Source organism: Passer montanus, unplaced genomic scaffold, assembly GCF_014805655.1.
Source record: "Passer montanus isolate IOZ18808 unplaced genomic scaffold, ASM1480565v1 scaffold78, whole genome shotgun sequence".
NCBI classification, from domain to species: Eukaryota; Metazoa; Chordata; class Aves; order Passeriformes; family Passeridae; genus Passer; species Passer montanus.
The window spans coordinates 613,415-667,139 of NW_024373034.1; the positions used below are offsets into that span (position 1 = coordinate 613,415).

The 53,725-nt window shown below is 41.5% G+C and overlaps 1 protein-coding gene across 3 annotated transcripts; it reads left to right on the forward strand.

The window, feature by feature from the left end:
- Positions 1-211: 211 nt before the first annotated feature.
- AGO2 (argonaute RISC catalytic component 2) lies at positions 212-52,462 on the forward strand. 3 transcript variants are annotated; one of them, XM_039731484.1, is made up of 19 exons: positions 212-363; positions 17,265-17,460; positions 21,176-21,296; positions 27,032-27,216; positions 28,458-28,594; positions 28,728-28,862; positions 30,001-30,088; positions 30,822-30,969; positions 31,160-31,279; positions 31,410-31,532; positions 33,213-33,346; positions 35,628-35,812; positions 37,618-37,777; positions 40,380-40,470; positions 41,532-41,726; positions 42,901-43,035; positions 43,799-43,900; positions 44,257-44,456; positions 44,781-52,462. In XM_039731484.1, the coding sequence occupies exons 1-19, from the start codon at positions 333-335 to the stop codon at positions 44,887-44,889; spliced, it is 2,595 nt and encodes an 864-aa protein (XP_039587418.1). In that variant the 5' UTR covers positions 212-332; the 3' UTR covers positions 44,890-52,462. The 3 variants fall into 3 exon arrangements, with proteins under 3 accessions (XP_039587418.1, XP_039587419.1, XP_039587421.1); XM_039731485.1 differs by having other exon boundaries at positions 27,035-27,216; XM_039731487.1 differs by having other exon boundaries at positions 233-886.
- Positions 52,463-53,725: the final 1,263 nt, after the last annotated feature.

Consider the following 53,725-nt stretch of genomic DNA (forward strand, 5'->3'; position numbering starts at 1 on the left):
CTCGACTCGGCAGCGCCGCTGATCCCGGTCCCGCGGCCGCTTCCCGCCCGCCCGGCCGAGGGCGGAGCGCTCCTTCCCCGTGACCCCGCGGCTCCTCCTCCTCCCCTCCCCGCTCCTCAGTGCCGACGAGTAACCTGGATTCCCGGCCCTCCTCCTCCTCCCTCTTTCTTTTTTTTTTTTTTTTTTAATGGCCATTTGAGTTTAGCCCCCTCCCCTTTCCTTCCTCCTCCTCCTCCCCTTCCCCCGACAGCGTAGCCGGGGCTCGGGCTCGCTCCCTCCCCCGTGCCCTCCCCTGGAGCCGCCGCCGCCTCCGCCGCCGCACACACGGAGACATGTACCCGGGAGCCCCCTCCGCCGGACCCGGTGAGCTTTCGCCCGGGTTTCTTTCCCTCCTCCGCTGCCCCCGGAGCGGCTTTCCCGGTCCGTGTCCGTGGGGAGCCCCGGGAGCTCCTCTTCCCCCCCGGCTGGGGCCTGGCTGGAGCGGCGGAGGAAGGAGGGTCAGGGCGCCGCCGCCACCTCGGGCAGGGCCGCGTGTCCGGAGGCCCCTCTGAGGGGAGGGTCGCCTTCCCTGCCGCGCTCCCCCCTCCCTCTGCCGAGCCCTGAGGCCGGCGCGGCTCCCGCTGCGGACCGGGGTCTCCATTTCCTCTCTCCCGGCTCCATCCCGGGATTCCCGGCCGGCCGCGTGTTCCTGGGCGGCCGCGCCGCGATAGTTGCGCGGGGAGGTGCGGGGGAAGCGCCCGCACGTCGGGAGCGCTGAGGGGCAGCGCTGGGCGTCCTCCGGCTCGTCTGTGCTGGGAGCGAATCTGGGAGCAAAGGAAAGGCGGACGTGCAAAGAAGAGTTAGCAACTCCTCTAGGGACGTTTACTATCACTTTGGGGAAATACAGGTTAATTCTGTGCGAGTTTTTGCAGTTCCATGTTTTCTCCTTTTTAGTGTTAGGCTGTTTCTGCGGTGAGAATTCTTATGTAGAAACAACAGTGTTTGGGTGATTGGCACCTGGTTTTCTTCCAGAAAAGTTTCAAAATAAATGGAACTTTATTTTGTGCTACTGTTCTCAATTGTTTTGCATAAAATTTCCTTCCTTAGAGGGATAATCTAGCAAGGACTAGTGTAGGGAAATACAGGACCTGTAACTGAGATGTCTTTTAGTGCTCCTCTTACAGATGCTTCGGTAAAAGCATTCATATCTTGGGATCCACAGTTAGGTGCTGGCTTTTTTTTTTTTTTCCTTTTTTTTCCCCCTCTGACTTGGTTCTCCTGAAGGGGCAGTAATCAGAAGTTATTATTTTCCTCTTGAAGTACAGTTCCTCTGTTTTTACTTCCTCACCGGGCTCTTACTGGCCCAGCAGGCAGACAGGTCTCTACAGCTCTGTGTGTCCAGACTGATGTCCAAGGTCTTGCTTCCATGTGTAACATCATTTGCACATTTCGGCACCAGTGACTGTAGAACTAGAGGTGTGATCCTTTTGGTTTCTGGTGTCGGGTTCCCTTGCTCAGGCACAGGTACACTTCCAGTTTACAGGTGTTCACAGTGGCTCACATCGGGCTGTTGCTCTGTCACCTCCTGGTGATAGATCTTGTTCAAAATTGTGCTTAAGGAGACAGATAATTAAAAATATTACCAGCCTATGGGCTGAGAGTAGTTTCATGTGTGGGAGTCTCTATTTACTCTCTATCCGATCCTACCAGTTTCCCTTTCACTTGGAATGATCTCCCAGCTGGTGGCTGCTGTTTGCCATCAGGGCAAACCCACGTTTGGTGTGGAGGAATGCTTTCCCCTTCCTGGAGCACCAGCCCCTTAACCTCGGGCTCCTGGCACTGCTGTGCTTTCACCTGTGCGTTGTCACCCGTGTGTGTCTCTGTTCTGCTGCCTCGGGCCGAGCTCATCTTGTGTCTTGTTTACTTCCGAGTTTATCAGCGTGGTTCAGCCCTTTCCCCTGCGCCGGGCTGGGAGCTGCGACTTCTTCTCCACATGGTGAGCGAGGCTCTGCTTCCTTCCTGTGAAATCATCCACGGACAGCCTCAGCAGCTCGGTGGCTTCTGGCAGCCCAGCAGCTTCCTGCTCCACACACGAGGCAGGGCATCTTGGAGATTTTTATTAGAGCGTGGCTGTGCTGTGAACCAGCCTGGAAGCAGGGACTCTGAAGTCCCCTGCCGCATGTTAATCTGAAAACTACAAACCCACCGTGTGTGAAATCCTGCTCGGAGCAGAGAGCACAAGTGTGGTTTACAGCCCCTCACCGAGCCAGGGCTGCTGTGAACACAGCAGAGAGCTGCAGCCTCTCCAGGTCTGTCAGCACATCCTTGACACCAAGGAAAGGCTCTGTTCATCCCTGCTCTGTCCGCATCCCGCTGCCCTCTCCCGACGCTGCTGATGCTCAGGAGCTGCTTTGCTCTCCCAGTTCGTGTCCAAACTGGGCTCTGCAGCCAAGTCCATCGGAGGGTGCCCCTGGTGCTGGCCCCCTGCCAGAGGAACCGCTCAATTTGCCACAGGGTTTGCTATTTTAGTCTTAATTCTTTTTCTGGAAACAGTATCAAGCAAGTTAGGAGGCCATATCTGACCGATTTCAAAACATTGCTGCTGAACTGAACATGCAGAGTTTGTTCAAACATGCTGTTATGTCAAGAGTAAGGTGGGTTTTTGTACCCATGAAATCACAGTTGTCATGAAATCACTGTTTCCAAAATTGGGAAATTAACGATCCCTTTTTGCTTTTTCCCAAATAGTGTCTGAATTCTTGACTTGGTGTTGAATTTGCTGTGACATTGTGTCCATAGCCTTTTTTTAGCTTCAAGAAAGTGTGAAAAGTCAAGAATCTGAAAATCTGAGAGGGAATTCTTTTGCAGAAAAATCTTGATACTGTTGCTTTTTGATGTACTTTTTTTAGAAGGATAGAAAAATGTCATAATAAAAGTACTGTCATTCAGTTAAAAGATTTGATTAAAAGCTGCCTAAACTTCTGGAACTTGCACTTCTGGTTCTTAATGTATTTATTAATTCTAAACTTAGCACAACACAGATTTCTCTTTTATTCTTTGAAAGGATATTTGGTTTTGCCTGATGTTGAGGGTCCTAATTTATTGTTGAAGCAGTAATTGTCTTATAAAAAGTGTGAAGTTGATTATAGCTTTGCATGTGAAATACCAGCTTTTTTTTCCCTAGCACAAAAACCAACTTTATTAAATTAGTGGAACTAAAGTTATTTTCTTGTCATTTAGTTTTAAGTTACCCTTTAAAATTGTGAATAGACTGTTGAAACTTGTCTGTTTTAGTTTTCAGTGTAGGTACTTGTTTTTGCCTTCCATGCATTTTCTTGAAGATTTTGGATGTTAGATGTTGATTGTCTTTCAGAGTCTTCAGTCTTAAAATGTGGTGCAGGGAAGGGTGTGCTCATGCCTTAACTGGGGTAGTAGAAATGGCAATATCTTCATCTGGTTGAATTTAATCCACCAGTGTCCTCTTAGCTTGTTTTTCAGTGGCAGTGGATGTTTCTCCTGTACATCCCTGTTAAAGGTCTGTCCTTCTCTTCTTAAAAAATCTTTTTCTGTTCTCTTGAGGGTCTATGTGGACCTGGTCTTTCTCTGCTGCTGGCATCACAGAATCATCCAGTTTCTTTGGCTTAATTTTAGACCATAAATGAATGCTGAAACTCCTTGTAAGCTGCCACACAAAGAGGAGGGAATGAAAGCTTTGTACGCAGCCTCAGCTCTCTTTGTTTTTGCTAATATTGAAATTGCATTTGACAAAGTTGCAGCCGACAAAACACAGAATCGCTTTTTCAAATGTGCTGTTGTCATTACCAATATATTTTCCTGAGGAAAGAAAAATTCTATACCATTATGTTGCCTCAGATAACTGTGTTCTTTTCAGGTGGCTTAAAGATAAGGTGGTTTGATAGAAAGATAATTGGTGGTGTCAGATGTGATACCAAACTTTCTCCTTTCCTTGGTGAGCTGAACGATGCTATTTGCTATTGAAAAGTGAAACATCTTTTTCAGCAGTGATTCTCATGCTGACTTTGCAGTTACATGGGATTTTGTGCAATTATTTTCACTTTATCTTGAAGTTTTTCACTTTTGCAGAATTGTTGTGTGCTTGTATGTACTCAGTGGTGCACTGGAATGCACAGAAGCAGTGCAGAGAACACCCAAACCTTCCTGGCTTCCAGGAAAGTTCTTTTTTCACAATTTATAGCTCTTCCTTCACTGCTATGACCACCAGTCTGCCCCTCTTTCACAGAAGGGTGGAAAAGGGACATAAATGCTTTAATTCAGTAAGAGAAAATGCTTTAGATGATCATCTGATGTTGTTGTACCCCTTAGAACTGTAGAGGAGGGAGAGATTTTTCCATTTCAGAAACCAGCCCTGCTAAACACTTCTGGCCTTCCAGAAATTGCAGGGATCAGCCAATGAACACAGTAAACTTCTGCTAAATTTGCTCTGCAAACACAGATAGTTTTAACTAATTAGGAACTTTACCTGCCTGATGAAAGTCCTGTTCATGTTGGCTAAGCCTGTCCTGACAACAGCTTCACAGAACTTTTAAGGGCTGTCAGAATTTTGGTGTTCTGCTTCCCTTACTTGATATTTATGCAAAATACTTGGTCCTGTTTTTAGTGATGAAATTTCTAATATTCAGCCTACCAGAATTTGTATCTAAATCTCTAAATGAAGAAAAGTCAGCCTCCAGTATCTTATTTTTGGTAAGTTATGAACTAGAGGAAAAAAAAAAAAGCTGATGGAAAATATTACGTAGTTTTGACTGTAGTGGCTGTGGGTAGGGATCTGTTCCATGCATTGTCCAATTAATTTGTTTTAGTATCTTGCTTCCTCTCTGATGTACTCACAAAGCAGCCCACTAAAATAAAATATCTCTTATCCTATTGACTGGGAAAGCACAGCCCTTTGAATTCAATGCCAAGGGATTTTGGGTTGGATTTTTTTCCCCCCCACATATATTGTAATACACAAATTTGAACTTAAAAATTTCATTATACATTTTATACTGCAGAAATTGGGAAAAGATAGACCTGGGTAGTATCAACCCCAGGTAGACTGAATTTGTGTAGTGTCTCTCATGTTTTCCACCAGAGCTGTAATTTGTGAGTTCCTGTGGTAGCCATTTCTAAGAAGTTGTGCCTTGAAGAGACTTTCTAGTACTGTCCAGGAAGTGGAGGTTTTTTAACTCCTCGAGACTGAGGTGATGTCTGTATTTTTATATACTTAAGACTGTTTTAAACAGTCGTGTCCTTCAGTCTGTTTAGTGAGCACCATGGATTAGTGCAATTCATTTTACCCTCTCTGTTTTAATGGTTTTGCTTTTATTGTTCTCTTTTTCAGAACGATATTCAGTGCTTTCAAATAAAAAGTTTTTGTGTGAGCATTATTTCATCTGTTTCTGTAGTCTGTCTTTGCATTTCGTATTAAGCAAAATTGCTTCTCCTAAACACCCTGTTTTGTTGCTGTGCTGCAGCTCTGAAGCCACGTGGCACCTGGTGTCCAGGCTTTCTAGGAAGGAAAGTTTTGTTTGGGTTTTTTTGTTTTTTTACTGTATGACTTCATAAAACTGGACACAGCCAAGGTGGAAGCAAACCGTTGATTTAGATGGGAAAGTACTGTGGAACCTGGCATAATCAAGTCAGTTCAAAGCTTGCTTTGAGGTTTTTCTTTTGAATTGGGTGCTCATTGAGCTGTCCACAGTGCTACCAAATTTTGTTGCTCTTTGGGTTGTGAAAGGGATTTATTTATTATTTTAATCACAGGTGTGGTGAGACTGATTTGTTCTCTCCTATTGTAATTTGTTTGTCTTGTTCTGTTTTCTGTAGTGCTGCTCAGTTGTGTTCTGTCTTGTGTGGGAGTTTATTGGCATCTGCAGTGGAGGTGTTGGGGACCAGGTCTCAAATTAATAAGTCTGGAGTCATGCAAGTCTCTGTCTTTGGGAGAAGCATTAAAATATTTAACTTTTCAGAGATGCAGAATAACTCCAGTTATGGGCTCTACATCTGCAGTTTTGAGCTCTACAGTTTTTCCCAAAAGCTCTCCTGGCACAACCTGATGAATTCCCTTATACAAGCTGTTTTATAAACAGAAGGTGGAGAATATTTTTAATAAAATATATGTAAGTCTGAAGACTGTGTGTTTAAACAGTACATGAATTTACTGTCTCGTGGTGTCACTTCCAGCGTGTGTTGGGTATGACAAGAGGAGATGCACAGCAAAACTGAAGTTTTCATTTTTTTGAGAAGTAAACTAATCTCAGCATGTTTTCTTCGGAAACTTGAAAATACACTTCTGAAACTTATCAAGTGTATCAAGTGATATTTATGATTTTGTATATAGTCTAGGAAAAAAGTAACTCTTTTGTGGCCACTGAGGATCTGCATTGGCAGTGTTGGACACTGTGGGTGGCTCTGTATAGCTGCTCATGCCAGAGAATTGCAACTTTTTGTCTCAGCAATGCTTTTTTCATGTTCCTAGTTTAGTCATGAAATTTACACAAGAGCTTATTAATGTGAGAAAATCAGGAAATTTTAATTTTAATTTAGTAGTAGGAAGTGTGTGTGGATGTGCTAATTTAGATTTATTTTAAATAAGCCAATTTTAGCAGAATTCCCAAGTGTGGAGGTTTCACTGGCTTAGCTAGATCAATCAAAAATTGTTTGAAGTTAAACCTGTCATGTAGATGAATAAAACTTTAAAACATAATTATTACTGGAGCCTAATTATGAAACTTGTTTAGCAAGTGTTTGCTATTAAAGGACAGGCATCTGTTCATAGAGAGGGTGAATTCCTGTCTAAATGTTGCTGTGTTCTTGACTTTGATAATGAACTTCTTTCTTTGTCCTTTCATACAGCTTGTGGTTTGCACTGAATGCTCCCTTTCTACTGGTTTTTGTGGGCTTTTTTAATCAATTTCTCTGTTGGTTTTACACTCTTGTCCCATCATATCTGAAATCCGCATGGAGGACAAGGCTTTGGGAGAGCAGGGGGTTTCCCTTGTTTGTGGTTTTTTTACTGCCAGTGAAACCTAAGGTTTCTCAAATAATTCCACTTGTCAACTTCAGCTCTGCTGACTTACATATTTCTGTTGTGAAACAGAACTCTCTCTACTGAGAGACATAGGTTTAAAAAGAAAACCCCAAAAACCACCAACCCTCCAAACCATAAGCAAAACAAAAAATGAAATAGAGCAGAAATCCAGGTTCATGTGGAAATGACAATGCAGAAGAATTAATTTCTCGGTGAACCAGCGCATTTCATTTTGGGAAGAGCTTCAGTGTTTAATGAGGGAACTCTTAGGAATAACTCATAGGGATTCAGAATATTTGCATGAGGGTGTGTTATTTAAAAGTCAGAGCTTCTTTCAGAAGAAGGAAACTTCCTGCCAGGGCAGGGAAATGAAGCTTTGTTGTCTGGGTCTCGTTATGTGATAAGAACACAGTAGTGGTGGTTTTTTCCTAATTGTTTGACTTGCAAATTCCCTTCAATGTCAAATTTCAAGGAGGCCTCTCTGTAGCAAACTTTCGTGTGACTTTTTTATGTTTCATAGCTGAGTTTTAGTTTGTATCAGGTAATATGAGAACATCAGTTGCTTACAAGAAGCAGGTGGAGGAAAAAACCCTGAGGTGTAATAGAAAAAAAAATTCTGATAGGGGACTTCTGCTGCCATCCTATTCTGTAATATCTCAGTTATTCCACTATTAGGAAGCTGCATTTTGCCCTCTTTGCAGTGATGCTGGAAACCACAGCCCTATCTCTGGAAACCACAGGAGATACTACTGCATGTTGAAGATGCTGCTGCAGCTGCTTTCACTATTTGAAATGATAAAATAAAGCACAACCTCGAATCTTAGCTGGGAATTTTTCTATTCTGAACCTAAACCACGAGAGTGTTTGTGTGTTTGTAGATTAATCCAGTGTGGTTGTGAGAAAAGATTTTTTTTTTCCCCAAGGAAGACATGACTACCTCTGAGCTACAGCTCTACAGTTGAGTTTTGTAATTAAAAAGTGTTTAGGAATGAAGACAACTTAATTTTTATTTTTAGATTTTGCACAGAAACACTGCCAGCCAGAGTCTGTGTGGGTATGAAACGTGCTTGCAAAGGTACAACTGAAAGCAGAACCATCCTAACTTCTTTCTTTAGTTGGCTGAGGACAAATCACTTCTGTGTTTCATTAAGTTGTGCACAATGCAGATCCCACAGGGAACATGGATCCGGGGCCTCTGTGGCACCAGCTCCCAGCTGGTGAGGCACAGCCCATGGAAAACCATGCCAGTGGCCATGGAATAGAGCCTGGGCCATTAGAACTCATGAATTCAGTGGAGCTGGTGTGCATGTGGCCACTGATGGCTCTGGAAATGCAGGAGGAGAGGATGGGGTGTGATGGCAGGGGAAGGAAAGGTGTTGGGAGAGCAGCACTGCTGAGAACTCTGACTCTGCTTCAGGGGATTTAATCTATCCTGCATCCTCTCCTGGGCTGTAATGCGGAGATCAGTTCTTACTGTTTCTGAGGAGGAAAAAAATAATCTTTGAGAGCCTGAGGTGTGGAGGTAATGGAGTGTCAGGGCGAGCTGTGCAGCTCTCGTGGTGTTGTGTGATGGCAGCTGGGGAGTGCAGGTGTTGAGGTACCTGGTGATGGGGCTGGGGCCCTGAACCCCTTGCTGAGCTCAGCTCTGCACCTGGCAGCAGCTGGATTTACTGTGGCTCCTGGGGACTGAGTGGAATTGCTTGTCTGTCTCATGTTCACACCAAGTAGTGGCGGAAACTTCAGTCTGTGTGTTAAATTTTTTGGGAGGGTCGGTGCTGATGTATGACTAAGTCATGCTTTACCAGCCTCGTGGTGACTCTAAAAGAAACCAAGGAAACCAGTGAAGGGTGGGTTAGGCTGTTTCCTACACACCTGTGCAGTTCCAAGTGTCAGGTAGTACAGAAGGAGAGGGAGCCACATTTCTTTCCTTACCTAAATGCAAACAAGGGGTAAGGGAAGCACAAAGTGGATGATGAATATGGAATTTCTGGTCTTACCTACTTTGGAGGAGAAGCAGCCTGAAGGGAGCAATAGGTGCTAGTAGGTGGGTTGGGGTTTTTTTGTTCCCTCTTAAAATATGTGTTTATTCACTTTGGGTCTTTTGAAATGGCAAAGAACACAGATTGTATTGAATGGAGGCATTGCTTTTTATGAATGCAAAAAATACCATTATATTCTGTATTTCAAATTGTTAACAAAGACATCTGGAGTTAGTTCAGCATCATTTTCTAAGGCATGGAAAAGGGAATGAATCATGATGGTCAAATGTGATAAATAGCACTAAGAATGTTCTCCATTTCCCCCTTCATTGAGTAGAAGCTTGCCTGAAGATGAAGTTATTTTGTACTTAGAATTCACATTTAACTTCAAACTGTGCTGCTGACTTGTGGGTAAGCCATAAGCATCCCTCCATTGTTTGGCTGAGGCTTGCTATTTGGATGACTTAATTCAAGCTGCAGCTTGTAATTAAAAGCATTTCTCTGTGGCCCTTAAGAAGGGTTTTGGTAGGACTTGGTCAAATTCCACGTGCAGGGATTGGTTAAGGCACCTGGTTTGTGAGCAGTGAGGGTGGAAGTTCTGCACTTGAGGTGCTCTGCCCCTGCTCACCCCACTTGTAGGTGGTGAGAAGCAGCTTGCTGGTATTCAACAATTTGGAGGCTGACTTTGAAGGTCAAGGCTGCAAGGAGAATGTGGGAGGAAAGCAAAGTACTAACACTTGGTGTCTTTTGCTAGTTGACATTGTCCAGAAGCAGCTTGTGAGCTGGAAAGAACCATTCTGCTTTCTGCTGGAGCCTTGATCTCTTCCTCTTCAGTTCTTTTGTTCTTACGTATTCTTTGAAATGTGGTCCTGACTTAAAAGCAGGCTGGATTGATGTCTTGCTTCTCCCTTTGATCTGTGACTGCAGCTCACACCTTTGGTGTCTGGGAGTGATTCTGCTCTCAGTGATCACTTCTGGCACTGTGAAATAGTCGTGTCTGTATCCTACAGAGGTCAAAAAGGCATCAGGGTAACCAAGGGAGCTGCAGGTCTGTAACTCATTACTTATTCCAGAAAAAATCATCATAGAATGGGTTGGGCTGGACCTCTAAAGATCATCCTGTCCAACCTGCCTGCCATGGGCAGGGACGTTTTTCAGTAGGTAAAAGGGTTGGCTTGAAAGTTAATCTTGTGTGAATTCTTTCACAGGAAGTGCCAATTATTCAATAAAATGATGTCTGGAGTAGTCTACTGAACATAATGAGATTACAGTTATGAAGGCAGTGCTGTTTATCTAATACTTTCACTCTTTGTTAAGGTATTGAGTTTCATACTACAGCATTAAGAAAATGGAAGCAGTCTGGCAGAGTAACATCAAACATCTCAGTAGTCGTGACCAAATGTGAGGACAGCTCCTTCATTTTTGCTCATCAGTATTAAGCCAGCCCTTTTGCTTGTAGCCCCCTTTGGCACATGCAATGTGCTGTGCTTGGAAAGTGTGGTAGCTGCTCACTGAGAGACCAGAAGAACCTTTTGAGTGGGGTTTTGACAAAAATGACAACTGAAAATCTGATCACATCATCTCCTCTCTTCTCCTTGTGGCTTGTTGAGTTCTGGGAGATTCATAGGTACATCTGTAACATTTTTTGTTGTGCATTATCTAATCAGGAATGTTATAGCTTGACTGAAAGCTGGTTTCCAGGCTCTAAAACATCCTTAATGAGCAGCAGACAGACTTACAGGTCCCATATGGATTCCTCTGGCCCCAGAATATCAAGGGACTGAGAGCTGCAGCTTTGGGTTTCCCTTATCTCACAGAAAACACTGCCAGCCTCTCTCCTATCGTTCCCTAACGGTTCTTAACAGAAAGCCAGAAGTTAAACTTCTTTATAAAACCCAGACTGTCAGAAAACTTGAAGACAGCCCCAAGTTTTTCTTTAGTTGGGTCCTAAAAAGAAAAGGCTGAACTCCCTGTTTTTTCTCTTGTTCTATTTATATGTGCCTAGAATACATAAAAACTCTGCACAGATCCTGTCAAGGATCTGTACTGGGTGTTTTCCACATTCTTTCTGAATTCCTTCTGTTACTGCTAGTTGAATAACTATTTGTGGAAATCCTGTTTCCCCTGGTGTGTGGTGTCCCCTTTCCAAGTCTCCCTTTCTCCCACTCCAAAGAGCACTTCCAGGAGGGGACATGACCCCTTTGCAAGCCCTGTGACAGGGCACTGGGGAAGGAGCATGTGGCACACCAGGTGAGGTGAAGGGAATCAGGTGGGTTCAGCCTTAGGAAGAGGAGGGGAAGAGATGACCTTGGTGATCTTCAGCTTCTCCAGCTGGCTGAGGGGAACCTTTGGAGCAGATGGAGCCAGTCTTGTGGCAGGTGCACCAGAGCAGGGCAGAAGCTGGAGCACAGGAAACTCCAGTTGAGTAGAAGGCAAATTTATTTTACCATGGGGGTGTAACAGATTGTAAGAGGTGTTGTGGAAACTCTGTTCTTTAAGATATTCAAAACTTGAAAAGTCAGCCTGGTCTCTTCCCACCTGTGTTGCTCTGTGTTCACAATCCTCTGCTGGAGGATGTTCCTTTGCCAGTCTTGGTTCTTTTTAACCTGCTCATGATGAACACATTTGTCACGTTATTTATTTCTTGCAGTTCTGGAGGCAAAATAGCTGCTCAGTAGTTGAGGACAAGTTATTAAATCTCCTTTTTTGCCCAAGGAGAGATGCATCCTCTCTGGATCTCTGTGATGGCAGCAGAGGCTGACCTGGAGGCAGCAGTGAATGTGCACTGTGGTTGTACCTGAAACACCTTTAGTGATGATCTGGAAGAGCAGCCCCATTATCTGCTATTGGAAACCTTAACCCAAAATGATGCTTTCAAATAAGGCTTCCTTCACCTTAGTTTCATTAGGAGATTTTGTATTTTTAGAAAAATGGTTTTAGAGAGTCTTCCCCTTGGCATATACAGACTGCATGAGCCCAATGCTAAAACCTACTGAGAGTTGTGAAAACATCACCTGGTTATTAAATATGAGTTAGGACTTGCCACACAAGGAAACTTATTGATATAATTGCACTGGTGTAATTATGCTCAGATGATTTCCTGTGTCGACAAGCCCTTCCATGCAACTTGTTTGGCCCCTTCTTATTTAGTAACTCATTAGGCCTCTGACTGCACATTAAAATTGCATAATTCTTTGCTAAAAAATCTCCAATGTGCAAGTTTAATGCTGACTGGCAGCACTTCCAGCGTGCTAAGCAGGCCAGCAGCTAAGGTTTGAAATATGGTGAAGGACAAAAGAAATGAATGCTCCAAGTCTGGGAAATGGTTAATGGAGCACATGGTGCTGAAAAACCATCATTGCATAATTGTGAGGATTTTAGAGTGGAAGCTTGTCAAAGTGTGTGGCTCATTCACACCTTTTATAGACTAGGAGTGTCTTGGCCTGCTCACTCCCTGAGTCACTTTTATCTCTGATTTTGATCCTCAGTAATGTGCAGGAGTAAAAGCAGCCAGCCTCGTGTTCACAATAGTTTTAAATTTGCAAGAATTATTTTTACTAATACAGCATTTCTGTGATTATCCAGGTTTCCTCTACTGCCACCTTTCCCCCCTGTCTTTTGACAGAGTAATTTTGCTTGATTGTTAATTTTATTTCATAAAACTGCCACAAGACTGTTATTTTTCTGATATCTGTCTTTTCCAGATTTTTCTTTTGGTGGAAATTGCTGCTTTTAAGATTGATAGCTATGAACATTTTGTTTATGTAAATGGGATGAATTATAATAGGAAGTCTGGTTTCTTTCCTGAGAAAAGTAAGCCTAAAGACAGCATGTGGGCACCTCATTATTCCACACTCAGCTCACCTTAATTCACACCTTGTAAATGGGGCTCTTGGTGGTCTCAATCATCATATCAAGGCTGAAATGCTCTCATTATTCATTTTATCGTCTGGCAAATGAGTGAGGAGCTTCCAATACTTACCCCATGGTAAGTACCCCACAGTTTATTAGCCTTTTCATCTTTTTTCTAGTCCCTTCTTTCCTTGACAGCACTTTAAAACTAAAATCCAGGAATGCATGTAGATTTTCCAATGCTTTGAAAAGTGTCTCCAGAAGCAGCATTTCTATTCATGAAGTTTTCTCTGCATGAATTTTAGCAGGTTTCCCTGGGCAGGGCATCACTTCCAGCTCAGATGTCCAGTGCTGTCCTCTCTAGCACACCTCATCCAGCTGCAAAAGCTTCCTCGTAGGAACCTTGGCACTAAGGAAAATATTCCTGTATTGATACAGCTTCTGTCACATTTAAAAGTGAGCGAGTGATGGGAATTCTGCAGGGGTGTTTGAACAGGGAGATGGGGCAGCTGAACCACTTTGAATGCAGCAACTGTGCCTCCTGATCAAGGCTGAAAGCTTTGAATAGAAGCTCAAGCCTTATTTCTCTGTTCTGTCAGCACCAAATCCAGTATTTTGTGATTCTACCCTTCGCAGCTGCTTGCTGCAATAAGTTCTACACAAGATACTTTGATTTTGCTTTCTTAATTTGAGGCAGTAGTGCAAACAGTGAATGCAGCTCGGTGGTTGCAATATTTAGAGCTTGTCCCCTGGAGCTCAGTTCCCATCCCTGGCTGCTGGAGTTGACACATTCGTGTCTGTTTCAGAAATGTAGGTTGAGCGCTTATCGGGTCACTGCTGCTGTTTAATAAACAGTACTTATCTCCTTGAAGCAACACCCTGCCCTAAATAAGTTTTGCCTTGGGAGTTGAGCCAGAAATAGCTTTCCCCCCCAACACCTTTTTTTTTTTCTTTTTTTCCTTTAATTGGATCGTAAAACCCAAATAATTGAAAAAATTGTTTAGGATGAAAATAGAGGGTGGCAGTGGTCCTGCTTTCCGGGCAGCTTGGTGCTTTTTTATCTCTGTGAGTCATGCAGGTTATAAAACTCCTTCACAGCCATCCCCAGGAATCTGTGCTTCTCTCAGCATTTCATCTTACTCTCAAAAATGGGGCTGAACCCTCACTTTTATTCACTGCTTGTCACTGAAGCTCCAGTGGAGGAATGCAGTGGTGTTGTTGAGCAACATGTGTTCATGTTGATCCCTGAACACTTCCAGATATGGCTTTGCTATGCCCTGTGAAGCATTAAACAATCCCATTTTCAAAGAGAGGGAGGATGTATTGCTTAATTACAGAATTTCTTAATTTGGCAGCATAAAGAGCTTGTGGGGGTGTGTGTCCCCTTCAATCGTGCTTCTCTTTGTACCTTCAATTTTTAAGTTTAATTTTTTTGTCATTTTAAAAATTAGTCATGATGTACAAAATATGTCACAGAAAAGGGAGGGCAGTGGAATTAGAATGTGGGAGTAAATACAGAAATGTTAGAAGGCATAAAAATCATTGTGAAAGAGAAGGGAAATCAATATATTGATAACAGTTGGCCAGGTAATTGTGGAAGGCAGTGTAGAATGCAGAGTGTGGATAACAAGAAATGGAACTGCTAAAATGCAGGAACCTGGACAAAAAATTAAAATATTTTATAATGGGTGATGTTATGGGAATCATGGAAGTACACAAAAATCACAGAATAAAATTAATGGTTAGGACATAATTTTCAAATGTGAACATTCTGTTACAGAAAGGTGAAAATAAAAATGTGTGCGGTTGTGATCTGTAAAGGATTCAGCAGGAGAGTGACTGAAAATGCATGTGGGAGACAGATTATTGTAAAATTTGAGAGAGGGGGGTGGAAGTGATGGCAAACAGGATTCTGGAGGAGTAGAAGTGGCTGCTTTGTGCACATCCTCTTGATCAGATTTGGAGGTGGATCACAGAAACCTTCGGTGTATTGCAAGTACAAATATTTGTGGGAGTGTTTTTTTTCTGCTACTTCCCAGCTGTAGTGGTAATGCTGCCAATAACTCTGTTAGGTGTCCTGTCCACAGCAGGGGATTCTTTCCACTGAATGACACAGCCAGTGGGAATTTGTCACACCAAACAGGGGACATGGTGACTGCAGGGCCACCTGAGCGAGTTGATCACCATCAGAAAAACGTGAAGTCAGGAGAGGGCCTGGAAGTGCAGGGAAAAGATGACAACTGATGTCTCAGAAGTTCAGGATGTGTGGGAATTTAGAAAAAATAAAAAGCCAAAGGTTGAGCAGAATCAGTGAGCTGTGTTTTGTCCTGCCTTGGGGGATGGAGGTGGGTAAGGTCAGATGCAGACAGGCTGCTCGTGGCAAGGCTGGCTTACAGACAAGAGCTAAGGTGATGCTTGGCTCCATTTCTCAGGGCAGCTGTTGACACTGCAAGAGCAAAGTGGATGAATAATACTCAAATAAAAATTGCTGTATTGCCATTGAAAGCAAAACTGAAGCACTGAAACATGAAGTTTTAGGTTATGGAAATGCAGATCTTCAGTAAGAAGTGACTTCAATGTGTTGATTGAGTTAGTGTAGGAGAACCACAGTCTTTGAAGGCAATATTTATAAAAGGGGGGGAAAATAAGGAAATTGGATTTCAGTAGCCTGAATTAAAAGGGTGGATGCCATAGAATATGTTTGGGAGACAAGCTCAGAAAGAAAATTTTCAAAAAATAATAACAAACCCCTCTATAATTTTCCCAGTGTCAAATCTTTTTAAGTATTTGGTGCATGGGGAAATTGCTGCTGACTGTTAGGAGAGTGGTAAAAATAGGGAGATACTCAAGAGTGGGAAACTGCCCATGGGAAATGTTGAGGGTAAAGTCGGGAATTGATGCTACTAATGTTGGGAATGGTCTTACTATTTCATTAGCAAACATTGAATAAATGTTAGGAATAAGTGTGTGAATTTTCATCAAGAGGTATAGGAGGCATTGTCAGGAAAAGGAGAATCTGAGCAACATTCAGAAAGCAGCAGGTTAATAGAAATGGCTTGGAAAAGTAGATTTATTAAAGACTTATTTATTAAAAGTAGATTTATTAAAGATTTATTTAGTATAGCTGGGAGTTCATAGGGAATTGGGAGATGATCATAAGCAACTGAAATGGGTGCATGTGCCCTGAGTGGTCACTGGATGGCCTTTACAAGGCAGTGGTACAGCAGGCAAAGGCAGTTTAGGGCTCATGAATCTGCCTTTTCCCAAGGTGGAAGCACCAGTGTGGTTATCACTTAGTCTTCCCCAGGAAAAATCGCTGGAAGGATGAGAATGATGAAGCCTGATTTAGGAGCAGGGACTAACAGAAGGAGTATGGCCTTGAATTTAGTATTAAATGGGTGTTTGGTTTAAATCTAGAAGTACAATCAGGAGTACTCAATATGAAGGCCACTGACTATAACCTGCCAAAAAAAAAAATAGTGGAAGGACGTTTTCTGAGCATTGGAGCATCACAGTTCTGGAACAGCTTTAAGTAGAGAAAGCCAGGGTGGAAAGGTGGTGACAGATTTGTTAATGAAGGGATGTGAATTGTTTCTGGTGCTAGCAGAGAACTGAATTTGATAATCTTGAGAAACCACACCTGGATTCTTACATAAGTAATGAGAAACCTCCTGAGTTATTTCACATGCGAAGATTTTGCTGCAAGTGTTGTTGCTCCAGAGCACAGAACACCTGAGCACTGAGGCTGCAGAAGTTTTGAGTACTCAACTTGGTACCTTACACACTTCTCTGTGGGTTTTAATGGACTTTCCTGGATTGAAACAACAGCAAGGAGCCTTTGTGCTTCTGCTTCACGTTGTCTGAGCAACAGCTGATGTTTGAGCTCAAGAATTGAGCACAACAGCAGTGCTGTATTTGCTGCTTTCTGTGTGAAGGAAGCAGTAGGATATAGTTTATTTCTCATACAGGATTTTGCAGAGAGCTGCAGCATGGAGGGAAGTGGTGTAAACCCCATTCATAGGTGTTTGCTCAAATGAATGTGGGTAGATCTGTTTTGAAATGAAGATTATTCCCTGCAAGGAAGAGCTTGGTTCTTGCTTTTCTGCTTGGTCTGTGAAATTCCTACCCAGCTGACTTGTTGTATAAGAAAATACAACTTCTCAAGGGTTTTTTTTTTCCAGTAACTGGGGCTGTGTAATACAACAAATTGTGAAACAGCATGAGAAATAAAAACAAAATTTGTGGTCTCCTGAAAGCACGATTTAGGCTTTTTTAAAAATTGGTTGTTTAAAAAGAGTCATGGTTTAAATGTGCTGGGCTTCACTGGTCCAATAGCCTGTAAATTTGCTGAAATGTCAATTTGAGACAGCTGATGGCTAAATTGTGCTTTCTCTCTTTTGCAGTGCTCACACCTCCTCCCCCATTGCCACCACCAATCCAGGGATATGCCTTTAAACCTCCTCCTCGACCAGATTTTGGCACTTCTGGGAGAACAATCAAACTGCAGGCCAACTTCTTTGAAATGGACATTCCTAAAATAGATATCTACCATTATGAATTGGATATAAAGCCAGAAAAATGTCCTAGAAGAGTTAACAGGTAACACTGTGCTTTGCCTTTCCTCAGTTTATTTGCAGTCTTCTTTTAATTTGAAAAAGCTGGAGCCAGGTGCCCCTCACTGATGTCTGGAAAGATGTCTGGCTGTAATCAGTGATTGTACTGATCACTTCAATTAACAGGATATGTATATACTTCTTTTTTACTTCCAAATCTTTACTTGGATTGATTATGTCAGAATCTTAAGATGCTGCTGATTGAAGCCACTGGTGGCAGATGGATAAGCTGTATTAGCTCTATTGAAGCTGGGTCAGTATAAGCCAACTTGATAAAAATGATTTCTTATTACCTGGTTAAATATTGGGGTGTAATTGGCTGAAGTCCTTCAGCAGGGAGCTGATGTTACCAGATTGTTTTCCCACCTTTCCCTGCTTACAAGAGGAGGCAAAACCCGTTTGTGGGAGAGGATTATGGAGTTACTAAAGCAGGTAAGAAATTATCCTTCATCAGTAGATTCTATATAAGGGAAAACTATGTTCCTGAAACAGATAGCAAGGTGAAAACACAGATCAGCTGTCCAGGGAAGCAAGCAGCCAGGTCTTGCATTTGGCATCTGTGCCCTGCTGGAGTGTGCAACTTCATTGACTTGAAAAAGAAGCGGCGTTGCCAGAAGTGAAATTTGAGAATGAGACTTGGCACCAGCTGGAAACCACAAGTGTCATCATCATAACTACACCTTGACTGTGGAGGATTGGAATGGCCTGTTTATATATTCAAGAGCAAAGCCTTTCCTTGTTAAAAAAGGTGACATGGGTGGAACAAGCTGTCATGAGAATAAACAGTGTGGAGTCAAAAAAGCCACCCAAAGCCATAGTTTTCCTAATGTGAGTTAATAAACCTGAGGGCATTCTCCATTGTTACACTGAGGAGTTGGTAATGATAGTGTTTTCACAAAGCAGCACCACTGTGCTTTGCTGCCCTGGGTTTTTTTTGTTTTTTTTTTTTTTAGTTTAATTTTTCAGCTAGTCAAGAGCTGAGGTTAATTTCAAAAGCAAACACTGTTGTTAAATGAAGGAAGCTGAACTCTCTTCTTGCCCAACGGCAACAGCTGATTTCACTGAGATGCTCTTCCTGCACTGGAGCACTGCAAAACACTTGCAGCACTCACTTTTTTTTTCGTAAGGGGAGCTGTGAGAGTTTTTCTTTCCTGAACTGCTGTCTCTGCCACCACTCCAGCTCTGCCAGCTGCTGGCTGATCCAGATTGCCTCTGCAGCTCCTCTGGGAGCCAAGTGCTGCACAGCTCATGTGTGTTTTCTGTGTGAGCCCCTCCCTTACAGTGTGGGGGTGCTTGCTACAAAACCTAAAGCAGTTTTTCTCACTGGAAAGGCAGATTCTGTTCAGTAGCAAGTTCTCCAGTGCCTGCTAATGACCTGCTCTGCTTGGTCAGGTTAGTCACTCCTTCTGTGGTGACAAAAGCAGGTATAGATCTACACAGATGAAATTCCTTTTGCAATGAGCAGAGATGCCATAGATGCATTCAGCAGTGGTGTGGTGGATGTTTCTCAGGGCAGTGTGGTAAGAATACAATTTGTATTCACATACTGAAGTGTGTTTTGTTTCTTTTGAGTGCTTACTGCTCTGTTCTGTAAATGTACCTGTACTCACCTGTACCTGGGTTTTTGTGAGCTGTGACCTTTTGGTTCTGTGTCTATACCTGCATTTCTCTGTGTGCAAATATATATATGTATATATGTAGGATTATGTAGGATGCAGAATTGGATGTAATCCAATCCATGTTTTTTTACAGCTGGCTTACAGGTTTCTAGTATTTTGGTTAGATGATTCACATGTATAGAGTAAGTTTTAATCATTGCTTTTTATGACATATAGCCTCTAGAAAGGAGAGAGGGAGGTTTTACTTTTTGCTCTACTCCCTCATCTGTGGCAGCTTTGTTCTTCACTTTTACTCCAGTTGTACTGTGACCCTGCAGACCCCACTGTAGGGTGTATCCACTGTAGATGCAAGTTCCACACTGAGACATGAGCTGGAGCAGGACTAAAAAACACACAGCTGGGACACCGTGCTCCTGGATTAATACAGTCTGGCTACAGTTCTGTACATGTGGCATTCTGTTTGGGTGGTTGGACAGGCAGAGTGGGCAGTGTGAGTTTAGTTCTGCACTCTGGGTGCTCTCAATTTAATTTTTGAGGATTTGTGCAAGGTGAACTCTGCCTGCAGTTGCCAGCCCAGAGTTCTTTGTGAGCTTGCATGAGCTTGGTAGAACAGTCGTCCCAAAGGGCTGAAGTTAGTGAAGTGGTAAATAACACTTCTTTTAACTCTGCATGGAGAAAATAACTTATTTTTCTTAAAAATATCTCCACCCACAGCTGAGAAGCACCATTGCTAATTGTGGATGTGGTTTGAAGCTTGAAAACATAAATCAAATGGAAGTGTTCATTTTTTTATATAAAGCAGTTTACAGTCGGAAGAACTTGCTCAGGAGGAGAGTGGGGTTTCCATGCTCAAACTCAAGGCTGAAAAATACTTCCTTCCTCCCACCCTCCCATTTATGTATTTATTCAGTCAAACCCTGCAGACCTGAGGCAGATATTACTGGGTCAGGTTTGATTCATGATTTGCAGGAGGTCAGTTTCTTTCAGTGGCCACATCTTAAGATAAACCTTGGGACACAGCAAAGAAATTGCTAATTAAAACAGTCCCAATTACTTTCTTGAGTGAGTTCAGTTTTGTCTCAGATTTTGCAGCACTGTAGTACCTCCCTGAGTGCTGGGTTAATTACCTTGCCAAGTCAGGGTGCATCTGTGAGCTGCTGGTTGTCAGCAGTGCTGGAGGAGCAGTGGTTTCCTTTCTGTGCCACTTTAACCTCCTAATGCCCTTTTGCCCCTGACTGTGTGTTAAGATTGCAGCCTGCTGATGGATTTTGGGTAATACAGGTAGACTGAGGGATGTCTCTCTGGGACATTGGAACCAAAAGACCTTTGGCATCAAAAAATGTTGTAATTCCAGCTGACCTCTCACTGACTGCTGAGCTTCTTTGGATGACCAGTGTGTAAACACTGTGGTTTGACAGGAGCTGTGTGAGTGGTTTCCATGTTCATACAAAAATGGAACCTAATTCCAGCTACTTTTAAATGGATGTGTACTGTTAATATTCACAGCTCCACTGAGTGCACATACCCAATTTTGTTGGATGGATCCCAGTTTTGTTGTGTGTATGAAAAAAAATACATTTAAAAATTAATTTTCTCAGGGAGCTGCAAAACATTTTGCTATCATTATTGGCATAAACTGCTCTCCTGACATTGGGGCTCTAAGCTTTGATAATAATATTTTTGAAAGCTTCTCAGGCTGCTGAGCTTTAGGTACAGGGTCCTCTGCAGAAAGGGCTGTAGGACAGGGGAGCTGAAACCCCAGATCTATCAGGCACTTCTTGTTTTGAGCTTGAGAGAGCATGAGCTTTCACTTCACCACTTCCAGCAGGTCACACAAAAGAGGAAGGATAGTTTAAATCTGAAAAAAACCCTAAAAATAGCAGTTTTAAGAAAACAGTTTAGTCTGTGGAAAGGTTGCTTTCAGTTCAGATCAGTCAAACAAATCTTACTTTTAATAGACAGGAGTGGAGAACTTTTTCATTTACCTAATGCCTCTGATGGTAAATATTAGTGTTAGTACTTGTCTGCCTCTAAACATTCAAAGTAAAAAGTTGGATTAACTTAATCTTTTTGCATTTTCAGAGAAATAGTGGAGCATATGGTTCAGCACTTTAAAACCCAGATTTTTGGGGATCGCAAACCAGTGTTTGATGGAAGAAAAAACCTTTATACAGCCATGCCACTTCCCATTGGGAGAGATAAAGTAAGTTTTAAATAGAAAATAATGTAGAGATTTTAATGTGGTGTTTTCAGAATATTTCTAATAACTAATAGAAACTGTTTTTCTGTTTCTGCAATAGATGTCTCTATTGTTGCCACTCTGCTCCTGCTTTGCCAGGACACAAGTGTGAGCTTGCTGCTATCCCACTGGTCACTCTCTGTTCTATATCCCTTCATTCCTCCCTCTCTTTCTCCCCAGTGGTGCTTGCTGCTTTAGGGAGCTGGATCAGCTGCTCCAGACAGCAGACAGTCTCCAGAGTGGCACTAGAGAAAAAGGGGAGAGCACAGTTGAGTGTGGGAGAGAGAAGGGAAAATACTGCTCTGGGCAGCAAGAAGCTGTTGTGTCACCTCACTAATCTCATCAAGGCCCACTCTAAGCTTATTCTCACTATCAGTAGCTGAAAGAAGCTCCTCCATCTCTCTGTTGCCTGTATTGGAACCTCTCCTCCCTAATCCTTGGTGACTGAGAGCCAAATTAATTTACACTGCACAGGTTAAGACCTGCAATCTTTGCCCTGGGGCAGCTGGAGAGGACTGGGGTTGTGTTTGCCAGCTCCTGCTGGGGCAGTGACTTCTCTGGGCTCTGGTTGTGGCTGCTCCTGTGCCCATTGACTGCTGGAGTGAAAGAGGCTCTGTTGGAACATGCTAACACACAAGCCCTAGTAAATAATTGAGCCTATGCATGTGTGATCTAACACCAGATTGAATTTTCTGTGCCTTTTTTCGTTGAGGTGAGTCCCTGAGGGAGGGCACAGTCATTGCTGGTACTGGAGTAGTCCCCTTCTGCTGGGAGGACTGTTCTATCTCCTGGGAGTTGGTTACAGCTTTAGACAAAAATAAAACATAAGGGGGGAGAGAAATACAGAGAAATATGGAAGCTGGGAACCTCTCAGGCCCTCTGAAATTCAGCAGCTATAGAACAGTTCAGGCTGTTGTTTGCTGTCTCATATCGGATGACTGTGTTGTAGTTAATAGTTCTGCCTGAATCAAGCTCTTAATCTCATATGTGTAATTTTTATTTCCTCCCAATCTGTTCAGATGAATGCCATGCAGTAAAGGTCAGACTCTACTCCAGTGTTAATTACTTTTCATTAACTGATAAAGCAATGTCTGGGAAAACTATAAGGAATCACTAAAAGTCTTAGTGTTTTTTTCCCCCTTGCTTTCACATACAATATTGCAGTTCCTACAGGTTTGACACACAAGACTGCAAAGTATTTGCAAAGGTGGAAGAATACTTGATGGGAGTCTCTTAGGGGTTTGAACAACTCTGGGTATATGCAGAGTTGCCTTATAATACTTTAAAAATTATGGGTGAATAAGAGTTGACCTTGTGACAAGTATGAAGTTCCTCATTTAAAAAGTAAGGGTAAATAAGAAATGGTTTATTTTTAGATGATAAACAGGGATCAAATTAATCCTTAGATATAATGAGACTTCGTAAGATGCAAGTTGGCCCTCCTTGCTCTGATAAACATTTCAGATGGGACAGAGTTAACAAAATCTTCCAAGTCAGCCTTTTCCCAGGTGTAGGTTTGCACAGACACAAAGGAATTGGTGCATCAGGAGCATTTCCTGCTGTCACACTGTCCCTAAACCTCAGTTTCACCATTTCAGCGTGTGTGTGCTTTAAAATCCAAAGCATCAGGAACAGAGTCCTCCTGTCTGGTCACACAGAAGGAACATCTCACCCAAGAAATCATCTCCTCCATTCCCAGTTTTGCCAGAGCAGTCATCATTTGGAGGGGATGCTCACTGGGGAGAGTGTTTGTAGTGGAGTTTAGCACGAGGTAGTTTCAGGTGGTTTCATCTGTGGCTCACATTTAGGCTCACAACTTAAAATAAAATCCCATTTTTTCCCTGTTTCCTATGGTTATAGGGCTTTGTCACTTGTTCTGCTCCACATATATTAATATTACCCTGGAGGAAAGAACTAACAGAGATAAATCTTGAGCTGTTTTAAATGAGATGTGGGGAAATTTAGCTTAATGAAGGAAATTTTTACATGGTGCTAAATTGGTTTAAGCATGATTTAAACCACTATAAAGCTTGTAGGTATTAGGACTTTCCTCCAGCATAATTAGATTAGCTTTCTTTAGTGTTTTTCTTTTTTTTTTACTGTTCTGTACATAGCAAATGTAGCAAGTTTCCTGCACATCTGATTACATTTAGGATCATATTGAAAAGGTTAATGAGCATACAATGATTAATCTGTGTGGAAGATCTCAATTGAGTTGCAGTATGCATTGGTAGTGGAAAAGCTGATGCTAAACAGAGGGCTGACACCAAATTGCCAAAGTTTTTCTCTTCCTGTTGCTCTTTTAAGTTAATTAATGCACTCTGTCCTCATCTCATCTCTTCTTGCAGAAGTTGTTCTGGGCTTGTTTTTTTTTTTTTTTTGTACTTGCTGGCAGCTCTGCTTCTTTTATAACTTTTTCTTCTATATAAATACTTTTCTGCTTGGCTTTCATGGTTATCAAATCTGATTTCATTCCTCCCTTACTGTACTTTATTTTCACTCTTTAATTTCTTTGGTTTTTTAGACCTTTTAGAACAAATATGGAATATGTAAATATTAACATGATATTTTCTTAGTTTTTACTTGTACATATTGAGAAGAAAGAGTGTTTAGGACACTGTCAAGGTAGGAAGATATTAAAAGTCTCCTCTTTCCCTGCAGGTTCCACACAGCAAACCCAGGTCACCTCTAACAGCAGCCTTGTATTCAATTCCTGCTTTAATTGTGTATTCCCTAAAATATCCTTCTACATTAAAAGCTGGAATTTAATTTTACCTGAGCTTGGAAGTTTTCTCACCTAGCAAGATTCAAGAGCAACTAATCTATCTTAACCTACATCTTAATTAGTCTTTTATTAGAAAAACAGTAATTAGGAATGAACAGAGCAGCAGTTTGGTACAGAAATCCTGCTGGTATTCCCTTTTCCAGAAGGAAAATGTTAATCCTGTCTGTGGCCACAAACTTGCCTCTCTGAGTTTGTCTTTCTGAAATGCTGCTAAAGACTCTGCACATGACAGAAGCAGAGCTCTTGCCTCCATCCATAGTTTGTTGTTAATCTGTTTTCCTCTGAATCCCTGGGAAGGAAAAGCTCTTGGATTAATGGAGAAAAGGTACATTGTGTGCTCAAAGCATGATAAAATAATCATGTGGTGTTGCATTTATTTTATTGAGAAGGAGAAATACTAAGAATTCCTCAGAAACACATGGTCAGGTGTAAATTTTTTTTTTAAACAGTGAAAATGCTGATTTGTGTGAGTCATTCAGACCACATCAGCTTCAAGACCTATTCTTTTTAAGAATAGCTTTGAAATTTTTCTACAGGCTTAATGATTGTTCACATCCTGACAATAAAATCCCTTTAATTTATCTCCCTTAGCTGCAAAATTGTCAACTCTGTTGCAATTTAGCAGTGGGTCAACCAGGTAGCATCCTGACATTTATCTGGGGATAGAGAAGAAAACAAACCTTGTATTTTGCTTTAGGATTTATCCCTAATATTAAAGGACATAGTAAAGTTCCTATCTAAAACTACTTTGTCCTAATTTCTTCATATTTTGCTTACGTTGCCAAACATGAGAGTGTTCATTTGTCCTCAAAAGTACAGAGTGGGATAAATAAAATATTACTGAGCGAGGAAAAATTCTGATTAGCAGTGCCAAAAAGTATATGTGAACTTTTGTATGTGGTATGTGGATTAGGGACACTTTTTAAAATATTTTCATGATTTTTTTTAATAGGGTGAGATATTTAATTTAAAAAAAAAAGAAAACAGGAAAGTTTTATTTAAACCTTACTATTTTAGCAGCGACTCCTAATTAACTCATTTGGAGTTAGACCCAGCAGCAAAAACTGTTTTGGGCCAAATTCAGCAGTCACAGCTCTGCTAACTTTTATTGGTATTTGCAGTTGGGCACCTGGAATAGAAATTCTTCAGACCTGGGCCTTTTATTTCCACCAGGGACAAGGGTACTGCAGCACAGGTTGCTCTTCATCTCCCATTCCATCATGGTGGAAGAGTTTTGTAAATTGACACCAGGAGAGGAGAAAAAGTAAAATTAAGTCTTTTTTTTTTTTTCTTAGATTTTAATCTAAAAAACATTCAATAATCAGATGAGTTGTGTATTAGCAGTATTGGGAATAAGTATAGAGTGGTTGGGGTGGGAAGGGACCTTAAAGCCCCCCCTGCTCCAAGCCCTGCCATGAGCTGGGAACACCTTCCACTGCACCAGGTTGCTCAAGCAGGAATGATGAAACTTGATTTGGAGGAGAGGTTTAAATGAAAATACAGGTCAGGTGTGGCAGACATCTTCTATCTGCTGTAAATGAGATGCAAGTGAGGACTTTTTGATGGTGTGGTGTAAAAAAGACCTCATGGAAAGCTTCCAGCCTGTGTGAGCTGAAGACCACAGCAAAGTTCCTTTGCACAGCAGGGCTGACCTGGGCCAGGTTCACAGCAGTGACCCAGGATTAAACTCAGTTCCCATTGCCCTCCCACAGCTGTGCAGCTCCTTCCTCTGCTCCAGTCTCCCTGGGGAATGGTGTTTGTGCTGGAGGAGAGATTCACCTGTAATATTAATTTTGCGTGTCTGCTATAAATGGTCAACTTATTTTTGGGGGAAGACTTCTTATTTGTGTTTTATATTTCCTTCCTATTTTTGGACCAAAGAAGCAAATTGTTGCAAGAGACCAGATGCTGGCAGATATTAGTTTGCTGTTAGCCACCTATTATTTTTGCTAATTACAGCTTGCCTCTTAAGTGAATGCCTTTTAGATTTAAATTGCAAGCTCCCTAGCAGGGCAAAATGCAACGTTTTTGTTTCTATCCAGCACAAAGGATACTCTGATCTTGTTATTTCTTGTAGTCACTCCCAGACCTCCTGATCATTTCAGACAAGCCTTAATTTTAGTCGGCTTAAGAACTTTGGTGCTCAGACTTCCTTTGTTTTAAGAAAGAGGTGAAATCAGCATTACAAATAATTACAAGTAATTGGCTGAAGTAATTTACCACAAAGTTGTTTGCCACTGCTTTTTAGACAAAAAATTGAAAGTAGGGCATACCATGGCAAAGAAGTGCCCGTGTTTCCTACCTGATACCATCACTGGCACTTGGGGTTGTAGTTTATCCTTTTTTTCTCACTTTAAAAGTAACAGTTTTGGCTTGGTGGCATTTGTGGGTTTTCGGTTTTGTTTGGTTGATCGATGATTTTTTTTTTCTCTTTTAAAGCTGCTTTCTTCTCTTGTTTGAGCTGTGTCTGCAGCAACAGTATGTAAAGCACTCTGGTGCTCTCGAGAGCAAATACCAGAAATTCATGGATCTTGGCAGGTGGTGACACCCATGCTTTATTTTAGGCATGCAGGAGCTGACACGAGCAGCGATGCGCTGGGGCGCGTCAGGGATCTGAAATCAGGTTATGGGATCTTCACCAAGACCTCCCCGTTGTTCTGAGCACCTCCAAATTCCAGTGTTGCCTCACAGAGGAGATAGCTGCCAGCTGGGAGGCACTCCAGGCTTCTGAAATACCCTCTGGGGAAGATGGAGCTGAAAAATGAGGCTGTACCTAATGCACGGTGTTGCTTCATCCTTGCTTTTTGTCTGCTCCCCTGCTTCGTGGCGTCGTTCAGAGGAATCCATTGTCCCTTCTGATTTCCCCCCCCTTCCAATGGAAAGAATCATCTTGGTTTGTTGTTTGGCATTGTTGCAGGTGGAGCTGGAGGTCACGCTGCCAGGAGAAGGAAAGGACAGAATATTTAAGGTGGCCATCAAGTGGATGTCCTGTGTGAGCTTGCAGGCTTTGCATGATGCTCTCTCTGGCCGCCTGCCGAGCGTCCCGTTTGAGACCATCCAGGCCCTGGATGTGGTCATGAGGCACTTGCCTTCCATGAGGTGAGGGGAAGCCCTTGGGGTGCTTCAGGTGTGGCTTGGGTGCTTTGGTGGCTCTTTGGGCAATCTGTGTGGCAGTTGTGGCAGTGGCAGGCAAGAGGCCTACCCTGCTTCCCTGGTCACCTGGTGGGATCAGGAGCCTCCAGCCTGGACACGAGAGCCTTTCCCCAGAGGTTTCAGTCTGGCCCCATGGTTGTGTGTTCCCAGATCAGGGAGGCTCTGCCATCTCCCTCTTCCCTCTCTAGCCTTGGAGAAGGAGGCCCTCTCCAAGTGGGAAGTGCTTGAAGATTGGTAGACGTGGAAGGATGGATTTACAACAACTTCTTACCCTGTTCCTGTGCGTCCTTGGATGTTAATTGCCAATTTCGTGTAAAGGTTGCAGTGCTAGGGGGACCTTAATGTCACCCCGTGTGGCTATTTTGATAAGAAAGGAAAACTTGGAAATTATTTGTTTGTTTTTCAAGTGGGACCTGCAGCATTGTCAGTCACACTCCAGAGAGTAGAGCTTAATTCTGCTGCCATGACACAAGTCATTTAAGACCACTGTGCAAATTATATTTAATTAGAAAGCAAAGAACAAAGTTTAGTAGGGCTGAACTTTCCCATATTGAAGCTCTAAACAGGTAATATGAGTTAAATACATGTAAGTGTCTTAAAATAGCCTTATGTTGACTTTGTCCTCAGATTTAGGATAAAAACCCATAAAATTACTTTCATCAGGTTTTACAGCACAGAAAACAGCCCAGAATATCAGATACTTTTTTTCAGAGGAGCACATTGGATCTGGATATGATTTGTTTGCTATTGAGTTTGCAGTACTTAATTATCAAGAGGAAAGATGGATCAGAAATATTTGTTAGATCATTTATTTACCCTCATATAATGTCTATAACTCTGAGTCTGGGGAGAGATTGTTACCTTGGTGTTTTAATAGCAGAGACTTTAAATTATTTTCTTGTGGAGGCACAGCTGAAGTTTTAATAGAATACAAATAAAAAGTTATTAATGCTTTTTTGTTGGAATTAGTAGATATATTAAATTTAAACCTGAGTAATACCCAGTTTCTTACTGTAACATGCTGGGTTTTGAGAAGTGTAACCTGAGTTTTGCCAGGAACCTCAGATTGTTGGTGATTTTAAACACTGACATTTCTGTGCTTTTGTGAAAAGGAGTTTGCATTAGTTGTGGCTTTATTGCAATTTTTGCTTTAGTTTTCTGATGTGAATTTATTTCCTTTCTTGCAGGTATACTCCTGTTGGGAGATCTTTCTTTACAGCATCAGAAGGGTGCTCAAATCCTTTGGGTGGTGGCAGAGAAGTTTGGTTTGGCTTCCATCAGTCAGTCAGACCTTCATTATGGAAAATGATGCTAAATATTGATGGTAGGTGCTAGGGAGTATTTTCTTGTTTCTTCTTGCTCTTTAAAGGAAAGGCAAAAACTTTGTTCCATTTGTTGGATTTCCTAAAAATTTCCTCTGTATTGTTGTAACACACCATTAATGTTTTTGTCTGCAGTGTCTGCAACTGCATTTTACAAAGCACAGCCAGTTATTGAGTTTGTCTGTGAAGTTCTGGACTTCAAAAGTATTGAAGAACAACAAAAACCTCTGACAGATTCCCAAAGGGTAAAGTTTACCAAAGAAATAAAAGGTAATAAGGAAATTATGTACAGCTGCTTTATTCTGTCTGATGTGTTACCACTATGTGTTCTAAATATTTTCTACAGCAGTTCCCTTATGGGGAGACAAAAACTTCATATTTTTTGCTTTTGAAACCTATCAGTAGTACCAATCCCAGTTTCATGACAAAAATATTCCAGTTCCTAATCTGATGATTTCTAAATGTTTACAAAGACTTGGATTTCGTGGCTTTTTTAATTACCCAATCTCATTTTTTTCCAGTTACTGATACCAGGTTTTTCGTATTTCAGATTTTACTAATAATTTAGTAGTGTGTTTCTGCATACTTAGGTATCTGTCCTGCATATACTCTCCTGGAAGTAAATAACAAGTTATTCTGGTTGTAGTGACTGAATCAAAGACAACAGGAGGAAGAAATCTTACTGGTTTTGTTCACTGAAGGCTTCCTCTGCAAAATGGAGATCCTTCCTTCCTGATACTCTTGGCAGAAAGCAAGCAACTTAAAAAAGAATAAATCCATAAACCTATCCTGCATCTTCCTTTCATGTTTCCAAAAAAACATCAACAAAATTATCTTTGCCCAAGTAGAAGTTAGAAGGAAAGTATAAATAAATCCTGAGTTCGCATTGGTTGTGTTTTGAAAGGATATTCAGGCACCAAATTGCTTCACTGTGGCCTCATTCCCATGAGCTCCTAGAGAGGCTGTTTGGGGATTCCACTCCACCCACACCCCCAGTTCATGAGCTCAGGCAGGGCTGCAGGATTTGGAGGTCTTACAGACCCCATATGTTTAGACAGAAAGTATAAATAAGGGGTTTTGTTTCAAGGAGCTTGTCTGCCCTTTTTGTCCTTTCCCCATCCTGGCCTTCCTTAGAGGTACAGCCCTGGAATTTGCAGAATGTGCTCAGTGTCATCTGTGAGCTCTGGGGCCTTTGGGATTTCACCTTGTCCCTGAAATTCTGTGTTGAACTTTGGGTGAAGCTCAGGAGTTTTGAATTTTAAGACTGTAAATTGCTTTTTGAGTTCTGTCTGGGCTACCCTCTGGGGCTAAATAGAATGGCTTTATTACACTAACTGGTCTTGTGTAGCAGTTTAGGGCTAACAGCTTGATTTTGGAGAAGTGGTCATTTGTGCTGTCCAATTTTTAGGTCTGAAGGTGGAGATAACACACTGTGGACAAATGAAAAGGAAGTACAGAGTGTGCAATGTCACCAGACGACCAGCAAGTCACCAAACGTAAAGTATTTTCCTTCTTTTTAAGCATATGTTTGGTCTCAGGTAGTATTTTTCTGCTTTTTAAGCATATGTTTGATTTCAGGCTGGCAAAATACCTTGCCTGACTTACTGAGGTGGGAAAAATTACCTTGAAAAATGATGCTTTCATTGGTTAATACCCTTAAATATACCTCAATGTATTTTCCCAATTTTGCTGTTGTTTTGCTCTCATTTTGTTCTGTTTTTATACTATAATGAGTATCATGGCATTTGAACCAATTGCTCTGCTTTAGGTCTGGGAGGTTTTTTTGGTTGGGTGGGGTTTTTTCTGTCATTTATGGATTTCTTTAAAATTGGAAGGACAGAGTGTCTGTCCTATTTGTAGCCTGATGTTTCCCACAACTGGAAGAGAAAAGTAGTGCCAGTTTGGATCAGCCTCCTGATGTTGCTTATTTGCAGTCTCTTTTTCCTCTGGAAATAAAGTTTCTTTTTAACTACCAACCAGAGATTTGCAGATAACTTGAGTATGGAGACAGTGATTCCCATTTTTAAGGAAGCAATATAAGGAACAAAACTGATACCAGCTTTTTACAAGAAGATAACTGATCAGTATCTGAATCTGGTTTTTAATTGTTTGGGTTTTGTTTCATCCTCCTTCAATAAGCTTAACTTGTGCCAAGAAATGTACTGAGGAGCCGTGGGGGAAGTATTTTGCATGAAGTAATAGCTGCTTTCCATGTTTGCATTCCAACAGATTCCCACTTCAGCAGGAGAATGGACAAACAGTTGAATGCACTGTAGCTCAGTATTTTAAGGACAGGCATAAATTAGTTTTACGCTACCCTCACCTTCCATGTTTACAAGTTGGACAGGAGCAGAAACACACATACCTTCCTCTGGAGGTAAGTAAACTCATAGAGAATTCTGTATTTTGGGGCTGGGGGAAGGGGGTCAGAGGGAAAAAAGGTTCAAATGTTGGCACACTGTTTTTTTGAGCAGCCAAATGTTGAGAAATTCAGTGGTGCATTAGTGAAAGAAAAGCCACGAGCCAATTGGACTGTATTTAATTTTCTTTCTGTGGGGCTGTTTCAGGTGTGCAACATAGTGGCAGGACAAAGATGCATAAAGAAACTCACTGACAATCAGACTTCCACTATGATTCGAGCCACTGCCAGATCAGCCCCGGACCGGCAGGAAGAGATCAGCAAATTGGTGAGTGTCGTGTCAAACACGAGGCAGGTGTGGGAATGGGCTTTGTTTTGCTCACCTTTAGCAGGTGCTGATGTGTTTGTGCCCTGCACACAGGTCATGGGCTTGGTTTTGTACATTTTGATCATTTCAGATGCGGAGCGCCAGTTTCAACACAGACCCTTACGTCCGAGAGTTTGGGATCATGGTCAAGGATGAGATGACAGACGTGACTGGTAGAGTCCTTCAGCCTCCCTCAATCCTCTATGGAGGCAGGGTATGTCCACTGGGTTCTGTACACTCTGTGGTGGCTTCCAGCAGCAGCTGTGATGGCCTCTGTAATGTGGTTATTTTACATTAATTGTGTTGTGTGCAATCAGAGGGCTGCCATGGGTGTATTGTTCAGAATTTGAATTTAGGTTCTCAAAGTCCTTAAAAGTATTGGCTGATTTGCATCTCTTTCAATTGCTGTTTATTTCAGAAAGTAAAGCTGAGTTAAAAATGGGGTTTTTTTTGCCTCAAACACTCTTTCATTTTGTGTTGCAAGAAGCAGCCTGCAAATAGTGGTTCAAATCAATGTGTATGAGGAAGAACAAAGACCATTTCAATTATCACTGTATATATTTGAAAATATGCTGAAATATTCCTGAACTTCTGGCTGGTTTTGAATATTCTGGGTGGAGCAACTGTGTTTAGGGCAGCTGTCTTGAGGTATCATCTCTTTCAGTCTTTCCCCAGGGCTGTCTCTTCCTGTTTGGAATATTTACCCACAGATTTTTATTTTACAATGGCTTTTCAGATGGCATTTCTGACATAATCTTTCTCCTGTGGTATCTTTTTTAAAAAAGCTTGAGAAATAGGATTTTCCATCAGTTATACATTGGGACTTGTTACAAGATGAAATCTTTAATAGCTGGGATAATTTCATTTGTGGAGGCTTTTGATGAATCTCTTCAGATCATACATTGCCAGCTGAATATAATTCTGTCCCTGTGCACAACAGACTGGTGCCTCCAAACCCACAATGGGAGAGGATCTTGAGTTTCCTGCCTAAAATTCTGCAGATGACTCAGGCAAATTAGCTCAAACCTCCCTTCACTGGCAGGTTAAGGTACCCCAGGCCTGACCCTGATTAGAGAGCTGCTTTCATGACCTCTTCTGGCACCAGCAGATTGGGGGAATTGAATGGCAGATGGCTAGAGGCACTGCCTTCAGCACACAACTCTTTGCAAAATCCATTATCAGATTCTTGTGTGTGTCCTGAAAAATGCCCAGAAGCTTTAGTTGTTGTTGCTAGGTGAGAAGGAAGACATCATGGTAACTTGTCTAAAGCATCTATCAGTATTTATTAAGGTGATTAACATCACCAGAATTACTTTAGCTGCTTTATTACATCCCTTGTCCTCTAGATAATCCATCCCAGTAATATCTGCTTGGTGGGAGAAATAAAAGTGCTGTGCAGGTCCAAGTTGAATAACTGATCACCTTTCTCATCTTGTTCACATTTTTTCTGGAGTAATATGAGTGACATTGAACCACTATTTTCCTCCACTTAATGATGTAAAATATTCACAGTACTTAAATTAACTTTCCCTTGGAAAGTTCACAGAGCAGTTGTAAAGTCACTGTAGAAATACAGGTTCTTGTTAATGTTCCATACCAAGCATGAATCTTACTTTCCATATATAATTTCTGTTTGCTGCTGATAAATACAACCAAAGGCAATGATCAGCAATAAAAATGAACCATGTGAGTTTTATTTTTCACCTGGCTAAGAAGCTGTCTTGCTACAGTGATAAAATGATTATTATAAGGTGGATGGATGTTTGTACAGGGGAGAGAGCCACCTGAGAGTATAAATCATCTGCCACTTGGAGGGAAGTAAAAGCAAAGCTAATTTTTGTTTAGCATCAGTCAAGTTTTGCATTAATGTTTAATTTTTACCTTCCACTTCCAGAATAAAGCAATTGCTACACCAGTGCAAGGTGTCTGGGACATGAGGAATAAACAATTTCACACTGGAATTGAAATAAAGGTTTGGGCAATTGCCTGCTTTGCTCCCCAGCGCCAGTGCACTGAAGTTCATCTTAAGTAAGTGTTGTGTAAGGTGGTGATTTTATCATTCATTAAGGATGCAAATGTCATGATTTCACTTTTATTAAGAAAATATTTTTGGTTAAATTGTTTAACATATGGCAATACATCTTCTGTCTCTTTGTGTTTTGAATGATGCCAGTCTGATTTCAATGCCAGCATCAGGAAATCTTCCAAATCAGACTTAAGAAAAGCCATTTATGCTTTATGACAGGTTTCTGACCTGTGAGGTCTCAGGACAGTGTTTAAGATAACAAAAATGATGTAATGATGGGTGTTTATTTATCACTGTTTCTCAGGAGTGACAGCTAACATGTGTGCTCTTAGGTTCCTTTCCTGGTTATATGGAGTAAATCTATTCATGCAGAATTTCTTTAAAAGGAATTTTTTTGTCCAAAACCTTTTCCTCTTCAGAGTTTCTGGAATGTGCAAGTTGCTGTATTTGCTAGATGAGTAGGACTGGTTGTTCCTATTGACTTTAAGTGTTTGAATGAAACTTTCAGATTTGGTTTCTTTATCTTTGGATGGGACATGGTTGTTCAAAGACTGTTGTTACAGTGACATCTGCCATTGACTCATGGAAGATGTGCAGGCCCAGATCCATGTCTGATCCCTCCTTCCATGTGCAGCTGCTTTCCCTTCATGCATGGACAAGTGCAGCCTGTGGAGCTGCCTGGCAGTGACTCAGCTGCTCTCTGGGAGGTGAATGCAAGGCAGGGATTGCTCACACCAGGGGCATTGCCATGGCACTGTTCCTTCACGTGGTTTGCTAAACAGCTTGGGAATTTTTCCTAAGAAGTGATGAGCAAACAGTGGGAATCCTTTTACTGCACATTGTGTGAGGAAGGGAGGGACTTGTTCTCTCCAGAGCTGGGCTGCCAGAGAACTTTCCCTTCCATGATGTTGATTCTAGTGGAAATGCTGTGTAAGCTGAGTTACTCAGTTTTGAGAAATAGGCAGAAGTCTTCAACATAATGAGCCAAAATAAAATTATTTGGATGGAATGAGTTTGTATTTACCATGAAAGGGCATTGCTTCAAGCCAGAAAAATGTCTGCATCCTGTTCCATCTTGTGGCCTCTCGTTACATCTTGTCGATCAAATTGGAACTCGAATGCTGCTGATTCATGAGAGTAAACATCTTCAAATGCTCTAAAAGTCTTCAAAATCATCCTGCTTTACCTCTTGGGAACAGAGAGAACCTTTCCTCATAGGCAGTGTACTTCCAGAGGGGCTTTAAAAGGCTCAAACCCTGACTTGTTTCAGACTTGAATGTTGAAATCACAGAAGGGTTTGGGTTGGAAAGGACTTTAAAGATCATCTTGTTCCAACCCCTCTGCCACAGGCAGGGACACCTTCCCCTAAACCAGGTTGCTCCAGGCCTCATCCAGCCTGGTCTTGAACACTCCTAGGGATGGGAAGATGTTCTGCCACTGACTGCTGTAGTGAGTGCTACTTTTTCCAGAGGAAACAGCCATTTTCTGCAAGGAGCCTCAGGGCTGAAGCTCACAGGCTGTTATGATTCGTGCAAGTTAATAACGGGTTTGGAAGAAGCCAAATTCTCACACCCTCTCAGTCAGTGGTACCCTGGCACCCTGTGGTGGAGATAAGCAATGTTTTAGACAACTGGAGGGGGGTGCCCACTCCAACTTAACAAAAAGGGCTTTTATCAGTGAGTTAAAAAGGCTTCCAGGTGGAAGAAGAATTTTTTTTCTCTGAAGAAATTAGGTTGTGTCCATATCCAACCACTTCCATCAAAGGGTGACTTTTTTTTCACCAGCCTAGGAGAAGGTTTGCCTTCACCTCTAGGACAGACATTTTCTCTGCTATCTATGAAATTATGCATTATTATGGATGCTAAAGCAATTCACTGAGACAATTGCTGGTAATTTCTGTTGGTTGCTTTCATCATGAGGAAAAAAAGGAATAACTGCAGCCCTTTTTGTGGTGGTAATACGGAATTATGTTAGAACAGGTTATGCCAAATTGTCATGATTGCAAAAAGTATTTTATCCTGTATTTCCGATAGAAATAAGGTAGGATTTGCTTTGGAAATGAAGATTTTTTTTAATGGTGTTATTTATACAGCATATTTCTTGTCTTGTCTTCAGTGACTACACAGCCATTGTCAATTAAAGATGCACATGGGGTTAAATTCCCAGGTTTTTTGACAGCACAATTCTGCAAGTTTAACAGGATTGTTCCATCAAAAATAAGATCATAAATCAAGATGGGTTTTGACTGTCTGATAATGCAATATATTTATGTGCCTTGCCCAGGTCCTTCACAGAACAGCTGAGGAAGATTTCCAGGGATGCTGGAATGCCAATCCAGGGGCAGCCCTGCTTCTGTAAATACGCCCAGGGAGCCGACAGCGTGGAGCCCATGTTCAGACACCTCAAGAACACTTACACTGGGCTGCAGCTTGTCGTGGTCATTCTGCCAGGAAAAACACCAGTCTATGGTCAGTGAGTGGAAATGGTGCATTTCAGTCACAGTTTTGTGTGTTTTTTGTGAGCTATCCAAAGGAGCTAGGTTTAATGCTGGTTTAACTCTATAAATTCCAGTTAGGGGTTTGGGCTGTAAATTAATTTTGCTATTTTCCTTATGCTGTTTTTTATATTAAGGCCTAATTGTTTTCAGTATGTTCTCTATGCTTTTATTTTTTTTTCCTCATTCCTCCTGCTGGTTGCATTTGAGAAAGGCAGCACAGGGTTTGGTGAGATTGACATGGATAGGCAGTGGATTATAATATGCTTAATAAAACTTGTGTGCTGAAAATTCCATGTGACTGAAGGAGTAATGACTTCAAGAACTCTTTTAGCTTTTAGAAAATATTTGCTTACTCAAACATTCTCCTTTGGCAAAAAAATGTTGTGCATAAGAGATTTCTGTCTATTTTTCTTTTAATTTCAAATTTTTAACTCGGGTTGCAAAGATAGAGGTGCACAGAAAGTGAAAATCCAGCAATCTAAACGTTTTTTTGGAAACAGTGACACTTGGTGCATTTTACATGGCATACACACATGGGTTATAGTATGTTTTACATAAACCATGCATTTTCGAGCTCTTCCTAAAGGCAGGACTGCTTTTTTCCTGTCCTGCCTCCCTCATTTTTCACTTACCTTGCCCAGCTGGAGCAGGAGCCACTGGTTTTCTCCATAGCTACATGGACTCTTCTCTGGTGGATCAGATCTACCAAGCAGCTGCAGATGTTTTGTCCCATCCCTCACAAAATAAATTTCCATCTTCAATATTAATCTCTTACAAGATGAAAAGAGATTAAGAAAGGAACCTTAAGGAAACAGTACTTTTTTTCCTCCCATGAATTCAGCCTGCAAAGGAGGTGGCTCATCTCTAATTTGTACAATAGGAATTCAGTGCAGAATGACATTTTTACTGTTCCTGTTTGGCATTAAAAGGGAATTCTTTTCCTCTGCTTAACCACTGAGAGGATGTGGTACCACTCTGATCTTCTTTCTTTGTCATTATCTTTAATTATAGTTATTTCTTCCCCCTCTAATCATCTCTCCTTATTTTCTCCCTACGCTCTTCCATACCCTGCACTTCTTTATCCACAGTCTTGTCTTTTCTTCCCACCCTGCTCTTTCCCTCTCCTGTTGCCAAAATGGGGGGTTCATCTTCTCTGAGCCAGTCTTGGAGTCCAAGTTTCTTCCCTGAGTGTAAGAGTATGTGGGTCTGTAAAAGTCTCAATTTTGTTGTTAACAAAAGGATTTAACTGTTGGAATTGTACAGTACTTAGTGGGTTTCTTGGAGTTTTTATGGACCTTTGTCTGCTAAGCTGGCCACTTTTCTATGCAAGTGATAAACTTGCAGTGAAGAACTGATGAACTGCTTGGCTGAATATTGCTCAGCACTTTACTGCTAGGTTTGTGTTACTATTCCAGTGTTTAATAATGCAACAAGTGCTTAATATCCTAATATTATCCACACTGCCCACATCACTAGCCAAAGATGATGATATAATGCTACAATTGAAAAACAAGAATTAATTTAAAAAACCTTAGTTAATATAAGCCAACAGTGCCTTTAGTAATTGCATTTAGGACCTGGTTAGGTGGAGCAGAGCAGAACTGGGGGAGGTTCTGGAGGCTGGGTGGGTTTGGGGTTAATTTTCATTGTGCTCCTTTAAGCTGAGCACCACTTTGCTAAAACTCCAGGTGTAGTTAATTGGCACTGAATTCAAGTCTCCTCCATGGTTTGATTTGCAATTTGCAAATTTTTTTTGTTGTTTTTCTCATTCTGCAGCGGAGGTGAAGCGTGTTGGTGACACGGTGCTGGGAATGGCCACTCAGTGTGTGCAGATGAAAAACGTCCAAAGAACAACACCACAAACTCTGTCCAACCTTTGCTTAAAAATAAATGTCAAATTAGGAGGTGTAAATAACATTCTATTGCCACAGGGAAGGTAAGTTCATCTTTCAATGGGGAAGAGGTTTTTATATTGCAAAGAGAATGTGAGAAATGCTGAGATAACTGGGAGCTTTTATCTGCATCCATAGCTCTGTAGCTGAAGTGACTCTTCAGACAAACTCTCTTGGCTTCTAATAAATAGTTCTAAGAGAGTTAGGTTATGAAGACAGGAGAAGAATACTTGTTTCTGTTGAAATTTATAGTAAAAGTATTGTTTGAACGATATCTGATCACTGAAGTACAACTGTCACTAGAATGAAAAAAATCTGTAATCTATTTGCCCTGAGTTTTCAAAAACAAATAGAGACCACCTAGAACAGTAGTGCCTTGTCTTCTGGTCAGCATTCTTCTCTTTGAGACTCCTAACCACAGTGAGGATGTGAGCCTGCATTAGGCTATGGACGGTGCTCTCAAAATTCCTGAGTTTGCTGGCTGTGGAATCCACTCTCAGGTTTCCTCCACATTCAGTGTTGCCATGAAGGTGGAGTACTGGGGTGGCCCTGGATGTGCCAGGCTCAAAATATTTGCCCTTGCACCTGACCTTGTCAGGGTTGTTACTGTGCTGTCCATCCCTCCCAGAAAGTGCCTCCAGTACTGGCACTTCTCTCAGCTGTTGGATCCCATCCTCAGCGCCAGGGCATTCTGTGATGGTGATCCTGCACTATATCTCTGAACAATTCTCTCTTTACACTCATTAAAAGCTGCTCCCAGACGAGAAGGAACCCTGGCTCCCTCACAAACACCTGATCAGTACCTGTGTCCTGGCTCAGGGATGGTTCAGCTGGAGCTTGGACAGCTGGAACGTCTCTGGGTTCCATGGCTGCACCATCAGACTTTCCCTCTTTGAGGCAGGGAGAGAGGGGTCTGCCCACCAGCTGGGGAGCAGTATTCCCTCAGCACCCAGCCTGGCTCCTCCCAGACCCCCATCCAGTCTGGGTGCTTCATTCCTGAGATGGGCAGGCTCAGGCTGTGGGGCACCATCCCTGTTCTCTGGGGTAGATGTCAGGGTGGTTACCCAGGACAGTCCCACCTTATCTCTAAATGCTGAATAGGTTAGGCCTATCAGCAACAGCAGCCATTGTATGATATCAGCATCTAGAAAAAAATTTGAACCCTTTGGAAGGTGCTGGAGTACCTCCAAAGAAATGGGTGAAGGATTGGGGAGAAACTCCCCCTGTATTGCTTCCTCACAGTGGGCACCATTATTAATGAAACCCCACAGACATGAACTTAGCCTGTGGTAGTTGTACAGCCATGTGCCCACATTCCAGAGCAAGTTTAAAATCCAGGAATTGCTCACCTTATTGACCTGTTGTGCAAACTGGATAACAGCCATAGTAGCCTTAGTCCTAGGATCCATATTTAGATAAGGAGCTGCAAATGGGATCACAAAATGTAGCCACAGCCATGTGCCAGCCAAACCAGGGTAAGTCAGACCACATGGTGCCAAAGGAGGTTTCTGTGTTCAGCACATAAAATTAGGTTGGCCAGAAACTTAATCCTTTTCCACCATTTTCTCTCAGTGCCCTTGGGCCCAACATTGGGTACCAAAAACTGCTGGGTTAGGAGACTGGTGTCTGCCAAGGAAGGTGGGAATCTTCCTGGAATGGAAAAAATTACTTCCTCCCTTCAAATTATTGTAAATTTGGGGGCTTTCAGGCAAAGATGTGGGTAAAGGAATAACAGTTTTTTACTAGAATACATATATATATGTGTAGACAAAAAAGCAACAATAGCAGCAATAACAAAACCCAAACAACAACAAGAATTTAACAAGATTCCAAGACACCCAGCTATTTTTGTTTTGTTTTTAAGTACAGTCCATTCATCATCTCTTAGGGAATAAATGGGAAGAAAATTCCCTGAGAGGAAAAAAAAAGAGCCCAAAAAAAGCCTAATCCCCAGCATTACCTTCCCATTTCTTTTAAAGAAGGTCTGCAAACAGATTAATTCATCTCCATAACCATTATATCATTCCCCCACAAAGAAATTATGGTGGCCCAATATTTCCTGTTTGAAATTGTTTTATTAAGGAATAGAGTAGAAGTTTAAAACCTGTGAAGTGCTTTGGTGTTCCTCTCTTGGTGCAGTGGTTTAATATCTTAACCCAAAGATTTGTTTAAAATTTTCAAGCTTAGTTTTAAAAAAAATCTACTTTGCAAATAATAACTTTGATGCCTACTGTTTTTGGACTTCCTTACCAAGACAGTTTTTTATTAGGAAAAATGTATTTTTTCACAGCATCTGCATTACAGTTATTTAATTTTCTCAGATGCCATTTGGTACTAAGGGATCAACTTTTACTCCTTTCTTTGGTCCAGTTGATAAAAACTGCAATTCTTAAACTTAGAAAAAACTAGATATATTTTAAAACTGATTTTTAATTAAGAGCAACAATTAGCTGTGCTTTAAAAATCTGTATTTAGCATGAGAACCGTAATCAGGATTTTCAATTACTGCCACAGAACAAGTGACCAACTCTGATCAGTTATTGATGAATTCACTGCAGGAGTACAGAGTGCTGTTTATTTGAGTTTTAATGTACTTTATTAAGCATAAATCTTACTGCTTTTACAAATTTCCCTTCTCTTTGCCAGACCCCCAGTATTCCAACAGCCTGTCATATTCCTTGGTGCAGATGTAACTCACCCACCAGCTGGGGATGGGAAAAAGCCTTCCATTGCTGCAGTGAGTAAATTGTGTCCTGCTCTTTCCCCCCAGCTCCCTCCTGCTGCTCAGCTCTAATTCACTTTATTGCTTTCAGTCCTTTTGTGGTCCATTGCTTCTGATTGCCTAATTATAGCATTATAAATTATTTTTCTGCAGGAATTTATTGAAACTTCAGAGAGCTTGCTCTGAAGCTAATTACTTAAATGTGTGTATTAGCTTGTAAAATGCCTGAGTTGCTGATACACAGAGGAGCTTTTCTGGAAGCTGATATTTATAAGCAGCCTGATAATGAGCTGGTGCATGTTTGAATCTGCTTCTTCAGCACTTAGAAATGTTCAGAATTTCTTCATTGCTGATAGGGAACTAGGCTGGCTCAGCTGTGTTTTCTGGGGACTCAACCTTCCAGAAAACACAAAATGTGCAGTAATCTCTTGGACATGTACTTCTTAAATACAGGGAATGGTCTTGAGCTTGTGTTATGTCAAACACCTGTAGTGGCTGCTCACCATTGTTTAGTAATGAAGTTCTTTGGTGATGTTATGTCTCTGTTCTGAAAAGTTGCACCTGTGTGTCCAGGGAAAACCAGGTGGAGTTGTGCTCACTTCTTTAGGTTTTTTGGTTTATTTTTAAGTCCCATGCCACTTTTACAGGATATGGATGTTAATGTTTCATTAACAGAAAAATTCCTTCCCTTGATAAAGGGTATGGCTATTTCTGTGGTCCATCACCATTTCAGTTTGATGGATCTAAAAAAAAGGCTTGGTGTCCCAGAGTTCCAACTCCTATGCAGCAGTCTGAACTATCTTAATGGTTTCATGGCATCAGGGCTCCAAACTGTATTTGAGTTTTTATGTGCCTGTAGGTGCAAACAGGAAATGAGTCTTTTAGATTTGCAAGTTTTCTCTTTCAGCAGGGTGTGCTGCCACAGGTGGACTAAACCCAGAGCTGTTTCCAAGCACGTTTTAATTTCAAATACATCATTGCCAGGCCAACCACTCAGTGTGCAAGACAGTGCAGTTTTCCCATGAAATAACCTTTATTTAAATGCTCTCTGGTTTGATGCCAAGCATTTTTTCCAGGTTGTGGGCAGCATGGATGCTCATCCCAACCGTTACTGTGCCACTGTGCGGGTGCAGCAGCACCGCCAGGAAATCATCCAGGACTTGGCTGCCATGGTCAGGGAGCTGCTGATCCAGTTCTACAAATCCACCAGGTTCAAACCAACTCGAATCATCTTCTACAGGGATGGTGTTTCTGAGGGGCAGTTCCAGCAGGTGATATTTGTCTTCTTAAAATTCTGATACTGTAATGGAGTGTTGTAGTAATGGAATTTTAAAATTCCACCTCTGTGTGGTTGGAGTTACAAGAAGTATAACCTCAACAAATCTTCCCTCAACAAATTTGTTGGATTCTAACCAAGCAAGCAGGAGAAGTGTTTGCATACTTTTCATGGGCTTTTGAAAGTACTTTTCCCCTTTAAAATATTTTCCCTGACAGAATTATAAGTGAAAAGTATAGTTTTAGGACTCAAGTTATGTTCCACATCTGTTTCCTATTTAGGATATGTTAGTGAGACTGTATCCCATAGAACATGGGCAGTAAAGAAAGATTATATGTTGGGTTTTTTTTAAAGATAATTAATAAATACTGTATCAGTACTTACTAATTTGTATTATGATAGAACTCATCAGATCCTTTGTCATATTTGTTTTGTTTACTTGCTAGTACCATATTTTATGAAATATTTTTCTATATATTTTAAAGACATTTATATACACTTTTCTTTCCAGTATTTATGTATGTAAATAAAAGATACAGAATTGAATCCAGCTTGTCAAAATCCAGGGGAAAGAGAGGAAAGTCGCTTGCTAAACTTGACAAAATAATCTTTGTATGAACTTTTGATATATTCTCTTTTCAATTGTCATAGGTTTTCACTGAATTTTTCATGTACAATTAGCCCACAGTCTAAATAATTGCTTTTTGGTTTGTTCCACTTTCCTTGTTACTGATGTCTGCAGTCCTGCATGGGACTGCACAAAGCTGGGAAAGAACAGCTGAGCACTTCTGGGTTTTTTCCCTTGTTCTAGTCTGAAAAATAATTAGCCTGTTGTATTCAGCAGCCTAATTAAATGTTCATTTGTATTTGGTAGTTAAAAAGATTTTGACATGCAGGTTATTAGTCTGAGCCTCATGCTTGGAGCTGAACAAATATGGAGGCAGCTCTCTCCTGGCTCAGGAAACTGCTGATGTAATTTGCCCTCATTAGGGGAAGAAAATCAGATTTGGTCCTGAAAGCTTTGACATCTCACCACTCTGAGTGACAGTGCAAGAAAGAACATGATAAATTATCTGTGGATAAATAAAAGACATCTCTAGATAAATAAGAGAAATTTGTATGATGGCAATGGCTCATGTTGATCACATCTCTCTCTCTGTGTGGTTCAGGTCCTCCACCATGAGCTGCTGGCTATCAGGGAGGCTTGCATTAAACTGGAGAAGGATTATCAGCCTGGCATCACATTTATAGTGGTGCAGAAAAGGCACCACACCAGACTCTTCTGCACGGATAAAAACGAACGGGTACGTTCTGCCTGGGACCCCAGAGCTCCAGCAGGCAGCCAAGCCACCAATTCCTGTTCATTTGTGCTACTTTCTGGGTGGAGATCAGACTCCCCAGGTTGATTTTTGGTACTTTCTGTGTGAAGAGGAGACTCCCTAAGAGCAGGAATGGAGCTGTTCCTCATGGAGCAGCTGCTGAGAATGGAGAGTTCCTCATGGCAAAGCTCTGCTCACAGACTGAGCTTTCCATGTTCTTTTTCCTTCTGTCAGGCTTCTTTGTGGGAGTTAGTAACTCCCAAAGCTGACATGAAGGTGGTGGTTATATTAATAAATGCTGTGGTAGCAGATGTTAAATTGTTTGAAAGTAAAGAGTATTTTGACATTCTGCTTTGAAGATATTTTGAGGGAAGAGGTAGCCTGTCTGACAAGGAAGGATTGTCCCCTTGCAGGTATCAACAGGAAAAGTTACTCCTCTCCTGGTGTGGGAAGGGGAAAAGAATTTGACAACTCAGTTGCAGGAAATTCTTTTTACATTATTCAGAAAACCAAATCTTTTTAGGTAATTTCTAAGAAGATTTTGCAGCTTGTCTCTTTTTTTCTTTCTCCATAGTAGAGACGCTGCAGATTTTCAGCTGGAACAAAATTTCAGTTTTGCACATTCTTTTTTCACTTTCTGCTTTATTTAGATCTTTTTCTTGTGTTTGTTTTCCTGGCTGTACAGTTGAAAATAAAAAAAAACCGTCTGTGTTGTTTCTCAGTGTCTTTGCATTTCCTGTTTACACAGGTTGGAAAAAGTGGAAACATTCCAGCTGGTACCACAGTGGACACAAAAATCACCCACCCCTCAGAGTTTGACTTCTACCTGTGTAGTCATGCTGGGATTCAGGTAAGACATTTTGTGTGGCGTGGTAACTCTTCAACTGTTAATGTTTGTACTAAAGTTACTTTGTCAGATGTTTTTTTGTCAGATCTGAGGTTTTCAAGATGAAAGTGCATTTCAGTATGATCATTTCATTTCAGAGGTGAAATTTTGAGAAACACAGTCCTATCAAAAAGGGGGAAGGGATTAGTTTGATAGGCAGCAAGGAAGCTTGTTTGCCTTTTAAAGGAAAAACTAGCTGCAATGTGTAGAACAGCTGCCCGTGGTTTTTGAGGAAGCAGCCGCTTCACTGCAGTTCCCAGCAGAGGTGGAAGCTCAGGAGATGTTTGGGAGTGCTGATGAGCTGTGTGGTCTGGCTCCAGGGAACAAGCAGACCCTCTCACTACCACGTGCTGTGGGATGACAATCGCTTCTCGTCGGACGAGCTGCAGATCCTCACCTACCAGCTGTGCCACACCTACGTGCGCTGCACGCGCTCCGTCTCCATCCCTGCCCCGGCCTACTACGCTCACCTGGTGGCCTTCAGAGCCAGGTACCATCTGGTGGATAAAGAACACGATAGGTGAGTTCAGAGTTGTGCAGTTTTGCAGAATTGGAAGCCAGTGGGGGATGTTAGTTCTGGGATCAGTGATGTCCTTCAGCAGTTTGAGGGTGGCTTTGCTCTCGCTGCTGAATTTTGCTGCTGAAACAAAGCAGAAGATGTTCCTGTACGTGCTGTTTTCTGTTTCAGAACCTCAGTGGTGCTTTAAGGGCAATTAATATTTGACCATTCAGTTCAGAAGAAACTAACAATACAGAAGCATGTGCCAGGAGAGGCAGATTAAATAGGGTTTCTCTTCCCCCCCAACCTGTTGGTTTTCGTTTTCCCCCCTCCCTTCTCTTTCAGTGCTGAAGGAAGCCACACTTCTGGCCAGAGCAATGGCAGAGACCACCAAGCACTTGCTAAGGCAGTCCAGGTGCACCAGGACACGCTGCGCACGATGTACTTTGCTTGACACGTTCTCATGTTCAGCGGCTCCGGACAAGGCAGAGTTGGATTCACACCAGACCAGCTGCACTTAGACCAACAGATGCCCCACCCCAGGGACAGCCAGCAATGAGTGATGCATCTTTATTCCTTTCTTTCCTATTTGCAAGGAAGCCTTCCGTCCAGAATTTCAGACTTGATCACAAACTGCATTCTTGTACCAAACCCCACTGTTGTCGGAAATGTGGTTTGCCAAAAATCTCTGAGCTGCTTGGTGTAAAACAGACCCAGTTTTTATAATTAAATCAAGAGCTGCAATCTCAGGGCTTAGGGAAGAAAAACAAAAAACCAAACCAACAACCCAACCCACAAAACTCCTCATTCAAGTTTGCTGTTCATTGAGTTGCTTTTGATAATTTGGAAAGATCTAGTTAATACTAAGGTTTGATGAGCTAAAATGCTGTGAATCAGCTTTTAGTACAAAAAAGCAAAACGTCTTTTGAGTATTTATGAAGCCTTGATTATTCTAGATACATTTACAAAATTTTTATTTTCAAAATAAGAGCGTGACAAAATTCTGGTTTCTAATTGTCTTATAAAGATTATTCTCAGATTATTCTCTGTGTGTCTAAGGACAAATGTATTTTCTGAAGCTTGTCTTGAATGTTTTTTATTGTGCTGCATTTTAAAATGTTTTTCGTAGACTAAAGATGAATCTAAAAAAAAAAAAAGAAAAAGAGTAAACCTGTATCTAAGCTTTCAATAGCTACAGTTAGATTGGCAGAAGAAAATGTGCCATTTAAAAAAATTTGTAAAGATTTTTTTTAAATCATACTGACAGCTAACTTTAGGATTTGTCATACAGGACTGTGACACTTACTTTCCAAAGTCTCTAAAGAATACGGGTCTGTGGTGATGAATACAGTACAATCCTTTTTCACTGTTGTTTGAGTTAATGTAAATGTTATATATGTTTCACAGTATTAATGTGATAGACTAGATGCTATTATTTATTTTTATTTACTAAGGAGTGCTCATTATACTTCTGTTAACATATCAAGAATGCTTTGAACTTAGAAAGTAAAATCCTTTTCGTGGGGACATTACTCTTCAAATGCAAAAACAAAAAAAATATGCAGTCGATGTGGTGAGAGGAGAGAGATGCAGCCAGTGTCTGTTGTAGCTTGGGATTTGCAGAAAGGCTTTTTCAATGTGCACACAACACAGCAGGTTTTACCTCTGCAGTTCAGACGCACACAAGACCAACATCCTACATTCATTCAAGCACAAAACAATTGTATTTTATTTATATGTTGAGTAGTGGTGAAGCAGGAGCTCTGCTAGAGGAGAGTGGCTCGCTGGAAGTTAGGCAGAAGTCAGAGAATCTATGCAGTAAAGATAAAAATTAGGAAACTGAAGTTTACTTAGGGAGGGAGGTGAAGCTCTCTTCATTATGCATAAGATCCGTAGGAAATGTGAGAGTTTTGCCATTCTCTTAGGAGAAGCATTAACTAAAACTGATAATTATGAGACAGATGCTTCTGTTAGTTTGCACACTGGATTCACAAAAACCATAACACACATGTAAACCATTGCACTAATGACAATGCCACGAGCAGGTTTAGGAGAAAATGGAAAAAGCCCAGGAAAGTTGTTTATGCTGACTTGATCTTGTTTGTTTTTCCATGGGATAACTGAAATAAGATGCTGAGAGGCAGGTTGGAAAACCTTCATTCTCCTCCACTGATGGATTTTTGTTTTGTCTTTTCCCTTTTCTCCGAGCAGCTGCTCAGTCTCTTTGGACACTTTTACCTCTGGCCACTGGGATGGGCAAGTAGCTTTAACCCATGCAGAGCTCTGGGCCACAGAGCAGGTCAGCTGCAACCAGGTGGTGTTGGGTAAGGTAGAAAATGCCCAACCTTTGCTGCATAAAGACTTTTAGGTACATAATTCCAGTCCAGATCTTCACCTTGTAGCAGTGTGTCAGTTGTCAGTGTTCTGTAGGTGAAATGTAAAACCTGTTAATGAAATAATCATATTTGTACTATTCTGATTGGGTGATTAGGCTGCTGGCTCAGAGTATCCTCTTGGTCATAGTTCTATAAATTCAGATTTCTGTAAATTTGAAGCAGATCCTAGGTAGCATTGTCTGTCTTGCTGTGTGCCAGCGAGGTTGTACCTACCTCCCCTCAAGCTCCCCTAAGCTGCAGATCCTCCCCGTGGTGGGTGTGTTGCACTTCTCTGTGTTTCCTTCAGAGCTTTCCTATTTCAGTGAAGATATTCATTTGGCAGAGTTTTATATAAGAATTATTTTTATATGAATTCTTCTTATCAAATAGGATAAAGATCATCCATTTTAAGACATCATTTAACTTATTTGCTGTCTGTTATGCAGAGACCTCTTGGATGTGAAATTCATCCCCCTCTTTCCATGCAGATCTGGGACAGTGGAATTGTACAGGTGGTCAGATGGGGTGAGGAGGGCAGGATCTGTCTTGACCTCAAATCTCATTTCTGAAGCAGCCTGTGACTGCACTGCATCCTATTTAAAATGTTTCCTTTGTGAGAAAAGGAGTTTTAGGCAGGCCCTGAATCTGAGAGTAGCTGTTGTTTGTGCATCCTCTTGGAATGAGCAGAAATAATGTAGCTTTCCTTCCCTAAGTATGAAGAACTTGGGATGTTTATGTGCATTTCAGGACATTTTTACCTTTTACAGATCTTTCTAAGCTTCTAATACTGCTAATTCTTTATGCCTTGTGATTTACAGAAAGACTCCACAACTGGTAAAGTTGTAAAGCAGGTCTGTATTTATTTGGTGATTGGCAAATTAATTTCTAACCCTCATGTTTCACGTGTGTCTCCCTCCTTTTCTCTCCCACCAGTGGTGAATTAGTGAATAATTTAAAGCATTTAAGAAAAAAATACTAATTAGGTATATACTTTGTAAAGTATAGCATGCTAGCAGTCCAGCACCTCTCTTCCTGGGAATATTTTTAACATAAATTACATATTCAAGAATGTCTCCTGTCCAAAAAAAAAACCTGCCACAAACACATAAAATCCTAGAATTATTTTTTATTCTGCACCTCCCACATGTCTGGTGCAGAACAGCAACATCTCAGGTCAGCACAAAGCTCAAGAAGTCTCAGTCTCCCCCAGGCTGCTGGTGGAGAAGTGTCAGCTGAGGTCACAGCTCTGAGTCTGGGCCACTGTGCAGGTCAGGTCAGCAATAACCAAATTTGTGCCACCCTCAGGCACTTGGGGCATTTTCCAGCCTGTGCAAAGGACTCTCATTGCACAGCCCCCCCCAAAAACAGCATCAGCAAGTGTGAAATGCTGCTCTTGGGAGGTGCAAGTACTATCAAAATACACAAAATATTTAAAAGTTTGTCTTTTTTTCCCTGATGTGCAAAATCTAATGCAATGATGAGGTTTGCTTGGTGGTGGAGATTTCTGCTGCAGTGGCTGAACAGAGTAACCAGTCCACTCCATCTGTTCCAGCCCCCAGGAAAAAACTGAGCTGATCCTCAGGAGCAAATGTCCTGTTGAGAAATGCTGGAAGGAGGTGGATTTGTCTCTGCCTTTATGTGGCATTTCAGACAGCCCTATGCAATTTAACACGTGTGTGTGTATGCACTGATGTACAGAGTGAGGTCACTTGTTTTGTTAGAGCTCCTCATTTTGGCTTGGCTTGCTTTAGAATATTTGACTTTGTGAATTACAATCAATGATCTTCCACGTTCCAGAGGCTTTGGCACAGGAATTCCCTTGTTTCTTGATCTGTCAGGTAACAAATACCTTTGATCTCCATCCAGGCCCCCAGGCAGCATTCCCTGATAGTAAAAGAAAAAAGGTTGTGAAGGTTTGGCTTTAATTCTGCCTCTCTCAATAACTCCTGCAGCCTTTGTTGTAACAGAGTCTTGTTCTTGTTGGATCATTTTTATAACATAAGACAAGAGGTTTTTCCACAAGGATTTTCAAATTGAAACTTCTGGAGAGGAGGTGTGAGGAGTTTAGGGTTTTTTTTCCTGAAAAGATTGAAGTTTCTAAGATGCTTCTAAGTTTTTCTTTCTGACTAAAGTTGTTCATGCAGGTGCCCAAAGGCTTTTGATTAAATAGCATACTCAGTCAAATAAGCACCTCTGGTGGCATAAATAACCCATAAGGGACTTTTTTTTTTTAATATATATTTTTCTCATTAACTAAACGAATGTAAGAAGAGTTCTCAGTATTTTTCACACTTGAGACCAGTGTAATTAAACTCACTTGTTTTCCTTCTACCATAGTATCTCTCTTTGTGTGGCTTTCCCCATTCCTAATGCAGGGCAGTCTTTTGTTTTTTACTTCTATATTCCATTTGGTCACATGCTTCTTGATGCACACATGCCATCTTTCTTAAGGAAAACTTCAAGTAGAAGGTAATTGCACTGATTGTTGGGTTTTTTAAACTCCCTTTTTACTGTAAGATTTTTTTTTTTTGCATCTGCTGTAGCTGTTGGAAAATACTGTAAATACTGCTCTGTACAGCAAGTACTGAAATGCTGGGGATACCATTCCTTGTTCTATTTTCCAGAATACTGCCATATTTTCCAGTGTTGAGGTAGGAGCTTTGCTGTTAAATGCTGTTACACTTTGTGTGCATTATGGTATCAATCCAAGAAGGGCACAGTTGCTGTATTACAGTGGAAATACTTCGGGTTTGTCTGAATTTATAAAACATTTCTTCCTTCTCTCTGTGCACATTTCTCCCAGAGCACAGAGATGCAGTTTTTCAGCTCTGTGCTCATTGTCTGTGCAAGGTTCAAATGCCAGTTTTGGTATCAGTTTGATGACTGATGGCATTAATGTAATATTTGGATTATCAGATGTAGCTCTCCCAGGTCTTCCTTGCTTGTCTGATTCTTGTGTTGTAGAAGCAGAATCCGTGGATGTGGCAGAATTTAGTGGAATGACAGGGATTTGGGATCCACTTATGATGTCTTGCTGTCTGTCCCTGCATGGTGTGGGATTGGGCAGTGCAGAGGATGTTCCAGTGCTCTGAGCTGCCCATAGATCTCCCATCCATCCATCAGCAATTGCCTTTTTCCTCCCAGAACCCTCGGGGATGGGACAGAGCCCAACTCCAGCCCCCTTGGCTGATGTTAGGATGCAAACCAGCAAGTTCTGTCTTCTGTTTCTGAGGGTTAAAGACTGGAAAGATGCATTTCTGAGAGGGTTTAATCCAGATTGTATGGGAAGGGGGTGCTGCGTGTGCTTGGTGTGGCACAGAACCTGTTTAGTCCCATTTAGTGTTTCAGTTGCTTTGTCAGAGTCTTTCTTTGAAGTGTTAATTTGAATGTAATTGCTTGGCCAAATCACTACAAAAGTGGGTTTCTGGGAATCTTTAGTTACAAAGCAGGTGCAGTTCAAGGCTACCTCCTGTATTCCTTCATGGAAGAATTAATTGAAGTGAACCTCCCACTAAGCAGCCAAAATGCTCCCAGAGGGACTGGATTTGTGCTGGTCTGTTCCTTACTGGGAAGTGGCAGTGCCATACTGTGATCCTGGGTGGCTGCTCAGCCTTCCCTCTGTCTTCCAGAGGCATCCCTGTGTATTGAGAGGGTACCAGACCTGCCAAGTGGCACATCTGGCACATCTGCTTCTGGTCAGGATCACTCCATAGCAGCAGCTCCCTCTGTGACCTGTCCCTTCACTTGACTTTCTATACTGTTGTTTTCCAAATGAAAAATGTTTCTGTACTTTACCTGTTGGCCAGAAAATGTCAGGTTTTCTCTGCAAATGACATGAAGGTGCTTGAAATATATTTTGAGTCTGAGGCAAAAAATATGTATTGGATTATTTTTTTAATGTGTTTTCTAGGTAAGGTGACATGTGACTGTAAGAATGAAAATACTTTATTCCCTGCTCAGAAAATGATAAACTTAAAATGTGGGGAAAAAAACCAAACCAAAACAAAAAACAACCCAAACATGAGTATGTTCATCTTGGGACTGTTTAGTGTCAGTTCTGTGCAAAGCCTTGGCCAAAACTCAACCTTGACATCAGTGCACGTGGACTGAGGGTACTTTAAGTGACCTGAAATGAAACTGTAGAAAACTGTGTTAATACATCAGATTTTGTTTACACTTATTCCAGACAAGCTTCCTCATCTCAGAACAAACCACTCTGCTGACAGAAATACCTGTTGGAGCACAGTGTGCTGATGTGGTTTCATAGCAGTGTTAAAGTTGATTTTTATTTACAAGCAACTGGGCTTTCTGCTGTGGATTTTGGCCTGTCAGAGTGACTTTCCTGAGATTCTGTGCTCCCTGTAATTTCCTTCCCTTAATCTCTGGGTCTAGACTCTGATGAAGCTCATCCATGGCAGGAGGATTGCTTATGTCCTGACTTTCTGGAGCCCAGATTTTGCAAGAGACTGAATAAACCATTATAAACCAGCTCATTAATAACTGAATGTGGTAAAATCCTGTCAGGTTGGTTCAGTTCTCAGTCATGATTTAACAAAGCCCCCCCAAAAGTGTGAAGTGCAGGGTAAATGGCTCCTCTGTCATTGGTGGGAGCAGAGTTTTGTGTTTTCCAGACAAGGCAGACCCAGGATCATCAGGAAGTTTGGGGAGTGAAGGAGCTCCATGCTGGGTGCTGCTCATGCCCCAGAGAAGAGAAACCCTGGGTACCCCGAGCCTTGGGGAAATGAGAGAGAAAGCAAGGGGAGACATTTCCTTCAAAATTGCCAGTTTAAGCACTTGTTAAGGTGACAGTTTAATTCTTAGTTTTCCTTCTGGCCTCTCTCAAGTGCCCCACAGAAATCCTCCACCCTGCACCCATCTGCTGGCCCCATCCCAGAAGGGGAAGGCTGGCAGGGAGCTCCCCAAGTCGATTTGTGGTGTTGGGAGCTCTGACTTGGTTGGGGCTGGATCAGGGGCGCTGCTGGATCTGGAGGGAGGAGAGGTTGGCAGGAGTTCATTGTGGGAGTTCTGCAAGTGGCAGCACTACAAACCCACAGCACCAGATGCAGGCTGTGGCTGCTCCTTCTTCCCACCTAAATATCCCCCAAAAAAGCAATTCCTTGGGATTTGTGTATGCACTGCCTCAGCAGATCCATTGTAAACCTGCCTGAGGCTGCTCTTCCACCAGCCAACCTCCCTGAGGAGCCCTGGGATGCATGGCAGTTCTGTATCAAAGGGAATACAGGGAATGCAGTTCTGTATCAAAGGGAATAATCCTTTCCACAGGGTTCTCAGGAGTGCACAGGCTTTAGTTATATTTTTCCCCCACATTTTGGATGTGCTGAACCATGGACTTTGTTATTTGTTTTCCTCCCTTCTTTAAGCACAACTAAACCACTTGCTGGAACAGCTGCTCTCTGCTCATCAGCAGGGATTGCAGATGCTGTCTGACCTGGGAGCAAGCCTAGGAGTTGTCCCCAAAATATAAATTTTAACTTTTCTAGTCATTTTATTGGGGTTTTTTTGAGTGTGCTTGGCAGGCATGAATGGTGAACAGGTCAGCAGGCAAGCTTGGGAGTCTCTAATCCTCTGGATGCTGCTGTTTGTGTTTGCTGTGTTAGGTTAGATTCCTGTCAGGACAAAAAAAAAAAAAAAGTGGACTCTTTTCTGTATTTATCAGCTTTTCCTGGTTTTAAAGCCATGAATAGAGGAAGCTTCAGTCATGCTGGCTTTTGTGAAATTGCACATTTTTGCCCAATATGTACTTGACTCAAAGCAGATCCTGTCTGGGCTTTATGGGCACCCCAAAACTCAGCTGCTGGGGTTGGATCAGACCTCTCATGTACCAACATGACATGCAGTGAATTTTGTTTCTAGATTTCACCAAAGTTAGTTCTGCATCAACTGTGAGGTGCTCAAACCTGTTTTATAGCACTGTTTCTATGCTGTTAAAAAATAAGGATTTGACCCAAAGTCTGTCATTCCTGATAGATTTTCTCACGAAACTTAAAGACTGAGCCCTTCAATTGCTCATCTCATTTACAAACGACAATTTCATAACAGCATTTTAAAGAAAATAAGAGGAAAAAACCCCTAAATAAACCATCAAAAACCATTAAGGAATAAGCTTTAGATTTATGTTGGAAAATCAAATTTTCAATGAGGTGCAATGAGGCATTATATCTGGCAAAGTTCTGTGCCACCCTGAAGACTGGCACAGAACTTTCTTTCCTTCCACTTCCTTTCTGTAAATATCTGGCAAAGAAAAAAAAAACTTTCTTTCCTTCCACTTCCTTTCTGTAATTTTTCTTTTCCTGGCCACTTCCTTTCTGTAATTTGTTGATAAAATTTAGTAGATTTTTTGGATTTGTGTGTGTCCCTTTCTGTGTGTGTGCACACATATGTGTGACAGGACAGGGGACAGTGTATAGGCTGTATGTAAAAGATACAAAAGCAGTATTTGGCTGGAAATAACAAGCACAATTTCCCTGGCTTTTGCAGTATTTTATTGTACAATCACAAAGATTTCAACATTTAGGGCAGTTGATAAGTAAGACCCAGCCCCAGATTTCTGTGCAGCAGAGTGGTTGACTTGATCCTGGGAGGGCAAGATGGAAAACAGAATGTATTGATTAATTTTTTTTTTTGCTTTAATTTTGGTACATTGCAAAATTAACTGACTTTATCTGTTAAGGTTTTAATATTTTAATAATTTCAAAATTTCTTTAAAATTATTTTTTATAAAATAACTGAAAAAAAAAAGGAACCAAAAATCAATCCAGAAGCTTCATATTGTAAATGTTCCCTCCAATCCAAATGTTTTTGTGACCATTTAAAGTTTGTTGTTTTTTTTTTTTTTTGAGGAAAAAAGAAAGCTATGATGTTAAGGTTGTTCCCAGTGGTACTAGATGTGTGTTG

Bases quoted from the DNA above. Each gene is read 5' to 3' on its own strand.
- AGO2 (XM_039731484.1), top strand. From the start codon at position 333: ATGTACCCGGGAGCCCCCTCCGCCGGACCCG. The intron at 27,217-28,457 runs GTGAGGGGAAGC...CCTTTCTTGCAG, and splicing joins AGGCACTTGCCTTCCATGAG to GTATACTCCTGTTGGGAGAT. The intron at 30,089-30,821 runs GTAAAGTATTTT...GCATTCCAACAG, and splicing joins CGACCAGCAAGTCACCAAAC to ATTCCCACTTCAGCAGGAGA.